This window comes from Ostrinia furnacalis, unplaced genomic scaffold (assembly GCF_004193835.3).
Source record: "Ostrinia furnacalis isolate ACB-3 unplaced genomic scaffold, ASM419383v2 OfSCF7454, whole genome shotgun sequence".
NCBI lineage: Eukaryota > Metazoa > Arthropoda > Insecta > Lepidoptera > Crambidae > Ostrinia > Ostrinia furnacalis.
In genome coordinates this window covers 1218945-1273737 of record NW_021137693.1, presented here as the reverse complement: position 1 = coordinate 1273737, position 54793 = coordinate 1218945, and the positions used below count along the sequence as shown (strand labels likewise).

Here is a 54793-nt window from a genome sequence, read left to right as displayed (position 1 = left end):
ACTGGGATTAATAGTTCTGAATAATAAGAGGTATAACAGTGGAATTAAATAAGTACGGTAGGCGCTTCTATACAGCTTAACGTCTAAACTTGGAAACCACAATGTGTTAGACTTAACACTTCCATTAGGTACATGAGCTGTAAGCTCCTTACAGGTTGTAATGTAGGAATTTATTTCATGTCTGTATTCGAGATTATCTATTCTTATGATGATTGGGATCGATACTATTTATTACTTACAAGGAATCTAAAATTTTAGTTGGACTTCTTCATTGCGAACTCAGCTGTTTATTGTAGTGATCTGAATTAAAGAGATTTAAAACGTAATTGAAAGGTAACTAAGAGGTTAGGTAGTGTTAATTGTGAAAAATCTAAAACGTTAGAATAGCGGTATCGTTATAGCCAATGAGCTGCTGTCATAGTGACATTGACGTAATGTCAATGTCATCACACTAGCATAAAACGTTAGAATAGCGGGACGCGCGGAGACGACTCCGCGCGCTTTTGTGCTAAGTGATTAATTGTATTTAAACTAAGGCAATAAAATGTGAAAGCTAAGTATCCAGTGTTTTATTTATGAGAATAGATCTACCGGCCTTTAATAGTAGCTTAATCTAATTCTTTCTCTATGTAACTTCTGCTAGCCCCTTAGTAAAATTATGTACTTTTGCCTACCACATGGAAAATTATGTGTTTTCTTTAGTGTTGCGTGTTCCATTCATTGTTAACGCCAAACCGAATGGGTCCCTAACACGCTCTACATTACCGTTGATACTGTCAATAACGCTATTTTATTCATAAAAGCTTTTAGAATTCCGCTTGTGATTAAAATAATAAGTTTTCTTTACCGCCTTTCAACACTTTTTTATACATATTATTTAACAGTTTCTGTCTAAAATAATGTTTGTGGAAATAAACTAAATGCCTAGGTAGAGCGAGATGATAAAATTTTCTCATAAATATTTTTGGTACCTATTTCCTTTAGGAAGCTTAATCAAGACTTCTGAAAGCTCACACTAAACTTACTGAACTCAAACTATCTTCGTCACATGACCAAACTTCATAAAGGTCCATACGTTTGCTTCAACACTCACACTTTGCAGTTTCTCTATTTACGCAAAGCGTCGAAAACATGCCCCGGAACGTGTAGGCAAGCAAAAAGTTGTAGTCGTAAAAACAACACGAAAATGTGCGCACACGATTCCGAATAAAACTTCCACGACGTTTTATTTGTGCAGTGGAGTGACGAGGTGTGTATCACTCGAAATATCACTCGTACCTTGCCGCCCTAATTTCCACGAGAACCCTTTTGAAATGGTAAAAAGTTTGTTTAGGCACCTTCAATTTTTGCGGTCGTTTTTGCTGTAGCTCTTAACCTTTTAAGCACTGGACCGCTTTTTGTCTGCCGCTGTCGGCTATTTAAGTGGTCCATGCGGCCCGAAATACTTACGCTACCTGACTCTAAGTCGTAAAAGGTCGCATTTTTCAGCATAGTGTTACCTTTAACAGATGTTTTGTTCGCTCTGTGTAAATGCAGCCTGCATTAAAATGACAATTTATGTTATAAACTGAGATTATAGTGCTGAGGACACGCTACGTTGCGAGAATATTCTTTTATTACGAATACTATGTTAAAAACACATTTCAAGTTGCCGCGGTGGCAAAAAAGAAGTCTGCCTTGTTGAGATCAGATGGAACTGGTTCTAAGAATTGTGTTTCTTAGCTCGCGTTTTTGCTAGATTTGTTCTGAAAATGCATGAAAAATTTCTCGTCTGAAACTAAAATTACCTCAGGTTGTTTTGTTTTAATTCCGTTTATGTTCTACTGTTATAATAAATTTTGAAATATATGATTGGTAGTTTAGATTATAAAACACACAGATAAAGATGGTAGTTATATGTTCGAACAATACGTTACGAAAATATCTGTATTTCAATAAAGTTCCGTCAGATCTTATTTCTCTTGAGTATGAAATTCAGTTTCCGCAACTGCCAAACCACCCTAAAGTTAGGGAAAGTTTCGAGAGTACCCTTGCACCTCACTTTTACCCCTTTTATGTGCGACTTGACAATAGCCGCAATTTTACCTACTTAGAACCCGAGCTTGTAACTCAATAAAGGTTCAAGTAGACTGTGAAATCGATTATATTCACATTTCATACCGTACGATGACGATTATGGTAGTGGTTACATCTTTTAGTGATAATGCCGCAAGGGATAGGTTATGTCATTTATGTGTAGGCATTAGTAGCGACCTATCCTATCTTTCTTTATAGCTAGAAGATTTTAAAGGGTACAAAATTATCTACAGGTATTATCACCACATCAGACTGTACATTTTCGTTCCAGAACAGCACCTTTTCCACATAAGTAGTTAAGCTTGATTTGCTGTCTTGCGCACTCAAAAGCTAAGTAATAATTTAAACAACTTAACTCAGATTTCCATGTGGACTCAACCCTGGAACAAGTTCCTGGAGTTAATCTCTGGGACTAATTTATACACTCGGTTAGCGTAACAAAGAAGAACAATACCTCTCCATGTATCCTCTACCACTCGTATACTTAATGACTTAGCCCGAGTTTTTACGACGAAGCATATTCCTCATAAATTCTGTTAAACGAGGTTTATTAACACAGCATTTCTTAGAGGATATGCAAACTTGCTGTAATTCTGAATAAGGTTTGCGTCCCTTTCCAGAGAATCTAGGCACTTAAAATTATGCCTCATTCACACGTAAATGGTGGAACTTCACGATGCTATATTGAGGGTAGAGCTCTGTAAGAGTAATAACGCCTTCAAACCCACTTAAAGATCATATTTGTATGTTCCTCGTAGCCGTAACCATCGAACATACACTTATGAAGTTTATAAAACTTGCCTAGATTTCAGACGTGAATAAAGATCATTACCGCTACTATAAGACAGTTTGGAGCCTTTATTTTTGCTTACATACTTTTATTAATCTCCAGGTGCTCGTTAAAACTGTCAACAAAACAGGGTGAGGAATCGTCAAAGATTAAAAATGTAACATGAACAAATGGTAAAAACTTCCAACATTAAGTACCTACCTAGATTATTTATTTTCCTTTAAAATGAAACAAAGTGGACATAACATGACTGTCACTTTTCCCATGGGAGTAAAAACACACAGAATGCCACCTACGAGATAGTCGTAGGTGAATATTTTACCAAGGTCGTCCCTTACAAAGTCGGCCATTTGATGTGACGTTAACAGTGATGGATGCTTTCTAATGTATTCTAATTTAGGGGTATTTCTCATCGCCNGCGTTGGCTATATCGAATGATACAGTCAACACACCCTAAGCCCTCTCCCTAGCCTCCGCAGTGAGGCTTTTTAGCCTCTGAAGGCGTCGACCGTCGACCTGTCATGTAAACCAAAGCAGTAATGCTAACGTCATGAAAATTAATTAGGTTCCACAACCCACAGACCACGTGCTTCTATAGAGCTGTTGTCAATAGACTGCCTGCTAATGCCGCTGACCCCTATGAAGTTTTGTTTGAGGTAAGTTGTAGCCCAACTAGCTTCGTTATAAAGCGCTCCAAGAAGCATGCGCTGTTCCCCAAGGGAACGGTGGTTATGGCGCTGTACCCACAGACCACGTGCTTTTATAGAGCTGTTGTTAACAGACTGCCTGCTAATCCCGCTGACCCATATGAAGTGCTGTTTGAGGTAAGTTAGTATACTTGTGCCAAACTAATTTCGTAATAATGTGTCTGCTTTAACACTCCAATCATTCGATTAAAAAAACATATTTGAGACACTAATTTATCTCTAAAATACAGCTTGCACCTTGTCCTATATACCGTTTAAAAGAATGCTGCGTTGCTAGTATAATCTCCATATACTAACTTCTTATCGTCTGTGCCTATGGCTGGAGAATTTTAGGACTCAAGTCTTAAGTGATCAATAATGGAACATCTACTATTTGAACATTTTTAATTTTGCCGTTTTGAATTGTGATGTCGTTTTTCGTAATTTGTAACAACGAAACCACACCTCGTAGATACAGTAGGCGCGCGATTTCATGTCCATCGGGGCCTTACTTACTTACTTATTTACTTATACTTACTTATAAGTTGCAAAAAATATGGAATAAGTAGATAAGGTTGACCTACTTATATGCATGCCGTATGTAATAGAAAACGCTAAGTAAGCAATATTAAGGTAGCACAATGTAACCATAATAAATGATTTTAATTCTTAGATTTTACTTAATGTGTTCCTATAGATTTTAATTTTTAGTATAAACATAATTTGTATTGATAATTAATATAATTTGTTGATTGTTTATGTATAATATGTATTTTGCTAATGATAGTTAAATAAAGTATCGTTAAGCCTTTATTTCGCCTGAGATACAGGAAAAAAATTTCCTAGTTCAGGCACATGTATAACTTTACCTTTTGTAGCATAAGATTAGTCTAGAGTTTAAACTGTCAAATAAGATAATCAATAAAGAATTTATTATTATTATTTAATTGGTAATTATCGATATCGACATTAGCATAATTAGTTAGGTAACAGCACTACCGCATTCCTCAGGATGGACATGAACTCGCGCGCCTACTATACTTATGTTTCTTTCGTCGTCAGGACTCGTCGTACGCGGACGGGTACTCGCCGCCGGAGCGCGTGGCGCAGCGCTACGTGATCGCCATCAAGGAGGGCAAGGGCCGCGCCACCTGACCCCGCGCCGCGCCCGCGCCGCCGCCCGGCCCCGCCGCCGACCAACAGATGCTATAGATTACGGATGTTATACAGGGTGTTAGGTAAATGGGTATATGAGCCGACACTAGCCCATGTTAACATGGTCATATAAATGGTATGGTGAAGTCAGAAAATTGATATCTTCATTTTAATTTTCATATAAATCTGAATTCATCATCATCAACAGCCCTTTACAGTCCACTGCTGGACTATGAGCCTCCTCCACTAAAGTGGAGGGTTTTGCCATAATCTCCACGCTTGGCAGGCGGGTTGGAGATCGCAGTTTAAAAGATTGATGTTTTTCAGAGAGCGCTGCTGCCCATTCTCTGTTTGATGTGTAGTCCCTAAGTCGCCTCTTACGACACCCGCGGGAAGAGTAGGGGTTGGTGACAAATGTATTCTACTCTGCCGTCACCACACGGCGCACCAAATCTGNTAAATAGGTACCTACTTAAATACAAGATAACATTTTACCGATTAGGTCACCTACTAAGTTACAAGTTTCTACGCAATTGGTTTTAAGGGTGACACTGGTGGCATTCTGAAATGCTAAAGAAGCAAAAAAACGGATTATCAGTCCCTCAACAAAAATATATTTTTTATTTAGGCCAGAGGGCCTCGTATTTTTGTTGTACAACTTTTAACTCAAACTTATACAGTCATACAGACAGACAACAAAAATACGAGGCCCTTATTTATTTATTGATGTACTGATCTCTACTTTACCACGTATAATTTATTAGTTATTAAAATATTGTAAAAACATAAACACCAGTCACTATATTTTAAAATAAACCAAAGCAAGAAATCACTTTCGTGGCCTAAAATCAGCTTCGTGTATAAAACACCACGAATGTGATGCCACGAAGGTGACGAAAATTTTAGTTTTTTACGAATTATCCTTAAATTTGAATTTAACGGTTCAAGTCAAATACTACACAAATAAGTCTAACATGTTAAGTTTTAAATGGCAAAGTTTCAAATAAATTGTTTAAATTCTAGGGGTAGAAAATATTGTTCAAGCAAGCGACGGTATGTCTATGGAAAATCACAAAAAGCTACGTATTTTTTTCGCGGAGCGACGATTGACCTATCTTACCTCCCCAATGGTCGAAGCGTGACTGACGTTAACCGAATAGAACACTGTAATTGGTTCCTGGTGTTCGGTTTAACGGCAATCTTGTATTATTACTCAAAATTTTAGGTACCTAAAATCGTGTGACCAACGTATTTCGCCTTCTCAATTCAAAATAATTATAAGAAGATATTTTTTTGACTATTGTGTGGAAAGTATATTTAATTACGATGATTTTAGTATATGCTACACACAAATTGAATGAAAATTGTGAATGCAGTAACCAAATGTTTCATTGCAACCGAAGGTGTGACACGATGAGAACGCGAAAAATGACCCCGTTTTTTATCGTTTCATGTGATTTTTTCGTATTATTTTTGCTTCTATTACGATCAAATTTATTTTGTATGTAGCTAAATAGATATTTTATCATCTGATTTCAAAGGTATTGTTCTAACTTATACCGTTTATGAACAATTATTGTGTGACCATCAAATTTGAGTGTAAATGAGAAGTACCCTTAGACATTGACCATGTTATTTATGGAACAATAAATCATGTTTAATACAGGCATCTACCTGAGTTTTATATTCATAAAATCTATATATACTTAAGGTACATCATACTTATGATGATTATGATGAAATAAAACTTCCTCAACCCTTGGTCTGAACACAATACTGTACACACAAAATCCTGTATAAAGCTCATTTTATACACTTTACTTCGTGTGTAATAACGTTAAGATTTTTGGAGCTTTATTCAATAGGAAATATTACTCGCGTTCGTATTACGCATTCGAATGAGTCATATACATTTTTCGAGGGCTGTTGTGCTTGTTAATGTCGCCGATTTATTTTATTATGTTTATGATTTATATTCGAAGTTTGTAAGAAAAACAGCGATGTGGATGCCAGGGGGTGATGGAAACAGCATTTTACCCACCTACTTTCGTTGTAACAATGAGTTATATTTATAAATGAATACGCTATAAATAAATGGTTTGGATACAATTAATTAAGAATAGGTACTAGTAAAATCTCTCTCTAGTCTTCTGTTGCTATTAGTTCAGTTGCTAGTTGCCAGTCACTCAACATAGCGTGACATGCTATAACATAGACGGACATCGCTTACGTAATACAATTTGTTGCTGGATTCAACAAGAGAAGAGATGTTTTGGACATTTTGTTAGTGTTATTAAAAGCTAAATTAATATGAAGAGTAATTGCTCGATGGGTTAGCTTGAAACTGTAATAGCATGTTTTAATACTGACGTCGTTTATCGTGACTGGAAATTTCCATTACAGACTTTCCTAAAATAGACTATTAATTTATTATAGAATCTAGATACATGTACCTGCTTTATTTTATGTTTGAAATATAGTAGGTAACTATAGTATTTTGATTTTATTCACACTAAAATACACGCAAAGATCGCTTTTGAAAAGCTATTTCGTCATCGTGCGATATCAAGTCATACGACATCACAAGCGAAAAGTATCGCACGGTATTTATCCCCAATATGAATCCGAAGAGGTATCTGTTAATACCTGTTCGTTGCAAAGTCCCCGCTTGAAACATAACGTGATTAGGTGCCTAATTTACAAGGTTAATTACTCGACGCCATGTTAAGGCTTTTAACATCTTGGATTATTAAGCTTTGACTGCTTAATGAAGATACGTCACAGCAGTGGCTGGCTTTAGGCAAATTGAAATACGTTGTGAATAACATCGTGAGTATACGTTGAGAAATTACAGCTCATGTTTTGGATAGAACAAAAGAAAGTTAATCACGTAGAATTAGCTCTAGTTTCAAGTTTTGTATTATGAGTTAGTAAATATACCCTATGATATAACGAAAAGAGAACTAAAGTCGCTGACATAGCCCGACGGATTAACAAGATTAATTGGCAGGGTACTAGTCGGCAAAACTACAGCAGCAAGCAGGCAGCAAGATTCTGGAGTGAAGGCCACGTACCGGAAAGCGCAGTGTAGAACGTCGATCCACAAGGTGGACCGACGACCTCATAAAGGTAGCAGGAAGTCGCTGGATGCAGGCCGCTACCAACCGGCCATTGTGGAAATCATTGTGGGAGACATATGTTCAGCAGTGGATGTTCTATGGCTGAAATGATGATGATGAAATATTATTATAGTCTTATAAAGTTTTACTAGGAAGTAATTTTCATGAGTTTTGATTAAGAACAATTAAGTTAATAATCAAGTTATTTCCGAATTGTATCTATAAATAGAGTTTAATTGACATACAAAGTTCCAAGACTAATCGATAGAACATTATCCAAGTGCGAAACTTTAATCAAAACCAAGCTAATGGATCTTGTTGTGACAAGCCTCATATCATAACATAAATTATTAAAGACAACATGCGGGAGTTGTATACTATCGATATAGCAAACAAGTTTAATCGACCTAATTACTGTGAAAACACAATTGAAGAAAATGTTCATTGAGAGAAAGAAAATACACTTTATTTTAACAGAGAAATGTTCAAAATGTTCGACTCTCATTTGTCCATTACGGACAGAGAAGTACCGTTACTGTTGTATCAGATATCGTGCCCTATTGTGTTACTTTGAAATTGTCTTAAAAGTTAACATGTCCATAGTTGGATTGGACAAGGCAAGAAAAATAAGGAATTTAACAATAGCTGTCTCTATCTTGGGTTATATTCAAACAGCTTCCTTAAAATATAATTAAATATCCTAATAGTTTTTAAAGTAGATTATATAAAGCCAGGCTTGTGATATCTACTTGATGTACTTAATTGTAACACCACTATAAATTGTAATGTGACATGCAATAAAAGTTTTGAATTTGATTATTGTTTAAGTTTTATTAAAACGAAAATGTTTTAAACAAATTAAAATTATTAAATTACCAATGAGTTCATATTTTATTAACCTCAAAATACGCTTAAACTACTTATTTATTTATGCTAAATGCTAAAATATAAACATGAAATATTATCAATTTGTTCCATTTTCATTGAATATTAAATAAATCATTCATCATTTTCCTGGACTGCTAATGAATGGAAATTTTATTATTAACTGTATCTTTTAAATTAATCAACGTTTCATTTCTTTGGAAAGTCGAGTACCATCTCTACGAGACGGATGTTCATCTTCATGATAAGAACCCTTCAGGCTCTTTGAAACCGGTTTTTCAAATTGAAAAGATTGATAACAAAAGTGGTACAGAATGGTATAGCCAAACCTTTTATCAAGCTTGTTATTCATTACAAGAAAAAGCTCGTACAACAAGATTTTTGGACATTATTTATAAAATATAAGCACAACCTAAAATTTTTATTGGTGAATATTAATACCTTATGTGATCGAGACAACTTATATTTTTCTGTGCAAAAGTATACTTTTGGACCTTATTCAGTCAAACAGTTGACTTATTTATTTGAAGACCACAATTTATAACACCTCCTATAACAAAAACAATGCTCTATTTTGTATCGTCATTTGGTTCCAACTATATTTGCTTACAGTTATCAATACCACTATTATTTTTCTTACTAACGCAGTTTTAAATCTGCATGTACATGACTGCGGCAGATTTATCTTTCATAATTTCATAAAACATGACCAACAAACTACTCTCATGAGAAAATATGGAATCGCCTCAATTTAATTTTAAATCGCTCGGAACAAACACAAGTGATTCCAAACTTTTGCTTGTAAATGTACCTAGCTCATAGTTCATAGATGTCACGGTGCGACCTATGGCCAGACCACAAGGCATTAATCCACATCATTACACAAATTCCTCGCGGCCACAACATGTGCCTCGAATGGGCCTGATTACGTCACATTAGCGGGGAATGCTACGAGCTACGGCGTAGTCCGTAGCAACCTGCGTAGATGATGTAGCACGTAGCATGACGCGTAGATTTGCTGATAATTATCTTACTAGCAAACTCTTTCTTTTTAACAAAATAACTTATTTGTAATCTGTGATAATTTAGTCAAATTGCTAGTGATATGTATACTAGCCAATATGAATAAATTGGTCTACCGGGCTAGGATAGGCCATAATTATGGTGATAAAATCTTATCAATGATTAAGATGATTAATGGTATTATCGCGCAAAATCTATAAAATAAATGGATGACAATATAATTATAGCGGCGTGCATCCTAGGCTTAAAGGTGAGACTTAATTCCTATCAAAGTCTTTTGCTAAAATATCAATAAAAATGATTATTAGTGAAAAACTTTACTTTGATTTGCATAGTTACTATGATCATGTCAAAGTGCATTCAACGATCCAACATTCAAAATTCAACGATTTGAATACAATTTAAATTTTAATCGGCACACATTTTCACTGTGTCAATAGAACCTTTGTTACTTTCATTGTTGTAAAATGTTTTGTATAGTGATATAACTAGTGGACCTAATAACGGCTGTTATAGCGGATTGAAAAGATATTGCCTTGTGCTCGGGATTTTTACCGCGTATTTATTATGTAGCGCGCATTGTTGAGTTTTCATTGTCAATAATCCTGTAAGCTCCTTATAAGTAGAATGAATAACTTTTTAGAATTCGCGATCACATTTTCGTGACTACCTAGTAACCCGGGAGATAAAAATGTAGAATAAACACAGGAACAGAGAGCGACGTACAATTGAAGAGACGGATCACAGTAAAGACATGCAAATTAGTATCAAAACCGGGCCTGGAGTCGTCAGGTCTTCTTTTTCATCCATTCAAGCGAATAATATGACTTGGAAGAAAACTTTACCATTTTTGCAAAGAATCCCTAAATAAAAGATAACAAAGGATTGAATAGGCTGCATTCCGTTCACAACAAATGAAAGTTTTAATGAAGGTTTTCATTTGTATTTTCTAACAGAGTTCATTAATTCTACGAACAGACATTGAAGTATTAGTTTTAAAGGTATTTATATTTGTATTGTTTCTTAGATTTTTGTCGTATCTATACTCCCATAAAACTGTGACATAGACTAACTACGATAAAACTAGAATAGATTAGTATTATAGAGCTCGTTTATGAAAAAAGAAAACGGCGCTCAAAACTGCTTTTAGAACATGTTAAGGTTTCAGGAAAATTCAGGGTCAAAATTTTAGGCCTAAATCCTGTGACTGGTCATTTGTCTCTCGAGTTTTGTATGTCGTTTTAAAACAAACCTAATCTAAATAGACCATAAACTCATGTAGGTATTTTACCTTTCATTCTGGCAAGCATTGTAAAGTCACAAACAGCGAACATTGTAGCAAATCACAAAGTTTAGATTGTGTACCTCTATTTTTATTACTTTTTATACGTAACGAAAGTACGGACATGAGTTACAGAGGAACTTTATTGCAAATAAGGTGTTCCTGTGACGGCAAAATAAAACGAGACTGTAGCTGAGAGGCGATTTGTTTCTTGTGTTTGTTGAATATTAATAAATGAAACCCATTTGAATTGCGGAAACTTGGAATTCTTATTTATGGCGGAGATTCGTTCACTTAAATAGTTTTAACAGTAAATGAAGTTATGTTAATGAAAATGCATTTCCTTATTTTAATGCCGTCGCCATCTATTACTGACATTATTTCTGCAATAGCTTCCTTTGTAACTGATTTAGCTCAAAACCAAATGTGGAACTTAATTAGCTCGAACTAATAATTTTATTTTACATTTATGTAATTTTACAATCACATTATTTTGTTATCATGTATTTAGGTTTTTTTTAATTTGTCTTTGCTGAGCTTTTTGTGTGTTGCTGAGTTTTATTTAAATGAATGACGATAAAAAACAGTGTTGTTTTTTATCGTCATTCATTTAAATAAAACTCATCATCTGCAAAATATTTTAAAAATCTTAAGAAAGCACACCTGTTAAACGTATGCCTAACGATTCGCTAAAACACCATATTTTCCCACAAAACAAACATTGCTCAAGAAATTCCTAAGAAGTGGAATCCAAAATCAGTTGTTATTTGCATAGGTACAATAGTCAAACACAAGGTTCGGAGGGTCAGTGGCGAACTACGAACTAATTTCGTTAATAGGATTACAAGTATTTATCGGCGAACATCCCGCTGGATTGTTCCCGGTTCGGTCGGATGATCCGCTAAATTGAAATAAGGTACGGGAACTAGGCATATAGTAAATTCTACGTAGTCTACGCGAGTTGTATTATATCTTGAACAGAATGTTACAGAATAGTTTCAATCTAAACGTTTATCCCTATCGTTGCTACGATATTGTCTTTTTTCAGCAACCAAACGAGTAAATAAATCTTATCGTCATAATGTTATCGTCATCGATGTTAGAGTAGAAATGAATTATGGGACATCCATTATTTTTTTCACAAGTTTTTGTTACTTCTCAACAGTTTTAAGTTGCGTTTACAGAGCCCAGCTGCTATGCAAAACGGATAGGTGTACGTACCTAAGTAGAGCTTTGCATTTGTTTTAAGAATCATAATACGGGTCTATATGTATACTAAACACAGTTTAACTAGAATTTAGCTCTGGGTTATAAATACGAACATGATTGATTTTTTGGTTATTTCTGTTCAATCAACTCTATTGTATTGATACTTCGGTGGTTTCATAAATACAATAGAGTTTATTAATACGTGCCCAAAGAGCGAACGGTGAGATTACCCTTCTATCATGCTGAAGGCTCTATCTGAGTGGAAATGATAAATGTAAACAATTGCAAGGTAGTTAAGATTGATAAACATTCATTTAAATCAAATTTCGTCTGCAAGAATTCAAACGGTACCTTTATACTCATACTAGCTGTGTCCGTGACTTCTAACGCGTGAAAATATATTTATTTTTCTACGTTTTCGCAATATTTTTCATTGATGATATGCTCCTATTGGTTTCAGCGTGACAGTATATGGCCTTTGCCCTATAGCCTTCCTCGAAAATTAGGTTATCCAACACAAAAACAATTTTCAAGTCTAACCAGTAGATCCCGAGAATAGCGTTCCTCTTCAACTTTGTAATATTTAAGTGAAATATACAGGCATTACTTAGTTATAGATGTAATAATCACCGTTATTGTGAAAACTTGACACAGACAGTTAGGCAACTTTAACTTAACTTTTAGCCTCCGGGACTATGTTGTACGGATGACTGCATATCAGGCTAAGGACTCTTCCATTTTATACAGTTGTAATAAGAGTTACTTTGCTATGAAAATGTAGAATGTAGAGTGGTGTGCTGTAGACGGTATGTAATGTACCTACGTCCTACATGACTGTTCATTATAAATTAGTCATCCTTTTATGGCCTAAATACTGCGTAAAACTTTATTACGGTCAAATTTATTGGTATATCCTTCAAGTAAGTATTATTATGATGGGGCTTCTACCTTCTATCTACTCTATAATATAATGATCTAAACGGAACGGCACATCATATTATACACTGAGGCATGCTATGGTAGGTACCTACTTATCAATGTTTCAATGAAATTACCCCTTTTAAAGCTAATAGCTTGTAGCTTGATACCTAAGTAGCCCTGTGCTGGTAGGTAAGAGCTGTCATTTTTAGGAGCGATTTTGCACTAAGCGTTGGCGTATTTATGTATCACTTGTCTTGCTCTACTAAGTAGCTTACACTACATAGAAATAGTTAGTTAAGGCTTGGTATTTCTGCTAAAGTAGGTATTTCGCGCTGTCAAAATCTGCGCGCGCAATACTTCGCCGAAGACAGCGCGCCAAAGAGCTCTCGCGGCTACACAGTATAGAAATACCAGTTGGTTAGGTTAGGTTGACTTCCTTTCGTTCAAGCGTCACACTCACAGCACTTTCTAATACAAATCATATCCAAGTGATACAAATTAAAACAACTTTCAGAATTTTTGGGAATATATTTTAGAATCGAATAAATATAAAATATAACTGCCAAAGTAAACACGGTTCAAAGAGGCGTGGCGTCACCCGACCTTCCGGAATTTTCAAGATTACGTCACCCGACCTATCGTTAGGTCCTCGGGAGCTTGAGCGATTGGAAAAACATTTTATGATCAGTTACTCTTAGTAGCGATTATTTAGAGCTTGGATAATAAATTATAGTTGTTGCAATTCACGAAACTTTGCATGTGGTTAATTACATTAATCAGTACACGCATCAATTTTGTTCAGTCTTTTTGTTTATTAATAAATAAAAATATCATACTAAAATTGCATACATATTTTTTTGTATTGGTCTGGGTGTTTTCTTTCCATAATTTATGTATAACGGATGTACGGGGCTCTGTATTGAAAATCACTATGAGCATCACACGTGGTTACCTGCCGCAGGCACCCGCTCTGAGCACTCATGGGAGTTTATGCAGAGGTCGCTAGAGTTTGACTTTGAGCTTTGTTTATAGTCATTACGAAGCAGATTTTGATGGGAAACTGCACTGTCTTGAATTCGAAAGGGTAATTTGACGGTGTTAGGGGAATTCTAGGAATAAATGCAGAGCCTCCTCATTGAAATTGAGACATTTCAATTTGAGATTTCACTTGACATTGATTGCAATCTGACATGGAGTTTTCAAACACTTGTAAAAATAAAAAGTAATTAAATCAAAAGCAGTAAGACTCCCAAAATAACTTTCTACCCCTTTTACACGTTTGTCATAAATTATAATATTAAGGAATTGTTAAGCAAAATTTCAAGTAGATTGAACCAAATAATCACTGTCCCATACAAACTTTGCCCCCTTATTTCACCCCCTTCATTTCTTGACCCCATTTCGGAAAATCGGATGCCTACGTCATACAAAGAACACACCTTCCAACTTTCAGGTCTCTACGATATCCGTCAGTCATTTAGGACTAAGCATTTTTATTAGTTGTCCAATACTCTATCGTTCCAGGTATGTCATTGACAGGAGGGCGCTACTATCTTAATGGGTTATTTATTAGTCCCAACTTTATACCACTTGACATTTCAGAATCGTTTGACTTTAGATACCTAAGCGATTTGATATTCAGAGTCCCTTAATGAAATCAAGTTCTAAAATAACTTGAGGTGTTGTACCCGATCAAGCTTTTCATTGCAGGACAGTTAAATAGTTTTATTATTAGTTTCTTCTTTAAGTCTTGATTTGTCAGAGTAGGTAAAGGCTCCATGAGAGCAAAATTTAGCTTTATAATAGTTTTTAATTTTTTTCTTGAAATATTTGACGCCTTGTAATCTCTCGTTAATATAGGTCCACACAAATAAAGAATGTTTGACTTCGACTTTAATAATTATGCTCTTACATAATTAGAATAATATAAGAATAAGAATTTTTCGGTTTTTATATAAGGTGTTATTTTTTTAACTGATCATATTTTACCAACACATCCTATTACCCCCTATTGGGTTAGTAGTAGTTTCGCACGATTTTCCTTCGCACGAATATGCGAAACGTCCCCTTTCAATAATAATTTTTTTTTAGTAGGCGTTTCGCCCGGATGTATTAGAAGTATTAAAATCGCGTGCGAATCGACTCTTTTTTGAACTAGTAGTATGCGATTACTAGTTCTCAAAGGGGTCGATTCGCACCCGTTCGATTGTGAAAACCAAACTAATATATTTACTGTAAGTAAATGCTAAATAGTAAATATTAGTTTGGATTGTGAATATCCTATCCTACTATAATATTATAAAGGCGAAAGTTCGGATGTCTGGATGTCATGATGTCTGGATGTTTGTTACTCTTTCACGCAAAAATTACTGTACGGATTTTGTTGAAACTTTATAGTATTATTGTTTATAACCCAGATTAACATATAGGCTAACTTATGACGATATGTGACAAATAAATTTCAATAAATAAATAAGACGTGTCTAAAAAGCGAACTCTACCTATCGTCATTGGTTAAAATCTACAGCGCTGGACAAACTACTGTATGACGTTCGTAAATATTCATTCGGGGGAAGCCGTGAAACGCCATCTATCAACATGATATCTAACGGGGGTAAAACTAGGTCCACGCGAACGAAGTCGCGGGCGGCCGCTAGTTTATAATAGGTAGCTTTCCCTCCGCAACCTTATTGGTATTCCATGTATGTGTCTTTTAACTGATTTCTGTTAAACATTTCATGTAAAATTTGTCCAGTTATAACTCCATTTACATCTGCATCTGTAAACAAGGGTTCATGTTCTCCAGCCCAGATGCCGAGTAAACAGAATCGTCTTTCAGTGACGTGCAGCTGCCCCTATATTTGACCCTCTGACCTAATTTTTTATTATTTATTAGTATCAGTGTGCTCATCTAATAAGTGTAAGACGATTGTATGTAGGTACTATTAATATGTAATTTTAACTCATTGGTTTTGTCTCATATTTAAGGAATTTACTATGTATCATGAGTAGAGTCTTCGTTTAAAAGGATGCGAACGATTTAAATTTCAATAGGTAGACAAAATTGATAATTCTTAATGATTAAATATTTTAGCTTTCTCCAGTAACACTGATATTATTATACTGTGACTCATCAAAGTCATCATTGTCAAAAATATTGACAAATCGCGAACTGTCACGTCCAAAAAACTGACACGCGTCCGTCCTCCGTAAGCGCCACCGCGCGCAGGGTTGCCAACTCTACGTATTTTTACGTAGATCTACGTATTTTAAGCCTTCCTTGCAAACCTACGAACTTTAGTCCCAGAATCTACGTATTTTCTATCAAATTTGCAAAATAGGCTGAATGGGCATCGTTTCCTTTACTTTTGCGTAAAAGTGAATAATAACATCGCGCCAAAACATGACTCATGTATGTCACAAGGGTTTGATAACAAAGAAAGATCCCTACAAAACTTTCACCAACACATTCTATAAAAGACATCTATTGCACAAAAAATTTCAAAGCGCATACCCAAGAAAGGTCAACATCTGGTCGCCATAAAAAGTTTCCAAAAGCAATAAAACTTAACTTCAATAATGCACTAACATTAGTAGATCCGATCACGGTTATTTGGCATGTGGCAAAAGTCGGAACTAATGTTATTTTGACATTTCCCCATAGAAAAAATGCTGTACAGCGCCCCCCTGTAAATGTCACTGAACAGCTTTGATCTGATAAGAAATTTGAAATCTGACGTGACTTGATTGTGTATGTGTAAACCGTCAAACGGTCAAAGTGAATCTTCACTATAAAACATTTCTGAAAATGATACACAATTTAAGTGTACTTTACTACTTTTAGGGTAATATAAATTGTCGTTTTATTACTTTTACCTACCCCTACTCTCTTCATTTCACTCAGAAAAAAAAGTACGTAGATCTACGTATTTTCTTTAAGGAAATTGTACCATTTCTACGTAATTTTCTAATCTGTCCTACGACTTTTTCAAAATCCGAGTTGGCAACCCTGACCGCGCGACTGATTGAGATTGTCCAAGCCGTCATGGACGATTTTTTCCACATTTTTTAACATAGTAACTAAATAAGACGCAATATAAAAATTCCATCCGTTAAAAGCCCTCAAGTTATTTCTGAACTTTAGTTTAGTAAAAGATTTAGAATCTCAAATCGCTTATTTTAAAAATAAAACCATAATTAGAAAACGAATAGAGGTAACTTTGGGAATTTATTCTATCGAGTCAACTTCATCAAATCGTGTTTCCATCCGTTAATAGCCCTAGAAAATATCCTCAACTATGCCCAATAAAAATCTTAGCCTTTAATTTTACTGTTTAGTACCTCAAAAATGAAAAATGAAAACCTCATTTTCGCCATTTTCTCTGCTACCCGGCCTTAAGGAATTACTTGGAAATTGGAACTGGAAAGCTACCAACTTCAATAATTATTTATTGAACCACCTATTTTTGTCACACCTTTCCCAGAAAATGTAGGTACATTTTTAATATCAAAACGTGTGTGTGTAGGTGGAGCGTCATCAATAATTTACAGATAAGTAGGTACAATTTATAAGATTTCGTCCGTATGTTTCATTACTTATTTATGTAGGTAGTTTGTCGCCTGAAAATATCTGCTGTAATAAGCTGTGACCTTTAACACCTAGATATTTTGTCTTGTTAAGTATTTAATTGACTTCTTTTTAAGGTATTTATACTTCCACAGAATAAATATTCATACTCAGTCAGTGATGGAGACTATTTGCCATTAGTAAAGCCTTCATCGAGTAACAGCTTGATGTTCACTAATACGAGTTTACATAAAACTATTACCCCCTTACTAATAAAACTTACACGCTCGTTGATCAGTGTTTTAATATAAAGTGACGTTTAGTATGGAAATGTAATTTTAAAAGAGTGATCAACAACTGTGTAACTTTTTATTAGTAAGGGGATTAGATCCTAGGTCCATTTTCAATTATTCACTTCTTGGTAGAGTTGAAAAACAAGTAACTTCACCATTGAAATTTTACGCGCAAAGATACTTCGATAATAAAATAAAAATATATAAAATAGTTTATTCAGTAGGTACTCATATACTCGTAGGTCCTTTCCAGGGCACATGACGACGTCATGACGGCGCTTAGAGTCCATCTCTGTATTTTATAACCCACTCCCGCCACCCTCGGTTGTGTTGGAGAGCTTTATCCGTTCGCTGCCAATTTACGCGAAATAGTTCCCTAATTCAACTCCGGGTTCAGATGGAGTTGGACAACACGCTAGAGGCCATAATAGGGGCCTCCGCTGCCTATTGTTTTGAGTTGGCTCATGGAGCCTTATGAAACTGAGGCACGGCTTATTTATGAGCTAGGTTTATGTGGTGTTTACGCCGTTGGCGAAGCGTTAATGTAAAATGTATAAACTGAATATAGGAGGTTTATATGCGAGTATAGTTTCTAATTTAGATATTACAGATGTAAATCCTCACTAGAATATTATCTACGGGTAAAAAATAGGAAAGTCTGATAACATTAATGAACTCCAGGGGGTAACTTGTTTAAACCTTTTGGATGATTTAATAAATAAATTGTTCAATGTGAATGTATTTGGTAAACAACGAGCAAGAGCTTCGTGAGCGCATTCAGAGGGCAGCTCAAGGTATTCAGCAGTTTGACAACAAGAGTCACAAAAACAAAAGTGAGAAACAGACTATGAGCGTATTAGAAGACGGGGCTCACAGTTTGAGCAGGGCTTAAAATAATGTACCTAGATAAAATTAGGTGATACAATTATTATTAAAATACTAAGTTTTTCATTTATTGAGACCCAAGAATAGTTGGTAGTGTGACTTTTTTATTTATTAATCTACTATACAGGGTGTCCCAAAAACAATGGATAACCCTGTAACCATCGATAGGCCTCGACATGGTCTCCCTAACATCCAATTTTGACCCCAGTAAAAATATCACCGTTTTCAAGATTTTCAAGTTTTTGTGCATTTTTAGAAAATTGCCACCTGCGATTACTTTTTCTCATGCCATTTCTAAAAATGAGGATACTTTTTAATCTAGTTTTTTTCCTTATCACAAGGGATAGTTGGGCTATCAAAAGAAAAGATTAAAGTTCAACAAACTAGTTTAAAAGTATGAAAATTTTAAGAAATTGCGGAGAAGAAGGAAAAATTAATTCATTGTCTTGCACTTTTGATCAGCCATAGTGTAAAAAAAATGTAGGAAGACTATCGTGCCCATTACCTTAAAAACTTCCTTGGTTAATTGAGATTCCAAAAAGGTATCACAAGCCTATGTATTCTGTACTATTTTTATCTTATGGCTACTTGAATAGCAACTAGTATGAAAACTGCAAAAATGAGTTTTTCTCGTAATAGTTAAACTAGGACTGCATAGTGGCATTAAATACAAATGGATAATTTTTAGCGTAGGAATTTTAATAAAGCAACATTTTATCATCATCATCATCATCATTTCAGCCATAGGACGTCCACTGCTGAACATAGGCCTGTACCCCAATGATTTTCATAATGACCGCTTGGTAGCGGCCTGCATCCAGCACCTTCCTGCTTACCTTTATGAGGTCGTCGGTCCACTTTGTAGGTGGACGTCCTACGATGCGCTTTCCGGTACGTAGCCTCCACTTTAACCCTGCTGCCTCAGTTCTGCAAACTACTGTGCCCTGCCCATTGCCACTTCAGCTTGCTGATCCGTCGAGCTATGTCAGCGACTTTAGTTCGTTTACGGATCTCCTAATTTCTGATACGGTTTCGTGAAGAAACCCGAGCATAGCCCCTTCCATAGCACGCTGTCCAAAAAATCCACGTTTCCGAGCCGTGTATTATCACGGGTATCTGTCTATAGGCACATTTATAAGGTTTAAAACAAAAATTAAGTAATCACAAAAACGCAGAACGGACGGCCAATGGGGCAACAGGGTTCAAGTGGAGGCTACGTACCGGAAAGCGCATCGTAGGACGTCCACCTACAAAGTGGACCGACGACCTCATAAAAGTAAGCAGGAAGGTGCTGGATGCAGGCCGCTACCAAGCGGTCATTATGAAAATCATTGGGGTACAGGCCTATGTTCAGCAGTGGACGTCCTATGGCTGAAATGATGATGATGATGATGATTAAATGTTGCTTTATTAAAATTCCTACGCTAAAAATTATCCATTTGTATTTAATGCCACTATGCAGTCCTAGTTTAACTATTACGAGAAAAACTCATTTTTGCAGTTTTCATACTAGTTGCTATTCAAGTGGCCATAACATAAAAATAATACAGAATACATAGGCTTGTGATACCTTTTTAGAATCTCAATTAACCAAGGAAGTTTTTAAGGTAATGGGCACGATAGTCTTCCTACATTTTTTTTACACAATGGCTGATCAAAAGTGCAAGACAATGAATTAATTTTTCCTTCTTCTCTGCAATTTCTTAAAATTTTCATACTTTTAAACTAGTTTGTTGAACTTTAATCTTTTTTTTTGATAGCCCAACTATCCCTTGTGATAAAGAAAAAAACTAGATTGAAAAGTATCCTCATTTGTAGAAATGGCATGAGAAAAAGTAATCGCAGGTGGCAATTTTCTAAAAATGCTCAAAAACTTAAAAATCTTGAAACCGGTGATATTTTTACTGGGGTCAAAATTGGACGTTAGGGAGACCATGGCGAGGCCTATCGATGGTTACAGGGTTATCCATTGTTTTTGGGACACCCTGTATAAAAATAAGTCGGGTTTTCCTCCCTGACGCTATAACTCCAGAACGCACGAACCGATTTCCACGGTTTTGCATTCGTTGGAAAGGTCTCGGGCTCCGTGAGGTTTAAAGCAAAGAAAATTCGGGAAAAGGGGGTAAAACGGGATCCACGCGTACGAAGTCGCGGGCGGACTAGCGGCCGCTAGTTTTTTTTATGAAAGTATCTTACTAGACGTTTAAATTCAAATAAAAAAATAATTATGTAGCGTTTGTTAAACACCTGTACCTTTTTGAATAGCTAATGAATCAAGGAACTAAATTCTGTAATTTGTACACAACATTCCATACATTTTTTCTTGGAAATTCTTCGTTTAATTACATAAAACATATTTTTTTTGCAATATGATACATGGTTTTTTAGCTTTTACTTGAGTAATGACTCTAATGACGATTCTTTCTTGCAAATTTTAATTTAAAATGTCAATCTTATTATTTAGCTATACGAATACAACAAAAAAGTTAACATTATTCCGTATTCTTCATTACAAGGGTACATTTTAACATAAAAACTGGAGATTTTTTAAAAAATACTTAAATCTTGAATAACTTGGAAATGAACAAGTTTCGGAGATGGTGTCATATGACTTAAATGACTGCAAATAAGCTCTACTTTAACCCCTATATATTTTTTTTTTATATCAAGGGATGTATATCGCTTTACCTGTCACCCTGTATACTTCTTCTTCTTCTTTTTTTTTATGGCAACGGCTTGGTTTTGAGAACCATGATTTCGCCAATGTCACGTAAACAGTTTTGACAAAGTAAAAACAAAAATATTGTCCGTGGAGGGTAGTTGAACGGGAAGCATGGTAGATCTGTTTTAATGGTTTCAATTTATTATTTAATGGACTTTAGTGTACAAATTTGGTGTTATTTTGTGTTCTAAAGTGCAGTGAAGTGATAAATTATAAAAAACATTGAAATACTTCGAATTTGAGCGCGCATCGAGTGTCGAGTGGGTTGTCGTATGAACAACCCGCTTTGGACCCGGTGTCGTCTCGAAACCTGCTTACGGGCATACTTAACTCCACGGAATCCACGAAAAATCAATAGAACTGAAACACCTACGTTCTATTGATAACTATGTCAATATTTTTCACTCGACATTGGCAGAAATAAACCTCCCAGAGAGGTTTGGTTGCCACAAATTAAAAAAAAAAAAAAAATATTTAACGTTTCTAATAATAAGCAAAATTATTATTTGTGTACCTATAACAAAAAAGACAACACAAATTGAGACACCACAAATAGTACATAACATAGAAATTAAAATGTAAGGAAGGGGGTAGGTGGGACTGAAAATGGCACAAATCAAGTCGACCTCGACGTGTATTGCCAACATCATCAAAAAAGAAGAAGAAGAGCGATAGTCTGTGGCAGGTTTGACAGCTGACAGTGTACGTCACAAAACGTCATTTCTTTCAAGTGTCAAAAAATACAAACGAAGCTTGGTTCGTCTCACCATTTTTCTATAAAAATCATGTATTTTTCAAAAAATAGTTAGTTGTTAGACTTATTAGTCAAGAGAAACATTAACAAAAAAGATGTGTGACAGTGACGACCCAGGGGATCAAGCCCGCTCGGGTCTTGATCTAACCGGATTCCTTTTCGGTAATATTGATGAAAGCGGTCAGCTTGAAGATGATGGGCTCCTGGATGGAGACTCCAAGCGGATGCTATCATCTCTTACGCGACTTGGATTGGGGTCGATGTTGTCCGAAGTTTTGGAGGGCGAGGAACCATCCAAAGATGATGAGGAGAAAGGTGTGTGAATTTTGTTGTTTGCTTTACTATTTATGAGTTGAAATAGCAGTGAAACCTCAGATCATAGAAGGGAATAGATGTGAAACGGGGGCGTGGCGCGTGTCTCCGCGATATGCCCAGAAACGAACATCGGCCGCGTAGCTAGGTTAGTCGCGATTCAGTCGTACTAAGGAAATGTTCTCCGATATTTTGGATAATGCGTCGTTACGTGCAATAAAACAAGTGAAACGAAGAACTACAGGAACAATGGAGTCATTTACTACATGTAAGTATTGCAAATCCATTGGTATTTTGCTTATAAATAAAAAAAACTAAACATTTTTACGAACGAATTCAGTGCCGTAACAGTTACTGCGATATCGAAATCAGTGGTGATAAAAATTCTAACACACTTGTACATTGACGATTTAGTTAGCAACCACTTTATGTCATGCTCAACTACTGCGCAATGTATTTAATTTCTTCCGATATCCACTGTCGTGTGAAAATACACAGTACGGCCGCATGTGCCGGTCGTAACATAGTGCCGTGCTCGTGTTCTAATGCGGTTTCCGATTATCGATAAATAGAAGTAAATTATAATTTTCTATTTTGTAATTTTAAATAAAAAAATTATGTGTTACTTGCGATTATAAGATTTTCCAAAAAAAATAATAACAGTATAAGTAATTAGTAACTGTCAACTATGTAATTACTATAAGAGCTAGTTGAAAGCCTAATATAGGCATTATTTTTTATAAACATATGCGGTACGCAGATCGCCATAATTAAAAAATAAATGCGTGATAGTAGTTAATAATAACGTATAATAATAAAAAGGTTTTCATACATAAGCATTTTGTGAAACCAGTTTCGAGCCTTGCCCCTAGCGATTTAAAGTATCGATATCTTGTCGACTCCATTTTATCTTTGTTCTCTCACTAGCGTTTTCTATGTGTGCGTCACGTCACGCGGCCATTGATTGGCCAGAAGGCACGCCTTCTGGCCAATCACAGCACTTTTAAGCCGGTTGCACATGTTGTCGTAGACTCACAGTCGCTTTGTTTTTACACAGTTGAATGTGTGTGTGGGAGCTGTGGTGGGGGAAATGTGGGGACACTGGTTCTCGTTGTAGTTACGCGCGACTTCATATCTATTCTCTTTCTATGATCTGAGAGTGGCACACATTTGTTGTTAAAAAAAAATATCCTAAAACATAAAGCATATTTTTTTCCAGATTACACTCAAAAAAGCCCTTCTGCTGTTGATTTCTTTGACATAGATGATGTTGCCGAAGATATAAAGGTAAGTTATTGAAGATTTTGTATGATGAATGTGTCAATTAGTTCTTATTGCTACTGATTTGTTTAAAATATGTATCTCTACGTAAATTTTACTAGTAAAATGTTATGGGGACACCAAGTTTCTATTATTATCTGAAAAAAAAAAAAATACTTGAAACTTATAAATTACTTTTTGTATATGTATTAGCACTATGTGTACTCGTGGATTAAAAAAGCACATTGGTTTTATACATTATGTTAATGAAAGTCATTAATCATGGTAATGGTTATTGTTGTTTGTAATGTAAAATGCACTTAGTATTATTGTATGTTTCTTCACCTTTTGAATGTTTTTGTCAATAACAACCTCACATTATCCATCAAATAATTGTAGCATTATCTGTAGCATAAAAAAAAATAAAAAAAAGTTTATGAAAAAATTAAAAACAGTACTTGGTTCATAATATTGCACAATTTAGTGAAATGATTTATTAAAGAGTAATGCTATTTTTATTATTCACCTGTGTTCTAACCGCTAGTTTTAAATCACCACTAATAGGACGTAGACATTAGTGCTAACCAAGATGCACAGGATGTAAAACAAGACATGGAGGTAGAGGAATGTGCACAAAACGATGTAAAACCTGTGTCCGATTCCTTGAGCGATTGTCCTCAGCCTGAACCAACAGAAAGCGTCAAAATTGATGAGGACAGTGCTTACGATGAAAGTGATCGCCAGCCTACTACTGATGATGGCTACGAGGGAGATATGGAAGGAGACGGAGGCCTCATGCCTCCACCATCTGTTATTCCGTAAGTAATTTATTAAATTTATTTTTTCAAATATGATCTATAAAAATGTTTTTAATACCTACTTGAACATTTGTGTTGTCATCCACTTTTCTAGGAAACCTCAAAAGATTGATAAGTCAAAAAAACTGGAGACTCCACTGGCGGCCATGTTACCCTCAAAGTATGCCAACACAGATGTGACAGAGCTGTTCCCAGACTTTAGACCTGACAAAGTGAGTGAAAAGATTTAATAAAATTAATTTTTAACTGCCTACAGCAAAATCAAAAGAAAGGGTTATGATTGTAGTAGTCTATCTATGTACCTATCTTTGTATTTCCGTATGCCCTCCATAGCGCGTTGCCAATTTTAGTGTCGTGCGTAATTTGCATTTTAAACGCACACTTATCCAAATCAAGAGTCAATTAAAACAAATGCCTTTCTGTAGTTGGGTTACGGTTTTATAATTTTCTAATCTATCTCTTGATTTATGTAAGTTTGTACTTCATTTTATTTCAGGTTTTATTATTTTCTCGACTCTTCGGTCCGGGAAAACTCTCTAGCTTGCCACAGATCTGGCGTGGTGTGAAGAAACGTAGGCGCCGTAAGCGCAGTGGGAGCACAAGTAGCGATACCCCACCACAGATTCCCGAAACTCAAGAACTACAATGCGCTAGCGATGATGAGGAGAAGTTCCTCAGGTAAATATCTATCTGTAAACAGTTATTCACAATATTTTGGAACAGAAATTACAAAAATTACAATTAAATAAATAAATAATTAAAATTAGTTCACTTGTAAATTGTCGCAATAAATACGAATTTAGCTGCTCTGTCAAAAATTATACCTACTGTATTCTGTTACATCTTAAAATGTAACAGAATACAGGTTCCAAAGTGCTTATAAGACTAATTACAGATAAATCATAATGCATGTCATTTAATAATAATTAATAATCATTTAATTAATAAAAACACAGTAAAAATAATTTTTTTTTTTGCGCTCATCTGCAATCAGTCCCAAACTATAAGCAGATTTGTTCCATGCAGTTCTGACATGTTGAAGGAGCTCCCCAGCAGGATACTCCTCATTCACCATCTGTCACCAAGTATATCGTGGCGCTTCAGTCGTTTAGTGTAGCTGATGGTTGCCAACGCAGTAGCCAACTGATTTGGGTGATTTTCCAGTCGCGTTTTATATTTATTCCCTGTCAGCTTTAGCTCCTCCCTAACAGTTCTCATGCTCAGAGCTTCGTGGATTTCAGTGTTGGTAATGAACCATGGTGCATTTGAGATGGTTCTTAGGATGCCATTCTGCAGTCTCTGCACTATGTTTATGTTAGAGTCACTAGCACTTCCCCACAGCTGTGCGCCGTACATCCATATTGGTTTCAGGATCACTTTGTATATCAACAGTTTGTTGTCGATCGACAGTTTGGAGTTACGTGCCATTAGCCAGTAGATATTCCTAAACCGTATATTCAGCTCGTCTCTTTTTGTTTTGATGTGTTTTTTCCAGGTCAGCCTTTTGTCCAGATGCATACCGAGGTATCGAACAGATTCACTCTGTGGCAATACATTGCCTCCCATTTTCACTGGAGCGCAGCTTCCCCTCCTTAATGTGAACGTGACATGCACGGATTTAGTTGTGCTGGCTTTTATTCTCCATTTCTGGATCCATTCGTCGACTTTGTCAAGGCTATTTTGCAAGACGGCGGATGCTGCAATTGGATCCTTGCTGCTTGCTAGGATTGCAGTGTCATCAGCAAATGTAGCCGTTGTTACATCTTGTGTTTCTGGGAGGTCAGCAGTGTAGATAGTATATAATACGGGGCCAAGCACAGATCCTTGTGGAACTCCCGCCATTACATCTTTTATAACAGACAGTTCTCCGTCCTCTCTCACCTGGAAAATTCTGTTTGTGAGGTATGACTCCATCAATAGGTAAAAACTATGCGGTAGGTATGTTTTTATTTTGTAGAGGAGGCCTCTATGCCACACTTTATCAAAGGCTGCCTGGATATCCAAGAATACAGCGGAGCAGTATTCCTTTTTTTCGAAGGACTGTCTTATTCTATCACACACCCGATGCACCTGTTCTACCGTAGAGTGCTGCTGTCTAAAACCAAACTGGTGTTGAGGTATTGTTAGGTTTTCATTGAGTATGGGTGATATTCTGCTCAAGAGGATCCTCTCAAACACTTTAGACAGCACAGGCAAGAGGCTTATGGGTCTGTACGACGAGGGGTCCTCCGGGGGCTTTCCCGGTTTGTGTATCATTGTTACTATTGATACCTTCCATAATCTGGGAAAATATTGTACTCGAAGCATACCGTTAAAGAGAACGACCAGGAAAACCAATGCCTTCCTGGGGAGTTGCATGATAATTTCTTTTGTAATGAGATCGAATCCAGGGGCCTTTCTGTTTTGTAATCTGTATACGGTTCTCTTCAGTTCCCCAACTGTGACCGGTCTTGGTGGAATGGACAGTTGCAGGTCCTGCTGCAGTGTACATTCGACCTCATTTTCAAACTCCGCGTTGCTGCCTTCATTAGGTGTAAAAATGGTGGATAGGTGTTTTGCAAAAACGTTGGCTTTTTCTTTACTTGTCCTAGTCCAACCAACCTGTGCCCTTAGGGGGCATTTATATTGCTGTGGCCTATTCAACTCCTTTGTAAACTTCCAGAGAGAGTACTCTGTGGATTTCGTGGCAGTTAAATTTTCCAGTTTGTCCCTCAGTGTGGCATCATTTACAATATCTATTGAGTTTTTCAACTCTCTAATGGCTTTGTTTAGTGCAGTCTTGTCACTTTTATGCCCAGTTTGGTGCCATATCCTACGTAGTTTTCTCTTCTCTAGTATTTGGCGTTTGATCTCGAGAGGTAAGTTCCCACCCACTTTGCAATTTGATTCTTTTTTTAGGGGAGTGTTGATCCAGCAAGCCCTTTGTATTAGATTAGTAATATATTGGGTTGCGTCATCTATCTCGTCTGGTGTTTTCAGGGATACTTTTATCTCGTACAGTAAAAATATAATAATGTAAAGTTGCCCAATCTCAGTCAATAGAAGCAAGCAAGAAGCTATATTGGAGATGTGTAAAATGACGTCCACTGCTGGACAAACGACTTCCCCAAGGATTTCCACAACAATTGGTCCTGTGCCCTATAATGTATACTAGTGAAGTATTGTAATTTTCTTATTTTTCTAGACCAATGGAAGAGAATCCTCAGGCAAATGCAGATAACAACACGTCAAACTCGGGCGACAAGTCGCAGCGGCCGACGCCGGCTCACTGGCGCTTCGGTCCGGCGCAAGTGTGGTACGACATGTTGAACGTACCTGAAACCGGAGATGGGTTCGACTATGGATTTAAGTTGAAGGTACTTGTCTTATCATGCAGAATGGCCCAATCAAGAGGCTAAGTGCGATTTAATTGTCCTGCAAAACTAATTGTCTTATTTTGTCATAAACCTAACTTTTAGACATCAGTTATAAGGCATTGTTTAGGTTAAGATAATAGTATCTTTTCTCAGCCAGTTGTCTGTGTATCACATTTCTTATGTCTTTGCATTTCAAAAAGAAAGTTGTTTTTCATGTTGCCTGACTTCTTAGCCTAATGTTTAGATTGATATTACTTGGAACTTTGTATTAATAGTTACCTTTGAGGCCCATATTGTGAAATGACACTCAAGTGTAAACCTACTCTGCGATTGTAAAATGACAATCCAGTATGAATCTATTTTGTGATTGCTTCAAATATTCCTATTACCTAGTTTGAATATATGCTGGCTTGTGATTGAATCTAGCTTAAAGCGTCATTTTGGAAAGCGGGGTTCACATCAGATAACTTTAATAAAACAATTACCATTACAATGACCATGACCATAACCATAACCATAATTTTTAGGCGCCATCCCCCGATCGAGAAAGGGAAGAGAAGCCAAAGGACCCAGAGCAAGAGCCAGAGGAAGAAAGAGAGACATCCGACAGCCCAGACAGTGGGTTCCCTGACGACTCGTTTCTGATGGTCTCACAGCTGCAGTGGGAGGATGACGTCATCTGGGACGGCAGCGAGATAAAACAAAAGGTAAGCGAAATATACTTAAATAAAATTACATTCGTGGTTAGGGAAAAATCACTACACAATAATCTCGTATCTAGTGTAATAACCTATGTGTTCGCGCCACGCACGCAACATCACTAGCGCCGCGCTACAACACTAGTTCTGGGTGTGCGCGCAGCTGAACCGAAATCACACGTCTCTCTTAAAAAGAAACTCCGATCGGAACGGACGACAGCCATTTTGCTTGTATTTTTTATTAATAATGTCACTGGAGTAAATTAGTCTAGCTCCCGAACTGTAGTTTTTCTTGCTTGCATTTTCTATAATTCACGCATAATATGCCTAATGAATTAAAAAGAGTGATAAATCTACGATGAACAATCTTCTAACAGACAGAACGTTAATTGCTTGTGACGCTCGTGTATTGCAGGTGCTAGCTCGGCTAAACAGTAAGAGCAACGCGGCCGGCTGGGTCCCGACATCGGTGAGCCGCACCGCACAGCAGTTTTCACATCCGAGACCGCAGCCGCCGGCAGCTTTGACTGCCAAACCGGCCACGTGAGTGTCATTATAAGATTCCAATGAATAGGTTTTGATGGACTGATGACTGACCTAAAGAAGATAGGAGCTGGATGAAAAAAACTTCATGGGATAGACTAAAGTTTAGCCTTGAAATGCCATTGGCTGAAATGTTTGATGGTTACAAGACTACTGCCACTCCCGGTTAGCTTGGACTTCTAGTTGCTCTCGATAGTTTGTTCACTTGTTGACTAGCAATGACATTCTTAGGCAAGCTATGACATTCTGAGTTGCACCACATATTTTAACCGTGACTATAATCATAACCGGTGTTTTTTGTATGGAGTACTACAGACTTTAGACGTTTCTTAAAGTTATAGTTAGATGGTGCACCCAGCCTCAGTGAGTCACAATTTAGGTCTACTTTTTTTATGAAATATGATCGCCTATGTTCCTTTCTTTCTTTCTTCTAAAGACTAGTGTTCACTAGTGCTGTTTTCTAGTTAGTTAACTGCCACCTTAATGCTCACATAACCCATAACCCCACAGTTCATCAGCAACCGGCCCGAACGCCCAAGCGAACGCGACTGCCGCCGACGGCGAAGACAACACCTGGTACAGCATATTCCCCGTCGAAAACGAGGAGCTGGTCTACGGGACATGGGAAGAGGAAGTTATATGGGACGCCGAGTGCATGCCCAAGATACCAAAACCGAAGATATTGACGCTGGATCCGAATGACGAGAACATTATCCTGGGGATACCAGATGATGTGGACCCGTCTAAGATTACTAGAGGTAAGATGAAATATCAGTAAAACTCATTTATTTCTGTAAGTAGGCTTTAAAAAAGCACTTTTATCAGTCTTCATGATCATTTGGTTACTGAAATATTCGTGTCTGAATTAATGAAACTAGGTCTAGCGCTTTAATCAGTCTGTAGGTACCTGAGGTATAAGTAGTGTTGAAAATGACTAAAGCGGCTGAATTTGACTGACCGTCATTTACGGTCAAATTGGTCAAAAACGGTCAAAAACAAGTCACAAACTGTCAAAAACGTTCAATTTCGGTCAATTTTATTTCAATAATAGTTTAGAAATTTTTCAGTTTTTTCATAGATTTTGTGATTCATAAAAAATTACAACATCATAATTGAAATAAAAAAGTGTTTTGTAATAACATTTTACAGTGAGTCTACAACTTAAGTATGGCTTACGTATTTTGGAAAACACTTGACATTTCAATGTTTGAGTTTTTTTGCTGCATTTTCTTAGCTCATATTTTGTCTCGAAGCAAGTATATTCGGATATGTACAAGAATTTTTAAAAGACCTGACGAGAAGAGTTATTCGCCTAGATCTGGGTCTTGGTAGTGGGCTTTTATTTTACATGCATACTTATTTTATTATTCTTGTATTTAAGAAAGAGGACCAGCGCCCAAAGTGAAGATACCCCACCCGCACGTCAAAAAGTCCAAGATATTGCTGGGCAAAGCCGGCGTCATTAACGTGTTGCAAGAAGACGCCCCGCCGCCGCCGCCGAAGTCACCTGACAGAGATCCTTTCAACATTTCCAATGATGTGTAAGTGTTTTTCTGTGAAAATGGGATAGGTTTATCAAATGCTGGACATAGAAAATGTACAAATAAAAAGTTCCTAATACTGCGGGAATAAGTTCCATAGGTACTTACTTGAAGTACTTGGTTACTGGTCCACTAGTACAGTCAGTGTCAATTCGTTCGTGACACCCAAAGTAGCCAAAAAGTTGATAACACAACCTTATTCCAGTTGCACCACCTAACTAACCGTAATACATAAAAATGGAAAACCATTTTGACTTGACGTGGTGGGCGTTATTCTAACAATGAAGGACTAACGTTACATTTCTATTACAGATACTACCAACCCAAGTCCCAAAACCCTCGTCTCAAAGTGGGTGGAGGTCCTCTCATCCAACACAGCACGCCAGTAGTGGAACTACGTGCTCCATTCATACAAACCCATATGGGACCAGCTAGGCTGAGGGCATTCCATCGTCCGGCCATGAGGAAACTGTCTTATGGACCGTTAGCCGCGCCTGGCATGCACCCAGTGCAACCCCTACTTAAACATATCAAGAAGAAGGCTAAGGTTAGTGTTTTGTTTATGGTTATCAACTCTGAAGTCATGTGTAAAAAAATGATAAATAGTTTAACTTAATGTCTGTAGTTGGCGCCACTGTCTTAGTTACTTTACTAGTCTGTGACAGAACAGTAACCTCATTCACGTAACAAAACTTCAACGACAACAAATCGCTGAATGCGATCCTATCGAGTAATCGTTCTAACGAAATTACCCTTATAGTTATGAATACGGATTTAGAACTGTTTTTCAATGGGACAACGTAACTAAACGTCAATGACAACAAATCGCTGCGTTGCGATCCTATTGAATAATCGTTCTATAAAAATAGGGTATGATCATTAGGAATAGTTTTCTTTCTATCTAGATGTAAGAATATCTTCAAAATTATACATTTCGAGGCACATTCAAATGTAATATGAAGAAAGGCTGAAGAGGATGGAAGGTTCTAGAGTTGGAGCCGAGTATCGGATAACGCAGCGTGGGACGAATACCTGCCCAGAGAGTTGCCATCCGCTGGGCAGGAACTCGCACCACGCTGCGACCTGATAATTGAAGAGGTGGAGATCATCATGGAACTCTAGACAATGTTTAAAATAGAGGCTACGTTCTATAGTAGACCTCTTGGTTAGAAGCTTATTCATATTGCCTTGGGATGCGCATCAGGTGTGCGAAATTTGTTAAACACGAGGACGAAGAAGTAAGGAAGATGATAAACAAAACAGGTCCATGCAAAAAATAGAACTTGATATTTTAGTAGAAAGTTAATTAAGTAATGAAATTATGAATACACAGTTCGTTTCGCTTGAACATCAAATGAAGCTAAAATAGAAAGACACGGGTCTTAACGCCACATTTATGTCTGAGTTACATTATTTACTCACAGCTTGACGTTTCGGCTGCTTTTGAAATGGAACGCGAAAGTTTAAAATATTATATTAAATGAAGCTCTTTGCTAAAAACTTGCTGGTCAGTATTACAAAACAAGGTTTAATAACTTGATATACGCCACAGTTTACGTTTCAAATTAAAGGAATTAAAAATGCTTCTGCGAAATCTCTTATCCTCTTACTCTTAGGGGACCTAAACTAAATAAACCAATAATTTCTTCAAGCAACGTGAGGCCGAGCGATTGGCATCGGGAGGTGGTGACGTGTTCTTCATGAGAACGCCCGAAGACTTGAGCGGGCGAGACGGCGAACTTCTCCTGATTGAATTCTGCGAAGAACACCCACCGCTGATCAGTCAAGTGGGAATGTGCTCTAAGATCAAGAACTATTATAAGCGAACCACTTCCAAGGTAAGGTTATATTATTTATTTAGTGTAATCAATTTTATTGATCCAATTATAGGTCAGCGCTTAACTGAGTGCCTGAGGTATGGTAGCGGCATGGAAGAGCGTGACGGCCAAACGTCAGCGAGACTTCAGATCTTTAGATTTGTATGCTCTGGCACATCATAATATGTCAATGTCTCCCCTCCCGTGGCACTCCAATACCTCGGGCACTGAGTGAGTTAAGCCAGAGTAAATACTACAAAATACAAAATTCGGCGCACCTGACCGCTAATCACCGCTAAATTTTGTCAGTGTGTGCGTGCGCGCCGCATACGTGTTGGCGCGCTCACATACAAACCGCGCCCGTGCGTTCCTATGAAGATGACCTACTTATTTGTATTTACTCTGGCTATACCTATAGAGTTCGTTACTGGTCGTAAATTATTCCCAGCGTTAGTCCACGCGTAATCATTTCAAAGTCTTCGTACACGAATTATTATTAAAATGAAAGTGTAAATATATTTTAATATTTGTATGGTTTGAAATGCACATTTTTTAATTATATTAATATCACTTAAGCAAACAGATGTCATGAATACCGTAAGTGTATTTTTTATATTTATGTGTCTATTTATTTGATATGATTGTATGTATTCTACGTTCTTTCGATATTTAGTCAGGCTATGTGTAAGCTGAGATGAAGATTATCAAGCTACTAAAATTCTAGTGCGGTGGACATAAAGTTCACAGTTAATTAATTCAACAGACTTGTCAATATAAATTAACATGTTTTTGCGCTATTTCATCTCATCTCAGAATACAATATAATTTTCGATATTATAAGCGCGAAAAAGCAGCTGAATTTCTAATGTTATGTTAATTATTGAAATTATTTTATTTTATAAATTGCATGTATTGTATAGTGAAAGTTAAATCTATTTATTACTAAATATTGAGTGTTTTTTTATACATATTGTAAAATGTCTGTCTGGTTCGGCTTAATTCATTTAAAAAAAAATACAAAAATAATAAGATAAATCTTTGTTTCATCAGGACAACGGCCCAAAACCGCTAAAATACGGTGAAACTGCGTACGCGCACACATCGCCTTTCCTCGGCATACTGGCCCCGGGCGCGACGCAACCCGTGGTAGAGAACAATATGTATCGCGCGCCGATATACGAACACACGTTGCCTCAGACTGACTTCCTCATTATTAGAACTAGGTAAGTTGGCATTTTGAACCTTATTCTGACTGAATTACTGAATAATTTACGTCGTCATTAGGAGCAGATGAACAGAGTAGACTATAAAAGAAGCGGTAAATGGTAGTCAGTGGTCTGCAGACTGTTAGTACTCATCAGTTGAACCACCGTTCGAAGTCCAACCGTTGCATACTGTAGTTCGGTGAATGGATCGTTGACTCGACATTAGCGAAAGACGACAGCAATAATGTATGCGGTGAAATGTATCCGATGAACAGTGTCATTTTCTGATGCTTTAAAATTTACCTTTACAAAGCTCTGAATCGTCTACCTTATTACATATGAAATGGATACACGAGGAAATTATAGTGAGGCCTGTATTTGGAAATATTTTTTATCATTATGTATTTGTTTCAGACAAGCATACTACATCCGCGAAATTGACGCGTTATATGTGGCAGGTCAAGAATGTCCCCTGTACGAAGTTCCTGGCCCAAATTCAAAGAGAGCCAACAATTTCGTTCGAGACTTTTTACAGGTAAATTATCCAACCAAAGTAAACATTTATTTAAGTAGTGTATGTTTCCTTATTGAATGGGCGCTAAGCAAACTATACACAGGGGTGTAGGGATAATAATAAAAGATAGGGATCTTTTAAATGATCAGACTGAGATGTAAGTAAAACTTTTTCACAACTTTCTATAGTCTTTTTCACGTAAGATGATCCGTATGACACTTCAAGGTTATCCATATTACGCATACTACATATGCAGAATATTTTTGAAAAAAATATTTGTATTTTATCAGCAATATAATAAAAATAAATTAACTACTTGTCTTGAAATATATAGTAAAATCTGAGTCTATTGATTATATTTTAATTAAATACCATGTAAAAATATTTTTTATTTAATGTTCGCAATGTGTGAAACGGAATAGATTTAGTGCTAGGGTATTTCTTGTATGATAAAATCGATTATTTCCGCGGTTCATTAATCGATTGCAGTGAATACTTAGTTATTAAAAACATCACAAAAATCAACTACATTTTTCGATTATTGACTTTAATAAACGCATTGAAAATAAATTAATAGTTTTTAATTTAAAGAAACAGAACCAGTACTTTTTAGGAATCGTTTTTTTGAACAAGAGCCATGAAATTTGAATATTATCAATAAAAAATTGTTACATTAATATTTGTAATTAAAAAAACATGTTTTTTGTTAAATAACACCTATACAAAATATTTCTCTAAAAGTAGGTTTTACTAACTCTTCGAAAAAAATCGATAGATAAATCGCTATGGTTTAGTTATGTGACATCTCTAAATCTTTCAAACTCGAAACGTCATACGGATCATCTTAGGTGAAAAAGACTATAGTGAGCTTTCTCCGTAGTTGTAATAGAGAAACTGATACTAAAAGGTTTTTTTTTGTACTTAGGTGTACATATACAGATTATTCTGGAAATCGCGCGACAACCCGCGCCGTATCAAGATGGACGACATCAAGAGGGCATTCCCGTCACACTCCGAGAGCTCGATACGAAAGCGTCTCAAACTGTGTGCGGACTTCAAACGTACGGGATTGGATTCTAATTGGTAAGTTTGCTTTTTAGTTGTTCTTTATTATGACATTACATACATCATAATCAGTCAATCACTATGTAATGTAAATAATGTAATCAAATAATCAAACTGTAATCAGATGACGAAAGTGGGGGACAGGCCACTTAAAACTTTGATAATTCATCGAACGAGATGTTTTTTACATCCTTAATAATTTTTATACAATTTCACTCATATGAAGCGTAAGAAAATCGAGCTATAGTTCCAAAATACTGGATCGCTGGTTCCGATTTTTGCCAAGTTGGAAACCATATAGTTGAACGATGGTAGCGCCCCCCTGTCATTGAGTTTGGTGGGACAGTTCAGCGTGGGTCATCTATAACTGAAGGCGCTGTGTCACCTGACAGTACTCAAATGATTTTAAGTCAGTATTTTTGACTTTTGCTGTCACTTTTGTACGTATTTGATTGTTGTCTATGGTTCTCGCAAATGTCAAATTACAGATTAAAATCGAAAACCCTTTTAATTTATCTACTCTAACTTAAACAGGTGGGTGATCAAACCAGACTTCCGTCTGCCATCCGAAGAGGAGATCCGAGCGATGGTGTCTCCCGAGCAATGCTGCGCTTACTTCAGCATGGCGGCTGCAGAACAGAGGTTGAAAGACGCGGGGTACGGGGAGAAGTTCATATTTACCCCGCAAGAAGACGACGATGAGGAGCTGCAGCTGAAGATGGATGATGAGGTTAGTCAAAGCTATGGTAAAGAGATTTCTGCTGATCTCGTAAGAGGAGACCTTCTAGCCTAGAATGCGCGCTACGATATAATTTTATCGAGGCATTTTATCGATTTAAGACGATAAGTCCATACATTTTGTTGTCTGAAATCGACGATAGGTGGGCTGCATCCTATGCTGGCCGAGCTATCGTTCTCCAAGAGTTCCACGCGTAAGAGGTTTTATTTTGTTACTGAAAGTATTTCTCGATAAGATAATTTTAATGATGGTAGATCAAATGAGCAAGCAGTATGTAACCCGCTTTCTGCGTGCCATTCAAAGAGAAGAATCTTTTCGTGGTATATTCCAAGCATTTTTTTAATGTCCTAAAAGTTTATAATCATTGGATAACGTCAAATCATCTTGTTTCCATCTTTAAAAAAATTTAACCACAAATTCTGTATCACAGGTGAAAGTAGCCCCATGGAATACCACTCGCGCCTACATCCAAGCGATGCGAGGCAAATGCCTCCTCCAACTGACCGGCCCTGCCGACCCCACCGGTTGCGGTGAAGGTTTCTCATACGTCCGCATCCCTAATAAACCCACGCAGCAACCCAATGAGGAACAGCAGCCTAAGAGGACCGTGACGGGAACAGATGCAGATTTGAGGAGACTGAGCTTGAATAACGCTAAAGCGCTGTTGAGGAAGTTTGGAGTGCCTGAAGAAGAGGTAAGGACTCTATGAGGCACAAAATGCTGAACATTTCAATTGGTTATCGACCTCGTGATATGTGAATAAGGTTAAAATTATAGTGGCAATAAAGAGTCAAAGCACACACAAGTTTACAGTTTGATATTGTGAAGTCTATTAACGTTTATAACAAAGCTTTCTAATAATAACACAAAATCTTCTCAAATAAAAAGTTTTCTAACTGAAATACCAGGTTATAGAGTTGTAGCGATTTGTTAACCGACGAAAAAACGGAGGAAGTTCTCGTCGACCACGACCACGTATCCGATTTTGATAATTCTTTTTTTTATTCACAGATCAAAAAACTGTCCCGTTGGGAAGTCATTGACGTAGTAAGAACGCTATCGACAGAGAAAGCCAAAGCCGGAGAAGAGGGTATGACGAAGTTTTCAAGAGGGAACAGATTTTCAATCGCTGAACACCAAGAAAGGTAAGTTACTTCAGAAATATGGAATCATATTTCTGTTTTGAAAATCAAGTTAACTGAAGCTCACTATTATAATCTAACAAAACCATGGGATAGAATTTTGTTTATCTAACATAACTAGAATAAATTCTTATTCTTATTCTAGCTAATCGCAAACAAGTCAGTACAAAGTTGCCATACATAAAAATTGAAATAAAAATAAACCGACATTTTCCCCCAAACTTTTAGGTACAAAGAAGAGTGTCAGCGTATATTCGAACTCCAGAATAGGGTGCTACAAAGTACCGAAGTGCTCAGTACTGACGAAGCTGAAAGCTCCGTCAGTGAGGAGTCTGACTTGGAGGAGATGGGAAAGAACATTGAAAATATGTTGGCGAACAAAAAGACCACAGAACAGGTAATATGCTAAGCACATACTTGATTACTATAATCCTTTTCAGAAAAGTTTTTCATAATATACTATAACATAATTATGCTTGTCTACATTTTAGTTGTCGCTGGAAAGGGAAGAAGCGGAAAGAGCAGAGCTGAGAAAGATGATCTTAGGACAGTCTGAAAAGAAGCCACAAATCAATCAGAATGATCAGCAGCAAGCGTCCAATCAAGGTTAGTTATGAAAAAGTTAACCTACTTGCAGTCATTTTGATCAGTGAATTAGTTTTCTTTTTATGTTTAAGAGCGTTTACGCCGTTTGGCGCAAAAACAGTACTTTTTCAACTCGTTACAATCATTAACCAGTAATACTACAAATATGTTATAGGCATAAATAGTTAGGCAATTTTGTCGTCTAAATAGTTAATTGAGAAAATATTGCGATTAGTTTAGTATTCAAGAATTCTATCAAGATAAGTCCACACAGGTTTTGTAAATTTCCACTTTAGCGTCAGTTTACAAGCTGAAATTTTTATAAAAATACTGTGAAAACGATTTAACAAACATTTATGTCCTATAGCATAGATCCTTGGGCAAATAGTTATCTGAGAAATTTTTTAGATTTAAGCATTTTACAATAAGAAATCACAAATTAAAAAAACCTGAAATACCCAAAAATCAAAGTGATTTTTTCACCAATATTCTTCATTTATTCAACACAAAAATAGCTTAATATAATAGAAGAATATCTTATCTAAAATATTTACTTTGAAATTTAAAATAATTCATTGTAATTTTTTTTCTATGAGTATTTGAAAAGTACTATAAAACTCCGCGCACGAATCGTTCAAATTCAGTCCGCCTCGAGGCGTTCCAGAGTGAGGTCACGTCGCTCGGTGCTCTGCTGACATGTGTCACGCGTACGTTGATCTTTGACAGGTAGCTGGACTTTTATAGTGTATCCGCAAAATCTTGGTGGTAGATTTTGCGATCACGTGGTAATTAAAATATTTTATTATTATTTTTCATTACAGTCTATTTTTACTATATGGATCATGGCAGAAACAGTCAGGTTTTTAGTGGGTGTAGGGGCTACCCACCTTCTGGTAGGAAGAACCCCACATAACCCACTAGCTGCCCCCGCAGCTGGTGGGTATGAAATGTTATGCATTTTCCGGATAAAAAAAGAATAGTAAACAGGAAAAGTTTGTTTTGAATAGAACCGATTTGAAAAAATCTCTCACCATTAAAATTCATTTTTTTTTCTGCTGAACATAGGCTGTATAAAATATTCTCAAAATAGTAAAAAACCTTTGATAATTTACTATTTGATAAAGAATTTACGTATTTATTATTGATTAGGACTAATGTATACCTTTATTTATAATTATGGAGTCGGTGTTGGAAGATTTGAAGATTTTATAGTTTCTTTGGGCTGTCACTTGACAGCCTGGCACACTTTTACGATGGTGGATCAAAGTATTTTGGTTTGACTATAGAGCGTGAGAACACGCACACAGTCATAATTATTTTAGTGTGAATAAAAATAGCATCGAAATTACCTAAACTTGACATGCCACGCTAGACGTAAACGCTCTTAAGTAAAATGAGCTAAGCAATTTCATTAGCAAAGTTAGAGAAAAAATGATAACGATGACTTTATGGCCGCACGGTCGTATTAGAAAGATCATAATTTTGCAATGATATTGAGTCTTTTCTTACCTCTTTTCATAGCCAGTGTGCGCATGTATTAGAAAGACCACACTGACTTTTTTCTTAATTGATTTTCATAGTTCGCGTGCTCAGAATGTATTAGAAAGACCACACTGACTTTCTACCACACTGACTTTTTTTTAAATTTATTTTCGTAGGCCGCGTGCTCAGAATAGTCCGCACATTCCGTAACGCGTCCGGCCAGCGGTACACTCGCGCGGAACTCGTGCGCAAGGCAGCGGTCATAGAGGCCTACACGAAGATACGCTCCACCAAAGATGAAACGTTCATTAGGCAGTTTGCTACCATGGACGAGACGCAGAAAGAGGAGATGAAGAGAGAAAAGAGGAGAATTCAGGTTTGTTACATTTTCGGCGTTTTGTAGGAATCATTTTTTTTTTCAAACCAAAATTGTCATTCGCCATTTGCAAGTAATGTCAAAGCAGAATTGACATTTTGCGCCATTTGCAAAAATCAGAATCAGCCATTTGCATCTTCCAAAGGGAGATTTGAGTTGACTATAATAATAATTGTTGTGCCACATTGTATTATTAAAATTTATTTGTCCATGTTTTAGGAACAACTAAGACGCATCAAAAGAAATCAGGAGAGAGAAAGACTTGCAGGAAATGTGACAGTACCTGGATCATTCCCTGGCGAAAGTAGTAAGTATATTATATTATTATCCTGCTTACGATTATTTTATAGGCTACTTGTATTAAAATAAATTGGATTGTTTTTGGGTTACGTCTATATCATTGATCTGATAAACAGGCGATAAAATATGATATCAAGCTAAACAATTTAGCATCTTATGCATTTGTAATAGCTACTACTTTACATCAAAAACGTACATTATGTTAGGATTTGTAATGACTTTTCAGGTTTAAGTCTATCATCATCAATGAACGACATGGGTTCCCCGTCCCCCGCGATGATCCCGCTCGGTCAGATCAAACAGGAGCCGGACCTGCACACGCCATCGCGTCGCCGGGCCAAGCTGAAGACCGATCTGAAATTGAAGGTAAAAATACAATTTTTAATACAGTCTAATTTATTTGGGAGGTGTGGCTTCAATATTGAGGACGACATTTTTGAGTGCTTTAGTGTCGGAACTTAAAACTACTGAATATAAATTGAATACTAACGATTTAAAGCCGGAGAACGTTACAATTAACGTTTAATTCACTGGCAATACAACTCGGTGACATAAGGCAGTTTTATGTTTTTTTGCTACCAGCAAGTGATTAAAATGTTTGGAACTGCTCTAGCTTATTGCATGATGATAGTGCATGATGGTAAGTGATCATGAAATCTAAGACGGCGCGCACTCTTTCAGTAAATACCTGTTCATTCGAGTCGAAGACAGATGTTGGCATTAACCACAAAAGGATAATAGCACAAACATTCTCACAGGACCTACCTAAAAGAAATATCTGTACAACTTTTATACCTAAAACCTTCATTTATATTCCAGTGCGGTGCTTGCGGTCAAGTGGGCCACATGCGTACAAACAAATCGTGCCCCCTTTACACGGGGTCCATGGGTGGGGGGCCAGCCTCGCCGCCTGAGATCGACGTGGACGCACTGCCGCCGGACCCCGATGACGACGAGCTGGGATACGTTGACGGAACTAAGCTGACGCTGTCTTCGAAGGTTATGAAGGTGAGGAATACATAAGGGGTCCATAGGCGGGGGGCCAGCCATACATAAACTAATCGGGCCCCCTCTACACGGGGTTCATGGGTGGGGGGCCAGCCTCGCCGCCAGAGATCGACGTGGACGCACTGCCGCCGGACCCCGATGACGACGAGCTGGGATACGTTGACGGAACTAAGCTGACACTGTCTTCGAAGGTTATGAAGGTGAGGAATACATAATAAGAGGTCCACAGGTGGGGGGCCAGCCATATTTAAACAAATCGTGCCCCCTTTACACGGGGTCCATGGGCGGGGGGCCAGCCTCGCCGCCAGAGATCGACGTGGACGCACTGCCGCCGGACCCCGATGACGACGAGCTGGGATACGTTGACGGAACTAAGCTGACACTGTCTTCGAAGGTTATGAAAGTCAGTGAGAACCTTCGTATTTCTATAGTTTGGTGATCTAGTAAACCTAAAAAGTTGGATAGCGATGCACATTACTAATTTAAAACGAAGGTTACATTATTGAATAATCACTGATAAATTCATTCATTACGTTTACCTCGTCTGTCGGTAATTCAATTTATCACATTTACCGTAACATGTATATCAAATTCTATACTGTTTATTGAGCTGTCTCAATGTGATCCTGAAAAATTCCGGTCGCCGAGCACGTAGAATTTCGTCCAATGACCCCAAGCTACCCATCCTTATCGCTCGCGCGTAATTATATTGCTGTCGCGACTGTGCGACGGGCGGCCGCAGTGAGTGTGCGAGCGCCCTTATTGCCTGAATATTATTATGTATTGTTTTGAATTCAAATCAACCAAAAGTGGTTAAAAGAAAATTGATTCGGGTTTCAGATAAAAGTTGTGTTTTGTTATTACCTATTTTTTATTTATATTATCCTTTTTACCCGACTTCAGAAAGAGAGTTATGTTTTATGTCAACTTATCATAAAACTGTTTCTATTCTTCCTACAGCACTCAGTGGAAGACATAAAGCGTCGTCGAGGCAGACCCAGCGAATACCGAGCTGGGGCCCGTAACAAGCGTCGGGGAACTGCCTCGGAGTCGTGTGACTACCTCGTCAAGCGACCGGCTGAGAGGCGGCGAACCGACCCCTTGGTTACGCTGTCTTCGCTGCTAGAAGACGTACTGAACCATATGAGGCATCTGCCAGATGTTCAACCGTTCCTGTTTCCTGTCAATCAGAAGGTAAATGACGCAATGGAATGACTACTTTAAAAAATGTAAAAGACGCTTGGAAAAAGCATGATGACAACGGCTCTTCGTCATCGCTCCGTCTATAAATGCGTTGCCTGTGCCGATGGAATGTCTACATCTGGTACCTTCAACACATCATGACCTTAAGGTTGCAGGAAGGCGATGTGAAATCATTGGCGAGGCCTAACAGCGAACATCCTGTGGCTAACTTAGTTTAATAACTAGTTATATACAAAGTATACAAGCGGTTTGTATAAAGTGAGGCAAAAATAATTTTGTCATCCAATGTCATCTTCTTTATATTTTCACTAGCATTTGTCTTTGCTGTCAGAATTTACGGGAAAAACTAGCCAGTCTTTATTTTTAAGTCACTCACTTTTCTTACGCTTAGGCATTATTAATCTAAGGTGACTAGAATGATGGAACATAATGTCGTATTTTAACGCAGCTGGTGGCAGACTACTATCGAATCGTATCGCGGCCGATGGACCTCCAGACCATTCGCGAAAACATGCGCCAGAAACGCTACCAGAGCCGCGAAGACTTCTTGGCGGACGTGAACCAGATCGTCGAGAACTCTACGCTTTATAACGGTGAGTAGAATCTCAGTGTGTAGACGGCACAGTGAGCTATCTTATAAAGTTGTAATAGTTACTAATTTTTTTATAAAACCCATGACCAGTTATTTATACGGACGGTAGTAAATACAGCTGAATACTGTGGTATCTTATAATTATTATTTTTTCTACAAAAACATGTTGAGACAAACGTGTAGGTTGAGGTGTTGGCGACTGTACATAGAAATTTCTTTTCCCCAAAAATAAGTTGTACATAAGTCTTGTTTATTTGATAATAGACGATTGCTTTTATTATGTAGAGGTGCAACTAATAACTTTTCTTTTTTGTAAATAAGAAAAAAAATATATCTGCATGTAACTTATTTATCATAGGACTCAATAAGGCGCTACACCTGTTACTTTATCGGACCGATATCTAAAATCAAAATACCTTGAGGTGTACTTAGAAATAAATGAAAACAAAATAGTGGTTTTTCATTTATTTCCAATTCTAAGTCTATGTTTTGTATAGGTCCAACTAGCACTCTGACCCTAGCGGCTCAGAGGATGTTACAGCGGTGCGTCGAAAAGCTGGCCGAAAAGGAAGAGCTGATCATCAAGCTGGAGAAACAGATCAACCCGCTTCTTGACGATAATGATCAGGTAAATATAACGTTTTTAATTCTAAAAAAAACAGGGTTGTCGTCCACATTCGTTGAAATTAGGTTGTAGTTCTAAAGGTTGTCTCCTTTTTATTTTCCAAAAAAAGATCGATAATTATAGAGGTGTAAGAATAATCCTGCCACTCTTCCTATGCAGCCATCTCCCAACTAAGTTTTGAACTGCAGTTTAGCAGCACACTGAAATATATCGCCTTTTCCCTTTATATTTATTACTAGCTTTCCGCCCGCGGCTTCGCCCGCGTGGAATTTTGTCTGTCACAGAAAAACTTTATCGCGCGCGTCCCTGTTTCAAAAACCGGGATAAAAACTATCCTATGTTCTTTCCCGGGACTCAAACTATCTCTATGCCAAATTTCATCAAAATCGGTTGCGAGGTTTAAGCGGGAAAGCGTAACAGACAGACAGACAGAGAGACAGACAGACAGAGTTACTTTCGCATTTATAATATTAATTAGTTGAGATTAGCATTGTAGTGCTTCCAAATAATAAAGAGGTGTTTTACTAAATTTAATTTTCGTAGGTCGCACTATCATTCATTTTGGACAACCTGCTGACAACGAAACTGAAGGTGATGCCTGAAGCGTGGCCGTTCCTCAAGCCTGTCAACAAGAAGCAAGTCAAGGACTACTACAACGTCATCAAGAAACCCATCGACATGGAGACTATGGGCAAGAAAATTCAAGGTAAGAAACTGTATGTAAGAAGCACACATTTAACTGAACGGCCTTTTCTTTAAAGTCCTGGGATCCTGGGATGTCTAGAAGAGATTGCATCCTAGCGTTAAGACTATTTTGTGTGAAGTGTGATAAAAAGTACCTATCTTTCTACATTTTAGAAATAATGCTATCAATGGTCACTCCCCGTTCGATTTCAATAATGCTTTTAACCTCGTTTATTTCCATCTGCTTGGTTTACTTTTTTAACACATATTATTTTAGCATTAAAAAAAAAAGAAAGCCCATGTCCATCTATTTGATTTCTTTATAACAAACAGACAGAGTTACTAAAGTTATGAAGATAGAATTCCTATTATCAATACCACAAACTCGAAATACATTTCATAGCTTGTGATCTTACTGAATATGTTTTTGTCACCAGCCCACAAATACCACAGCCGCGACGAGTTCCTCCGGGACATACAGCTGTTGGTCGACAACTGCCGCGCTTACAACGGCATCAACTCGCAGTTTACCAGGCAGGCTGAGGCCATACTGAAGGTGACGCAAGAGGCACTGGAACAGGTAAAAAATCACATGAGATAAAGTCGCATTTAGTGTAAATATTTAGTAATGTACTATCGGGGACTCGGACGCCTTGACACCTTAAGGGCCTAAATTGTTTGCACACACACGCTCGATTAAGCTACGCCCCCGTTCATTCATTTTTCGGGTCTAAGCAGCGTCGGCGCACCACTGTAGATGTTTGCCCTAGCAAACCAAGCTCTATGTAAATCGTTTAAGATTGAGTTTTGGTTACCCGCATCCGTAGCGCTCGTTTGGCAACGTCGCATTTTCTCGTTTGGCAACGTCGCATTTTAGTCAATTTGAAACCCAATAAAGAATCGCTACAAAATATTATATTGGGCTTCGTGTAAAATATGAACTAGCGATTGCCCGCTCGGGTCACAAAATTGCTATCGCACATTCCGAGGTAACTGTGCAATTTTCCGAGAAAAAAGTAGCCCTTTCTATAATTATTGTTGATATTAAGAGTGTAAATCTCATGATATTAGTTTAGCTAGTTAAGGCGAGAAATGCAAAATCATACAGTTACTTTCGAAATTAACTTATTTAATAGGTATTTAATTTATTCGGAACTCAATTGTTTTGTTTAATTTATAAACAATATGTTATTGTGATCTCACTCGATTATTTCTAAACTATACAAGATATTGAAAAACTGGTTACTGATCCTGAATGTGCTTCATGAGCTCTTTCAAACGGTACCAATAATAGGTTACAGAATAAACTGGATCTATCTGAAAATTCAATGTTTCCAGCTTCCATACTAAATGTATGCCAGTCACATAATATTAGAAGTGTATTTTTTTTATTGAATAATAAACTCTTAAAATAAACTCGTAAATTATATTCTTCTTTAAAAATATTCATAAAAACATTAGTTTTAGGCTTTACTTGTTATAATATTGTCAAGAGATGAGTATCATGACTGTGGTAGTACTAAATGTATGGAAGAAGGAAACATTGAATTTTTGGATAGATCCCGTTTATTCTGTAACCTAATATTGAAACCATTGGATAGAGCTTATGAAGCACTTTTAGAATCAGTAATCAGTTTTACGATATCATGTGTAGTTTTTAAAATAATGTGACTTTACCAAATGTATGGAAGCTGGAAACATTTAATTTTCGGATAGATCCAGTTTATTCTGTAACCTATTATTAATACCGTTTGATAGAGCTCATGAAGCACTTTCAGGATCAGTCACTAGTTTTTTGATATCATGTATAGTTTAGAAATAATCGAGTGAGATCACTTATCGTTTCCACCCTGTATAGTAAAATGCGTAACCAATTAGAGACGGGGTGAGCACGTGACCGGAGCGATGCGCTTACGCTAAAATTTCTACAAAGTGGTCAGGCGGAAGAGTCCCCGATAGTACCTACGATACAAGATTTGCAATACCCTTACAGGGTCATAAGTTGAGACTAAGTTTAAGATCACCACCTATGTACACTTATGAAGCAATAAATGATTATGATGATGAAATAGCAACTACAGGGTGATTTTACAATCATTGGCAATCTTTCAGCCTGTCATTTTGCTCATAATAGGGATTGTTTTAAGTCAACCCTTTTAGAAAAAAATTAAAATGTAATGCAGATAAATAAATCAAGTGTTGCTTTGGGTAAGTTTAGCTCATAGTCAGATGCGTACGCGCTTACCGGCCCATCAGAGCGTTTTAAATCTGCTGACGCTGACGCACTGCCCAAACAGCTATTGGGAACAGTTGACGAAAACGATGCTCCCTCGGATCCCTAAGGCCCGGTTTTCACCAAGACGGAGCGGAGCGCAGAAGTGTTTTGAATAACCAATTAGATTTAATTATTTTCTTCTCCGCACAGTTCAATACCGCACCGCGCCGACGCCGCTGTAAAAATTTTCTACTTCTCCGCTCCGCCCTGGTGGAAACCTAAAGCCTTCTAGATCAGGCAATACTAAAGACTTTTTAATTTTATCAATCGGCTTTAAAACTCCTTGTAAGTTCTCAATTCAACTGTTTTTTCACCCAGTTCGGCGAAAACGTCAGCCAACTCGAAGCGAACATCGCGCGCGTGCAACAGAAGATGCTAGAAGACGCGGAGCACTCGGACTTAGAGCCCGAGGAGCACGCGCCGCCGCCGCCGCCCTCGGACGAGAAGCGAGGCCGCGGAAGGCCTAGGAAACATAAGCCTTCCACCTCTACTTCCGCTGACGGTACATAAAAATATGCAATAACCCTCGGTACAGTGTTTTATAATATAGTTTAGTACAGTGCAAACTATGGCTCGGAACATCGCACGAGTCGCTGCGCAGTACACAATATTAGGTATCAGGTGTATGGAGCGAAGAACCTGCACGCACCTGCACTCGCAGAATATCCGAGCCATTAAGGCGCTCCCTTCATTCGGGTGTAACGTTACAGATTTGAGCATTACGTCAGTGTGCGAGAAAAACCGACCATTACAGCGCGCACCTCGTAATATTACAAAACGAGCATACATCAGTGAGGGAGGAATACCGAGCATTACAATGCGCAACTTGGATGATAAAATATGTAACTTATCAACTAAATCACACGTGAATGGTCGCAAAGTCATATCAATAATGTTACATTACACGCGAATGCTCGTCAGTCTGGGAGGTATAATTAACTCGAGGCGAACATCGCGCGCGTGCAACAGAAGATGCTAGAAGACGCGGAGCACTCGGACTTAGAGCCCGAGTAGCACGCGCCGCCGCCGCCGCCCTCGGACGAGAAGCGAGGCCGCGGAAGGCCTAGGAAACATAAGCCTTCCACCTCTACTTCCGCTGACGGTACAGTGTTTTTTAATATGCAAAAAAACTGGCAATATACGGTAGGCCTACTCCATTGTCAAGTTAGGAAGGCCTAGGAATCAAGCTCTTCTTCTCTACAGCTTGCGCTTACGGTAAATTAATTTAATTTAGGCAAAATTTTTCGCCAATATTGCTCAGTAAGTGAGGCCACAGAACGCCTAGGATACATAAGCCCTCCATCTATACTTACGCTGACGGTATGATTGCAATATTGCCCAGTAAGCGAAGCTCGGAGGTCTATTCGGATTCGGATGGAGTATATCATGAAAAAAAAATCCGGCAATATACGGTAGGCCTATTCTTCTGCTGATAAAGTGTTCAAACTACTAAATATTGTTCTTTTTTATCTAGGCGCTACCCCAAGAAAGCGCGGCAGACCGAGAAAAGATCAAAACAGCTTGGAAGAAGGTAAGCAGCTTAAAAGAAGTTCTGTGAATTAAATTTAATATAATGTCTTTAAAGTTTTGATGAATGTTAAAACCTCTTTTGTCTTGTGCAGATCTCCAATACTCTGACAGTGGCAGCTCAGAGCTTGAAGAAGTGGAACAGAAAGATGCCGCGGAAGGCTTGGTTCAACTGTCTGTGCGACCTGGTAAGTTTAAAACCTCAATAACTTAAGTTGTTTTTATTTGTAAAGCTGGCCTTTTTTACCATTTCCAACAATTCAAATAATTATTTGGCAACTATCTACTATATAAAAATAAGTCGGGTTTTCCTCCCTGACGCTATAACTCCAGAACGCACGAACCGATTTCCACGGTTTTGCAATCGTTGGAAAGGTCTCGGGCTCCGTGAGGTTTATAGCAAAGAAAATTCGGGAAAAGGGGGTAAAACGGGATCCACGCGTACGAAGTCGCGGGCGGCCGCTAGTCGCTATCTAAAAAAAGGTCCAAGGATGCAGGTGACATCCTCTGCCAGACATTACTATCTGAGACCTACTTCTTCTGCCTCGCTTTGTCCCGTATCATGAGGCTCTCCCAATCACGTGCTGCCATTTAATTCTATCTCTAACGTCTTGTTTGTGGTCCCGATATTCGATTATAACTTGTAATCTAGCAAATAAATAAATTGATATCACGTTAAACAAATTCCAGACGACGACATACCGATGGGTGAGCCTTCGTTCGACACGTCCGAGTTCCTGATAAAGCGCGAGGTGCCCGACGAGCCGCCGCCGCTGTCCGAGGACTTTGTGGATTTAGACCAGCAGACGGATTACTCCTACCCGCCTGTTGTGAAGGTACGCCATCGAATATACACCACTAAATTTTAATCACCGAAAAAAAAAATTCTGGGTAATGAGTTATTGATACTGATCCCATTTGTGCAAAAAAAAAAAGTAAAATAAAGTGACTCAAAATATCCTCCTAAAATTGGTAATTTATTGACACACGCGTCGCTAGCACTATTTACGTACGATAATGTAACACTTATTAGAATTCAAAATGGTCTAAGTTAGCTAAGTATGTAATAATAACACTGGAAGCGTGGTCGAGGCGTGACCGAGACAGAGAGATCGATGCAACGTGCGAGCGCGTACGACTACTCTAGCGAACAGCGGAGTGACCCAGCTGTGATGCGTAAAATACGGACTAAAGAAAATTTAATAAAAAAATTAACTTTATGAAAAACATTTCTTTTGCTTTAAATTTTTCACACGTTTCTACATAACCTGTTAAACATTTTTCGGTGATAAAAATTTAGTGGTGTATACTCAACATCAAATAAATCGCACCTTCCGCGACGCGAACTTTAAAGATTTTCTTCTGACACAATCATGGTGCCCCAACAATATTGGTGTTATTTGAAAGCCCAATAAATAAACTTAAAGAAAAACACAATTATTTTTTTTATAAACACTTAACAGGTACCATAAATGTGACTTGAAAAAAGGCCTCACTTGGGGCTCACCTCTGGGAACAATCAGACCAATTTTTGTGGTAATAAAACCAAATAATGATCTTACGTGTCCTTTTTAACAGACAGAGCCATTAATCCCAATTTAACAGTATTATAGCCATAAAAATTGGCTCAAGCGAAATTACCTATTTTTTGAAAAAGTGACTCTGGATCCTTCTAAAACACATTTTTGGGGTAAAAACCTTTCCTTTAATGAAATTAAGCTTAGAACTAGGCTTTCAAATAGAACCAATGTTGGTGGGAAGCGGGGATGCATACGTTTGAGAAGTGCTTGTTGCGGGAGGTGCGATTTATTTGATGCCGAGTTTATTTTAAGATCTATTCACATTGCGTTTCTTTTAAGCGCCATCAGTCGGTCTAATTCCTATTTGGGCCACATAGTGTAAAACATATGGTTTACTTCTTCCTTCAACTATCATGAACGTCCATGCTAGTGGCCAATGAACCTGATCCTTAGTTGACCCGTATCAAACGCTTCAGTAAGTCCCAGACCTAGATTTAAATGTGATTGCATGCTTAGTGGAGTACTTTATGGCTTTTCGTTATTAGATAGAAGAAGCTACCAGTCACTTTCCATATACCGTCGAATTCGTTTCACCGGAGAATTCACAGTCTAGACATGCTGTTGTTTTAAACGTCTTCTTCTAAAGCTCGATATAGAACTCGGGAAATAAAATGGCGCGGCTATTTATTAAAAAAAAAGTATTTCATAAGTATACAGCAATGACTCAAATCCCTTCTCATCTAGGCACCATGGTTTGCGTCCTTGGCTTCAGCGGTATAATATTTATGTTAATCCCATAGGAGGAGCCGATTGAGCCCGACATGCAAATGGACCCGCCCATGATGGAAGGCGCGCCGATGGAACCGCCACAGTTCAAGGAGGAACCGCCAGAGAACTGGCAGGTCAGTTATCTATTGCTATTATATTTTTACTATCCACTGTGTTTATTCTTCCACGTGTTTTGTCGAAAATGTCTAATTCGCCGGTAACAGTTTGTACTATCGGCCACAGTGTTAACTATCCATTTTCATTTTTGCTCTTGCTCTCATCAAATAGTGATTCTTTGCGATAGAACGAGACGACATGACCGGCAATGGGTAGTTAACATCAATTAGTGGTTGCCGATAGTACGAGTTTTCGTTTATAAATAAATTCTACGACCACTCGACAACGAATATTCGTTTTGTCAATTTGTGATTTTTACGACTATTCGTATTCGGCTTGCCGACGATCATAATACTGTCAGTTTGTAATATCTTTGACCATTGGCTTGACCATTCTAGTCGGTGTTGTTGAGCTTTTTAAAAAGTTTTTGATAAAATAATAACTAATTACTAATCATGTTTTAGAGGACATTAAAATTTTACCTTGACATCTCTTTTCTTAAATAAAGGTTATGGTACCTTAAAATTAAATCCAAATTATTTTTCCCTAGCCGGATCCTGCCATACAAGACGACTTACAAGTGACAGACAGCGAGGAAGAGGCTGAAGATGGACTATGGTTCTAATGTGACTGTACATAAAGTATTTTTTACTAAAAACAAACTCGAAATGTTTTTTATATACAAAAATTATGTTTATAGTTTTATGTACTGAAGAAACTTGTTGGATTAGTATAGTAAATGTTTAAGGATATTTAGGTCTTGTTTCACCGCTTACTGGTAAGGTCCCTATTAAAAACTTATCTGCCAGATAAACTACTGGTTGTTTCACAGGTACTAAGTTGTCTGGCAGATAAAGTAGTCGAAAATCTGTATCTAACATTTATTTCTTAGTGTTATGTCAGATTACTATCTATAACTTTATCAGGAACCGGTGAAACTGTCCTCTACTGGTTTATAATACGTTGCAATAAGATAATAAATAATTTTAACACTGTTCACGTTTTTTTATTTTTTAACATTGGTTTTATTTCAATTTACGCGTATGGGTGAAGTCTATACGTACCTAAAGGTTAAACACTACTGCATAAAAATAAATTACTATTTGCTAAAAAGAAAAATAGCTTGAAACTAGTACTTTTCTTAGTATCATAGAATGCCCTAAAGCTATTTGTTTATAATTGAATACTTTATAAAACAGGATTAAAATAAGCTCAAAAGTTATTCCCACTCAGTCTGCGTTGTCACGGAACGGTTCTAAAATATTATTCAAAAATCACATCCGTTCGAGATTCGTTTACATTCGTTCTCTATCGGGAACGAACAGATTTTCTCAATTTGGAAATCTCCAAGCAGTAGAATTGGCGCATCGCAGTGAATAATAAATGAGCTGGGTGAGGCACGTACGTTCAGATTGCATATTCATAGATTTGGAATATTCGAAACAGCGCAATCAAATTGTCGAGATGAGATCTTCTAGTCTAGTCTGTCTAACGCCTTGTACTAACTTTGGATGCCAAGATTGCGTCTTTAATATTTTAGGCTGAGAATCCTAAACGAACATTGCTGTGTGTAATGTGAATTGCAATTCGATTTTACCTGTGGAGGCTTTGTAAAAACTTTAGATTTTGATGTTAAAAACTAATAAATTAATTTTTAGTCAAAACCATCAATCCATTATTATTTTTTGATTACTAATTTTTTGTTTATTTCTGGAAAACCTTGGAGGAGGCCTTTGTCCAGCAGTGGACGTCATTCGGCTGAAACGAATTGAGGCTGGGTTGCACTATCTTACTTTACCTTTAATCTGTCTAACTCCATACTAAAAGCACTGGTTATCGTTATTATACCGTTAAAGTTAGGTGGTGCAACTCAGCCGTATTTTGTTGTTATAATTCCCTGATGTACCGTCTCTGTTATCATAAATTCTAGGTACTTACCTAGATCATTTTTTATAGACCCAGCTATTTTAGCTTTGATAGTAATTATTATTGACTTACTCGTATAGTATTTAGTACCGATTCACTATAAATCAAAACAATTTATTATTAAATTATTATAAGTAAATCGCTCTAAGTCAAATAATTCCGGGAAAACCTGAAACGTTGTTTTAGTTAGAGATTACTATTCACAGAAATCATACGACTTAATTGAAAATCTAGCTAACCACTAATACGTAAAAGCACAAATAAGCCAAACAAACTTAGAATCCAATTTCTGGAAATTCTAGCATCAAAGTTTAAATTTCAATTTCTGCGATTGTATACTGTAGATGCCTACTCGTATTTCAGATGAGTTGGTTTCTGGAAATCCTGAGTTAGATTTGAATTAAGCAAACAATATATATAGGTATAAACCGTAGGCTATTAGAAAATGTTTCTAAAGTAGGCTTGCTAATAAAGTATACTTATGTAGGTACTTACCTAACGTATTTGGTTACTTATCTTACGGTCTCATAATAGACCTTTAATTGTGTAAAGTAAAAATTAAAAGGGTATTTTACGGGCGCACGTCCCACACACATGTTTCATCTTGTTTTTCTTTTATTATCTCCCTTTTGTAACACGTTTCTATTATGAAAGAAAGTAAAGAAACCCCTGTTTGCGGGACGTATTACCGCGTGGGCCCATCTTCTGGCCACAAAAGGGTATTAGTATCCCTAACACTTGTACTATTACCCTTAGATAACTGAGGGGTTGAGCAAGAATATTTTCTAGGAAAACGTTAGGTATACTTAACTAATTCAACTTCAATTTTCTATATTGTAATTGTTATCAAAATAGTATTTACTTGACTGTTTAATATTACCTTGGATATCATTTTGCCACTAGCTTAAAAGTAAAACTGTTTGTCCGACTGCTACTGTAATTTAATTTTAGAGTTATGTTATTTGGCAGCTGCGATACAAGCGTGAGCTTAGTGCAGAAGCCGCTGAAAATGTTAAGTCTGTACTACTTCTTAGAAATAAAGCTATTATTTATTTAATACTTACCTAAGCAAATAAATTACAAGGCTTATTAAAAAAATTGCGCAGCTGCCCCAAAAATCTAGGCTCTTTTTGGAGTTACACACTGACACATACGAAAAAAGCTGTTATACTGAAAATATGGCTGATCAATTTACATTAACAGCCCCGTTATACTTGCGAGTGATGTTGATGTAGGCACTTTTCTGTCTAATATGAGTAGGCGTATGACTAGAAAATATACTAGATTTGTAGATATTAAAGTGGATTATATCCCGAATAATGTTTGAGATGTATTGAAAAAAGAATTGAACAAGCAAAAGATAAGACTTTTTCGTGATTCACAGACACGCAAGGGATAATGTTGTTACTACAAAAAGGTCATACGAGTATATTCGAATAGACCTTTTGTGTAACACTGTTGGGTCTTTGCTATGCTTTCTATGAATTCGTTATTACCCTCCCATTCTGCATTGAATAGAATCCTCTAATCTAGTTAGATAATAAATAAATAAATAAATTCTTTATTGAATAACTTATTGACAGTTTTTTAACAATAGGCTTATATTAAACTATAATAGGTAAAAGTACATACGTGCCTGAACTAAGAATTATAATTCCTGTATCTCAGGCAAAAAAGAGGCTTACATTACTTAATTAATAGAACTATTTCCAGCAAAATATATAATCTAATATTTATCCCAACTAATAATATTATAAATGCGAAAGTAACTCTGTCTGTCTGTCTGTCTGTCTGTCTGTCTGTCTGTCTGTCTGTCTGTCTGTCTGTTACGCTTTCCCGCTTAAACCTCGCAACCGATTTTGATGAAATTTGGCATAGAGATAGTTTGAGTCCCGGGAAAGAACATAGGATAGTTTTTATCCCGGTTTTTGAAACAGGGATGCGCGCGATAAAGTTTTTCTGTGACAGACAAAATTCCACGCGGGCAAAGCCGCGGGCGGAAAGCTAGNGTTTTTGAGGTCTTGAACTTGCTGTGAAAGGTCTTGGTTTTCCTTGAGGGCCTGCACATTACTGTGAGCTTGAATAGCTTTTTGCTTCAGCGACTGGTATTGCACGGCCATTTGGGATGTTCCATGGCTCACCCTTCTGCACAGGTTACTAATCCTCAGTTTCTGGTCAGTGTTGAGTTTTCCTTCCGATGAGATTATGCACACCTCATTCAGACACTGCTCGATGCTCTTCATCCAGTTCTGGAGTTCTGAAGTGGCCACCACTTCGAGTGGTTCCATGACGTGCTCGGCGGGGGCGGCGGGCGGCGCGTGCTGCGTGGGCGTGGGCGGAGGGCTGCGCTGCGTGAGCGCGCTCCGGTTGAAGGGACTTCCTTCCATATTATCAAGTCGATACACAAATCATTATAAGTTCAGTGTTC

The 54793-nt window shown here is 37.3% G+C and overlaps 2 protein-coding genes across 3 annotated transcripts; both read left to right on the top strand.

Annotated features, from left to right (window-relative positions):
• The first annotated feature begins 3544 nt into the window (after positions 1 to 3544).
• LOC114364638 (SAGA-associated factor 29-like) lies at positions 3545 to 4828 on the top strand. Its single transcript, XM_028320863.1, has 2 exons — positions 3545 to 3690; positions 4615 to 4828. The coding sequence occupies exons 1-2, from the start codon at positions 3598 to 3600 to the stop codon at positions 4705 to 4707; spliced, it is 186 nt and encodes a 61-aa protein (XP_028176664.1). The 5' UTR covers positions 3545 to 3597; the 3' UTR covers positions 4708 to 4828.
• Positions 4829 to 22330: 17502 nt separating this feature from the next.
• Positions 22331 to 51434, top strand: Taf1 (TATA-box binding protein associated factor 1). Of its 2 annotated transcripts, none has more exons than XM_028320809.1 (35): positions 22331 to 22682; positions 23899 to 23966; positions 24621 to 24757; positions 24852 to 24969; positions 25254 to 25435; positions 27942 to 28113; positions 28641 to 28820; positions 29227 to 29354; positions 29865 to 30112; positions 30736 to 30895; positions 31208 to 31442; positions 32548 to 32733; positions 33763 to 33935; positions 34332 to 34452; positions 35357 to 35514; positions 36031 to 36226; positions 36666 to 36929; positions 37247 to 37380; positions 37606 to 37774; positions 37869 to 37983; positions 39621 to 39820; positions 40040 to 40127; positions 40347 to 40486; positions 40940 to 41128; positions 42089 to 42322; positions 42780 to 42924; positions 43421 to 43551; positions 44092 to 44254; positions 44670 to 44812; positions 46826 to 47009; positions 47982 to 48038; positions 48130 to 48222; positions 48725 to 48870; positions 50355 to 50456; positions 50990 to 51105. In XM_028320809.1, the coding sequence occupies exons 1-35, from the start codon at positions 22463 to 22465 to the stop codon at positions 51062 to 51064; spliced, it is 5454 nt and encodes a 1817-aa protein (XP_028176610.1). In that variant the 5' UTR covers positions 22331 to 22462; the 3' UTR covers positions 51065 to 51105. The 2 variants fall into 2 exon arrangements, with proteins under 2 accessions (XP_028176610.1, XP_028176609.1); XM_028320808.1 differs by having other exon boundaries at positions 22337 to 22682; positions 24504 to 24757; positions 50990 to 51434.
• Positions 51435 to 54793: the final 3359 nt, after the last annotated feature.

Excerpts from the sequence above, each read along its gene's own strand:
- Taf1 (XM_028320808.1), top strand. The coding sequence starts at position 22,463 with ATGTGTGACAGTGACGACCCAGGGGATCAAGCCCGCTCGGGTCTTGAT. Across the intron at positions 30,896-31,207 it reads TTCAACATTTCCAATGATGT|ATACTACCAACCCAAGTCCC; the intron begins GTAAGTGTTTTT and ends TTTCTATTACAG. Across the intron at positions 41,129-42,088 it reads TGTCTTCGAAGGTTATGAAG|CACTCAGTGGAAGACATAAA; the intron begins GTGAGGAATACA and ends TTCTTCCTACAG.
- LOC114364638 (XM_028320863.1), top strand. The coding sequence starts at position 3,598 with ATGGCGCTGTACCCACAGACCACGTGCTTTTATAGAGCTGTTGTTAAC. Across the intron at positions 3,691-4,614 it reads CATATGAAGTGCTGTTTGAG|GACTCGTCGTACGCGGACGG; the intron begins GTAAGTTAGTAT and ends TTTCGTCGTCAG.